This window comes from Anopheles cruzii, chromosome 2, assembly GCF_943734635.1.
Source record: "Anopheles cruzii chromosome 2, idAnoCruzAS_RS32_06, whole genome shotgun sequence".
Lineage (NCBI taxonomy): Eukaryota > Metazoa > Arthropoda > Insecta > Diptera > Culicidae > Anopheles > Anopheles cruzii.
Window position 1 is genome coordinate 21,999,584 of NC_069144.1, and position 71,535 is coordinate 22,071,118.

The window sequence follows — 71,535 nt, forward strand, 5'->3', positions numbered from 1 at the left end:
ATTCTCGGGAATAATTAAGATTTCACAATTTCAACTACAAAAATTATGTTCTGAATCATTAAGAATAATTTTGTAATTTTGATGGTACCTAATTAATTCGTATTGTTATGTAGATCCTTTGTTTCAATTGTATGTTTTGTTTGTGCCCCAAATGTGCGTATTTTGAAGGCTACGGGCAATGTTCAGGGCATAAAAGGATGCAGTCGATGGTATAACGCTATCGAAATAAATCTCGTGCTTGACCGAACTTGGGCGTGTATTCCGCGCATTTTCTGCAAGATATAATACATACATTTTACAGGTTGACAACATTTCAACCTGTTACTAGTACATTAGAAGGATAATTTGAACTGATCAGAACTGATCAATATATTACTGTATATGTAGCTCTGTCAATGCAGATTCATTATGTCGACGTTCTGGCTATTATTATTGATAAGCTCCCTATATAAAGTGTTTTGCATAAAAATGGGTAAGTTTTAGACAATACAAACGTGTAATGATTGTAGCTATTTATAACATCTTCATACGTTTCGAGATTTTCTTAAAGAAATCCCAAGATGCCAACCTGCATTAGATTATGTAACTTTTCTGTAGGTTGTGTTTTTCAAAAACTGTTCAGTATCTGCTGTCCGTGGCGACACGAAGCGGAACCCCAAAACGGAACTGCATTAATCGTTGGAAGTAACTTCGCGCACGTTGCTGAAAGCTTGGATTTATGGAGTGCGATTGCTGGCCCTTAAGACAAAACATGTAGCGAAATTCGGATTCGGATTCCTTTCTGTCTGTCGGATAATCGCGTTGCAATCGATATGCTGTGACCATCGAACGAAGAACGATAGAAGCGTATCGTTTTACATCCGGCATGGGATTAGAGGGATTTGTGATTGTGTGTTATCCGCGATGACAAATTGCACGCGTTTTTGCATATGTTCCTACGCTCCTACGCTCGAACAGTGTGACGGTTCTGCAAAATGTTGTTCTAGTAGAGCGCCGACACAGTATTTATTATGCATTGCCATTTCCGGTTAGTTTGCAGGGAATATGCCACAGTAAGATGTTACGTGAGTCACCATGAAGTGGTGTAAAATCGTGATTCTCTTTCCCGACGATGTAAAACATTGTATGCGGGGTATGAACAAAAATACGTCACTCGATTTGCATTCGATTGTTTTCGTATTTCCGCTTTCGCCTGTACTGGACATTTGACGCTGTACTGTAGATTGGTTTTGTAGATTAGAATTGGATGCTGTAAATTTTATTTCACCCCAAACTTTTTTATGAAATGAACCAAAAACCCGAAACACAGTGATCATTTGTGATGAGGATGGTTTTGCTAACGATTTTGTTTGCTAAACAGAAAAGTTAATACTCGAAAATTGATGAGTCACTATAAGGCTGACTTTAAAAAAGTTAAGGGTCGTTAAGTTGACAAACACATCATTCAACTTCCTACTTCCTTAAAAATGTTCGAAAACAACTGTATCAGGTTTCAATTTGACATGTTTGTGCGATAGTTTCTGTATGAAGGAATCCAAAGCAAGCTAAAATCGTTGTGAGGTGCTGTTAATTTTCAGTTACGTTGTAGCAGAAAACAACTCAACTCGATCCGATTATTAGCTACTTAAGTTACTTAACTTATTCGATTGATCTACTATTTAGCCAATAATGACTAATGCATCAAAGTGCTCACAGTTGATCAAATACAGGACGTTGTGCTCGAGGAACAAGTGCCCAATAAATTTAGAAATGGCTTATGGTTGTCCTATAGCCCCACAGTTTATGCATATAGTCACAAAAAAAGGGTTGACGAGGAAAAGTTACCTGCAAGATACTGCATATGACAGTTTCAATTTCCTTAGAGCTGTGTTCCTGCAGTATTTACGTTTGCATCGAGCCAAGATTTTAGCAAATGGACTTCATGTTCAGGTCTTGCTGTCACGTCTACGTTCTAAGGGCTTAAAATGACAATAAAGTGAGTAGGAAATACAATTTTCTTGTGAATGGCTTTGCTGTTTGATTACTCTTGAGCTGTTGTTGCACCTGTCGTTATTGTTACAATTTCCAACTGTTCAAGCGGAACTGAATTCTACCAGCATCAGCAATCTGTAAACTTTGCACGACGGACTGTTGCGTATGGAAATTCATCGAGTATAAAAGCTTATGTATTGATTTTCTCAGCACTATCTGCCCTAAGATATGTGCCCACATTGAATATAATTATTATTGCGAGAAATGGATTGCCCACAATTCATTATCAGTACAGTTAAGGTAGTTTTTGTGGGTTTTTGTTAATTGATAGATTAGATACAAGATTGGTACGTGTTGACAAAAACATAATAATGTAATGCTGAAACTTCAATGAATACTAACAATTTTTCAAAAAAATCATTGCCGTTTTGTTTTAAAAAGTCTTTTTGTATGGTTTGCCTCGATCTTGCCGCACTCACTCGATGTTCATTTCAGATGAATTTTCGAACATCACCGTCGTGTGCGTTCGGCTGAGTGCCGGATATCCGGCGCGAATTTCTAGTATTTGCGAACGTTGTAAATGTTTCGACAGTTACAATATTCCCGCTAACATTGCCGGTTGGTTAGAGCAATGGTTTCCCCTTTTATTCTTTCCGCTGTTTCCACTGGATTGCTAACTGTGATGTGGATTTGACTGATCTAGCAATTGATATGCAAATGCACATCACTTAAGTAAATATTTATTTAATAAATATAAATTTAATATAGATATTGGCTTGGGGAAATATTAAGGTTTAATGTTGGAACATTCACATTATTAGAACAATTAATTTTTTGTGAGAAATAATTACTCCACCGGAGAGTATTTCTTGCACACTGTTTAACGAGGATTTATTGGCTTTATCGTTGCACCACACATATCACAGTAAAATATTTCTTCTCTTGTTTTCAACGTTATTGTTTCTTGCCGAAAACAGTGGAACATAGAAGACGGAAAAATATATTCGTCGTTTGCTGCCCCAATCTGGAAAATAGAGCAAAATACGTTGTGCTCTAACGGCACCATAACATGTGGCAATAAACTACATTGGCGGTAAGGCTTATATTTCTGTGACATCGTGGGTTTTGCTGGTATCTTCATGGGTCATTTGAACTTAGGAGTTTGTACTTATATTAAACTAGCTTATTTGACATAGCAACTTGTTTCGAATAGTAGTAAACGATAGAATACGTAGGGACCTCAAGGAATATCCTTTTGAGCCCTGTGGCGAAAACTGCTTGCTAGCTCATGTATGATATTTCGGTTAACACTGAACTGCTGAAGTGTAAAATCAAAGTACTGTTTACTACACGTAATGATTGATGCCTTAAATGTCTGAGATTCGTATTCGCATTCTGATATTGAAAAACGTGCATACCAATGCCTTAGGTTCGTGCTCACTTCATTAGTCCCATATTATTAGTGGCAAAATTTCACTTGATTGGTCTAATTATGCTAAGCCAGCACACGGTTAAAATATTACGGATGGATGGCCAACGATCTCCATACAGAGAACGCATCAATAAATATGCTCTTTGAAGCATATTCAAATCGATTTTCCACGTACAACATGGTACATTGTTGATAGAAGTTGATCTTATTGTTTTGCTGTTACATTGACAATCAATGGCAACTGGCTATGGGCAATTTACTTAATTTTTTTTATTCACGGAAGACAATAAACCAATTAGAGACCTACGGAAAATGTACACTTGTCACTAAATTTATTCTTTCATTCTTTATTTTATTTTCGTTGAGTGATATGAAAGATTGACAGTTTTTTTTATTGTGTAACTAAGCAGATTTCGATTAATGCTTAAAATTATCTGTAAAACAAAACGGTTGTACATTTAAATTTCACGGTTCTTTCGATCTCGTTGAAAAAAATTACTTTCACAAAAAGTTTCACTGTACAAGCCAGTGTAGTTGGGATCAACATTGCCATTAACGAGGTTTATCCCGTGGTGAAGCTGTGGAGACATATTGTGAAAGTTTCTTAATCTACTCTGTTATTGAACCATAAATAATGCAACAGGAAGTGGCGTTTGGATGCATATCCCGATCGGCAAATGGTTGGAGTTTTCGTCGACTGCGCTTCTGACAAGATCTTGGCTTTCCGCAGGAGCTTACGAGAGGTCTCATCACAGTCCCCAAGTTATCCTCTTGCTGGAGAACTTTCTTTGAATAGGATCTGCAATGAATAATTGCGGTTCGGTGCGTTACCAACACACATTTCATGCTAGCTTACGGTCATATTACGGATTTCCATTTTTGTAGAGTAGCGCAATAACTGCAATCTACTAATGTGGGCCAACAACAGCCATGTGATACGAAAAGGTTCGAAAGTTCTTTAAAAACTTAAGTTCCGTTTTTGGACCCCTTATACGTTTCCTGTGATTTTCTAAAATTTACTAAGATAAAATCTTTCGTTCAGATTGTTTTCAAACTAACGCTTGGAAAAAACATAAATAGAACAGAATAAAGTGAAATGAAACGGGAAAGGATGCGCAGAACTTCGACTAAGAAACCTTTATCATGTCTTTTGGATGGTGAAAGCAAAAACGCCTCCCATCTTCAAGTTGATGGATAGCGGCAGATCAAGAGAATAATATAATTTTTTCGTTTCTATATTATTGCCCACAAAATGAGAAATAAACACGAATTATATTAGATCCTTTTGCAATGAATGGCACGCAATCCATTTGGTAGACCCGCCCGAAGGTCGCCCAAGATTGGTAGACCCTGCTGTTTAAGAAATCACACCACACAATTAATAAATAGGAAACTTCTCTTTCTGTTACCTCAGCTAATCGGTTTCTTGTGTTCAGATTAACACTTAAGAATGTATTTACAAAAAAACTAAGAATAAATTCCATCTGAAATAGGTGTTGACAATTGATTAGGTTTAAAACTTTAATTAATTTAAGAAATGTAGACAATTGCAATTATCCATCAAAATGCCTTGCTCAAAATACAGATGCCGTATCGCCATTAGGGGTTGGTCATATCACACAGTCGGAATGGTGTGAACGTAATGGCATTATAAATAGTACATCAGCCTTACACATTTTGGAACAGTAAAGATGAAACAGTGCTCAGAAACAGCAGATGGACCAAATCTTGGTCAACGGCATTACTAGCACAGGTATTAGGGTATATTTATTGAACGGAACTCAGAATATCGACGGAAATCGTGTCATTAGGTGAAGAAATTAACGAACTGGAAATGGCGATGACACTTCTTGGCAAGCTGTTTGGAAAATGATAACGTAAACCGGGAAAAAGAAAAACGCCGGTTGGTCGGTCTCTAATGAAAATGGCACCGGCACCGCAGGAAATCGACAGGTTAAAGGTGATGCTGAGCCGAAAGACACCATGTGCTGCTGTCATCGTTAGAAAATTATGCTACAGGAAAGGTCGTGCCGTTTGGCTTGGTCATTCCCTCAGGGGACATTCCAAAATCATTAAAGTCGGATCTCGCCATCGGGCTCCGGGTTCTCTGTGGCCCAAGCCTAGACGAGACTGAGACTGACCGTACGCACGGCGCAGTTTATTGAACCCTGCTAAAATATGGGGCTCATAAATTCTCCGTTATTATTCGGTTTCTCGGACTCGGGAGCCCGTTGGGGCACAGTCCAGCCTGAACCCATTACTAGTTAGTGTGTCCTGCCGGAACAGTATGCAGCACGGGAGTGCCATGAATGCCAGAACAGTAGCTTATAGCCATTTAATTTAGATTCAGCATGGATGACCGTGTCGAACTGTTGTTTGCATAGCATTTGTGTCGATTTTTGATGACAGAAACAATCTTGCATAACGTTTTTTGTGCTACTGCTCGTATGTTATTAAATTACTTTGTTACTAGTATTCTGTTTTGAGTGTAGAGTGTGACTTTATGTAATTCACATTGCTGTTACTATTTTGGATTGTTCACAAATAGAAATTAGATTGAGTTCTTTGCTGTGATCAGTACGTCGTAATTCAAATGTGCATTCAATTTAAAAGCGAAATGTTCAAAATAGTTGTGTCTCGCATCCGTGTCTATCCGATTCTCATCTGATAGCTGCCACAGTGCGAAACGGAACGGGCAGCCTGGACGAAATGTATCTGAAGATGCCCAAAGTGATCCACAGAAGGGAATTATGTAAATAGTTTGATCGAAAGTCGACCAACTGGAACTTCTTGAGCGAATGGCATCGGCAGCCATCAGTGGCATTCCGTAATTGGTGTGATTATTCCTCGGAGACCACGGTAAGCGGGAAGCGCATCAACCCACCAGAAAGCTCATCTATTATTTACTGACTTCAGCGAATATAAATTATGTGCAAGTGGATGGTGGCTCCCAACGGGTCCACGCTAACGTCCGGCAAATGGCCAAGATTGGCAGTTAAGGAGTTGCTCAAATTGTGCAACAATTGCCACTTATCCTGATCCTTGGGCTTATCTTTTTGGATAGTTGATAAAAAAAGGATGTTCAGCTTGTTTGGTGTATGGTTCGAGGTTGTGCTGGAAATGTTTTTTTTCGAAAAACGAAGGGCCACCCGACCCGTGAAATAAACCAAATCCAATCGTAGCCCATTCCCGGCTGTATTAGCAAATTTCTTGTACCAATTGTTTCTCCTTGATGCAAACGACGGTTCAGGCGAGAGAATATGTTTCAGCTGATGTGCTCACTGTTTAGTTTGGACTAGAAGTCCTCCGCCATGATTGGTTTATGGGCGGCCGATCCAATATTAGGTCTGTGCGCAATGAATGAAGGTTCCACAGCAAGGACGATTAATGGTCTTGGGCGTTTCTGGTGTGCAGATAGGGGATTGTTTACCTTGCGCTCTTTCGAACAAACTAAGGTCCAGATCCGGTTGTCGCGGATAGGTAAACATCAATCACCAGCAAACTGGCTGATGGAAGTGGCTGTCGGTTTTTCGTGACAAGAAATCGTCCAGCACAGCACAAGTAATCCTTCTTGAATTGACTAATATTGGTGCCGAGTACACCGTGGCAAGGTTGGGCTCCATTTTGCTGTTAATTAAGTCAAGGTCCGTATTCGGCAATTTTATAAGTAAAAATACTCTCAGATACAATAAAAAGAAATACATAATGATATTCTGATATTGGTAAAAGAGCTCCAATCATCGATATCCTGTCCACCATGCATCGACAAATTTTGCTGTAAAACTTTGACTCAAATGACAGGGTCTACAAGATATTTTCTGATAGAAGATAGAATACAAGATATATTCTGTACTCAATGATTATGATTGGATTGGATATTTTGTATTTTTAATAATTTATTTTATCCAGTGAAGTAATATGATGTTTTCGCGAAATAATGAAACGCACTAAAGATATCTTTAAACTGGTTACAGCCAAATGGCAATGTTTGTCTATTCCTTGTGGTATTCCGTGCAAAATTAGGGACACTTTCCGAGGGGAGCGATGCAAGACGTTTCGCACTCGAGCAACCGTAACGGTGGCATTGCACGGAATTGCAACATTTTGTTTTTATCCTTTCCTATGTTGATCGACAAGCAGCATCTCCAACAGAGCATAAAAGACGAAAGGTTAACACCAAAGCTATAGCTGGCAGCCGGTGAGATTATTATTACTTTATTAACACTTAATTCAACGCTTCGCCTTCAGTCTGCACGGGCCACAATGTTGGGACCTTTAGATCTATACATTCTATGCGTCAATGCGGTAACTGATCTGCTGGATATGTCGATTGTAGGAAATCCGACAGTTTTGGGATTCTTCAGTGCAGAAAATGACTCTTGGCTACTATCATATGGTATATTGTTGAGAAAGAATAGCAGAGGTTTTCTTTAAAGGCGAGAGAACAATACAATACAATATGTTAAAATAAGTTAAATAAAAAAATTTTATATCATTAAATTAAGATACTGTTTAATATTGTATGACCAACTGATGTATCAGCGATATTTTGATTTCAAGTTACTCTCTTTGTAGTCAATTTCGCTTGGCTAACATTTCCATTACATTTTTTATAGAAATTACTATTAATTTCTCAACAAAAAACGCTAAATGCAATCAAATTTATTTTCAACGGTGCCCCGTTACGCGGACTCATTAACGTTGTGACATAAGCTCAAACGATTTGACATTAAACATTAATTTAACGCTCGCTTTTACGCTTCGTGTAGTCCCCGCTATTGCATGCCTTTCCATACTATTTGCATGCAGGAAAATTTTCCAAGAATCCTCCGGAAAATGAATGCAAGCATTTTCACGCAACTTGCACGGAAGTTCGCAAAACGGTAAACGGTAAGCCCGGTCCACACGTAACGATTTGACTGCTACTTTAGTCTGTGCAATCGCATCGCACAGACAAATCGTAACGTGTGGACAGCCATTTCCTCGACCACTGTGACCGATAAGTGAGCACAACGTATCGGGTTTGCGACGCAAGTCGTTATGAAGTCGTAGCGTGTGCACGCTTCACAGATTACTACGGACCGATAACGACTTTGGTCTGCGCAGACTAAGTAGTAGTATAGTAGTAAGTGAAGAATTGATTGGCAACTCTTTGTACAGTTCGAACATTTCCTACACCTCTGTAACCCAGTTCCGTCGCTTATCCATCGAAAACTGGCAACTGTTTAACAAAATCGGGTATTTTTCCAATGTTTCTGTTGCTGAATATGTTTCGGAAATGTGTATCATTCGAGAGGCGTCGTGATTCTTTGAAATACTGCAACAACCGTTTTTATTTAAACTTACAGCAAATATTTGCAATAAACAGCTGCTGTGCTGTCAGTTTTATTTTTATTTAACTGTCAAAAGCGCAGAGATCTGTCACCGAACTGTCAGTCCAAAATTCGCGTCGCAGATCGTATCAATTCCCGGCGAATCCGCCGTAATTTGTTGAAAATTTCGTTTAAAAATCATCATCCGCTCTATCACTCATCACTACTATGTTTTGATGAGTGGCAGGCTACTGGGCAAGAGGAATCATAAGCTTACGCACGCACAGGTAGAATGTTATTCCACAATTGAATGGCTGGTCTCAAGTCGTTAACTACGCCAAACCGTCTGTCAAGCCGGTACTGTTTAAGCCGGGTTTTAGGATACTTAGGGCGGACACGTTCCCGCGGTCAATCGACCCCAGTTATATTTACCATACGCCCAAAGCGTTTGAGAGGCGAGAGACATCGGGATCCTGTAGAAGAATGGTTAGAGTAATGTTTTTTTCTTGTTACAGAATGTCATCCAACGAGCAAGGAAACAAGCCACGGGCGAGCCAGGAAGAGGCGAACCCATCCAAGCTGCGAGCGGAAGCTGACCCTGAAGCTGGTCCGAGCTCGACACCTCGAGTTCGATCGATCGAGATTGACCACAGCGACAGCGAGTCGGAGCTCGACAGCGAGTCGGAGCTGTCGGACAGTGATGACATGGAGGCCGATCGCAGAGGTTTCAAAGCGTTTGAGAGGCGAGAGACATCGGGATCCTGTAGAAGAATGGTTAGAGTAATGTTGTTTTTTCTTGTTGCAGAATGTCATCCAACGAGCAAGGAAACAAGCCACGGGCGAGCCAGGAAGAGGCGGGCCCATCCAAGCCGCGATCGAAAGCCGACCCTGAAGCTGGTCCGAGCTCGACACGTCGAGTTCGATCGATCGATCGATACTACGAGTACCACAGCGACAGCGAGTCGGAGCTAGACGCTGATGAGCTGGAGGCCGATCGCAGAGTCTTCAACAGTGCCGCGGAGCAGGAGCGTCATACGGCGGCGGAACTCACACGCCATTTGACGCTGATCACCCAACAAAGCCCTGAACATGGTTCGGCAATGCTGAAGCAGACACTGTGCATGCTGGGGCCATATTTTCCCGGCATGCCGAAAGATCCCCGAACCGCGCTGAAGGGGCCGTGGCACATCGAGCCCCTAGAAGTCGACGGAGGCCTCTTCTGGTATCGTGGTTTTGGTAAGTGTACCTGTTGCGTGTGTGTTAATTATATTTACATTATTATTAAATTACACAGTTTTATTTACATTTTCATTACAGAATCCGGAATTCTTGAAAACGTGGCCAGCGACACCAAAGAGGTTAAATTTGATGTCCATGTCGGTGTGGCGCCGTTGCCTCAACTAACAAGTCCCGAATTAAAAACATGGGTTATCCAAGCACGGTTGCATGAAGCCACAAAACCACCTGGCGAGCCCTTTGTCGTCGCTGTGTTTTGTGGCAATTCTAGGCCAACGTGTGAGGAATTGCTTGGGCCGTTCAGCGAAAAGGCAGCACGGTTATGTGAATCGCCACTGACGGTGAATGGTGATTCACTAACCGTGAAGCCACGGGTAGTGATTTCTGACGATGCTGAACGAGCATTTATCAAAGGTAGGTTTCGAAGGGCGACAGAGTATAAATGTATGTAAACGTATAAATAATGTGTGCTTTTCTAACAATTACAGGGACGGTCAATCAAAGCAGTTGCTACGGATGCCCCAAATGCACCATAAAAGGAGAGCTTGTCTTTGGATCCACCATGACGTTTTTCGGTCAACCGAACACCACGTACACCCGACGTACAAATGAAGAGTTCCGGTGTGGAGTTTACGCAAGCACCCACCAGAAGGTTGTGACACCGTTGGCAAGGTTGCCCATCGACCTCGTCCAGGATGTTATTGTAGGCGACAATCGCAATCTATTGCACTTAGGTGTAATGAAAAATTTATACTCCGTTTTTGTCAAAGGCGCTGCTAATGTCCCGGAAATGGACGGGATCGGACAGGTGTTATTGCAACTCGTATTGACGAATGTCGAGTTCCCACACGAAAGACGCACGACCGCACGACATTTTAATACCAACATTACGGAATGGTCGCCATCCATGTGGGGGTATTTTTTGGACGTTGTTGGCATTGTAGTTCTTGGGCAAGTCGGGCAACCGGCGTGCTACGAAATGTACTGTCTTTTGCATTGGGGCGTTGCAATATGCAATCATTCGAGATTTAGTAGTTATCTAAATGCTGCACGGCGAGTACTGCAACAGTACGTAACAAAGCACAATGATTTGGTCGGCTCTGTTACGTGCAATTTCCATCACCTTCTCCACCTAGTGGATGAGGTACGAAGGTTTGGGCCGTTGCCGCTGCAGTCTTCGAACCCTTTTGAGGCCGAACTTAGCGTCCTCAGACACGAAGTTGACCTCGCGAAGGCCGGTTCGCCGGTGCAACAGGTGGCAACGGCCCTGCTACTGCGCGAAAGAACACGCTATCCGTTCCTTACTAACCCACTACCTGTTATGCCGATCCCTACGAACAACGGCCGTAGGGTGAAAATTCGGAAGAATTTTTTGTTGAAAAACTCTGCAAATGATACAGACAGCTGGTTTTTGGTACCGGGCTCGGGCTCTTCATGCCGCGGCCAAGTAGTTAAATTTGTATCAGCTAGGGCAGACCCCTTTGTTGTGTGTGGGACACCCCTGACCGAACAAAGGGCGAGTGGCAACAATCCTTTCGCCGATCCTATAGGGTTGGACGTCTTTATCACATCCGACAAACATAATCTGCAGAGCACGAAAGAATACAGTTTGAAGGATATGGTTTGTAAGCTATGTGTAGTTTGGATGCCCACATACATATCGTTTGTGCCGCTGCCTGAATCATTTGCAGAGAGTTAAAAAATAGTTTAGTGGGTTTTGTGTGGTAGTGGTTTGGTGGTATGCGTGGTTAACCATGGTAAGAATCTTAAAATTCCTAAGCAAATTAGTTGGATCTTATTATTTCTCGTTTTTCCCCTCTTGCAGCGTGGATGAATATGGCGGCCCACCGATATTACGATTTAGGAGATAAAAACGACATCGACGATGAGCCAAAACACGTCCAAGCAAAACGGCTGTAAAAATTGACTGATTATAGAAATCGGCCGAACTTTTCACCATAAGTCACTGACATGTGTAGCAACCGAACGCTATAAAAATACGAAAATCGGATACACGTAGCCCGCGGTAATTCAAATGTCTCGAAAATTTTTGAACACACCTCGTATATCGTATGTTGCATTACAATGCTCCTGAACAGAGCAGGAAAGGCCAAGGTATGGTATTTTATTATAGTCGCACTTCTTGAATTGTTGGTGTAGCGCCTGCTGGATGTGGTCTCAGCTGTTTTAGGGCGTAGTGCACCGCGTCGTGTATAGTGGGATAAACACGAACGTAGCTCTCATCGCCTCCAATGAAGCCACATTTTTTCATCTTTTCAAACACCAACGGTGAACAGCCAGCCAGCAGCGTTTGGATGTCGATCGATTCTAGTTCCTTGATGAGCGATTTAAACGTGGAAATGGCGGAAGGATCGATGTAACTGAGAGCAGTGAAGTCGAGGACCAACATTTTAATCGCATCCTCCGCCGGATAGAACTCGGGATCCTTGTGGCGCTTGATCTCTTCTGTCAGGTTCAAGTTAAGCATCTGGCAAATCGTATTCTTAAAAGTAGCCCGAGACGCAAAATGTAGCCCTCCGCTGTAGTGTATGATTTTGATGCCTTGGTGTTCGATTAACTGAAAGAAAAACGGTACGATAAAATACTAACACTTTACGGTCGTGGACATGGATGTCACCAACTTACCCCTTCGTATCTGGTCAAGTCCAGATAAACGTCCGAGTTGGGCACATTGCCCATCTGGCACATGTAAGGTTTAATAGCGCGGACGAAGATACTCGAAACGCTCATTGTAAATCCCACGATCAGTCCAAGATCGATTGAAACGAACACAACCGTTACGAACGTAAGTACCCAGGTCAACCCATCGAAGAATCCCTGCCGCCAGAACCTTGGCAAGTCGCGTGATTGCATCAGCAAACCCTGCACCGAAACGAGGATGATGCTGGCCAAGATGCACCGTGGCAGGGGTTGGAAAAACGAGGCTACATACAGCAGGACCACACCGAGCAGGGTACACGACACGAGGCCAGTAATCTGCGTTTTCCCACCTGCCAAGTACTGGATTGCCGCGCGGGACAGTGACGCCGCGAAGGGGAAGCAAGAAAAGAACGATGCGAAGAGGTTGCCCGCACCCAGTGCCAGTAGCTCCTGGTTGAAGCCTATTTCGTAGTTTTCCTTTTTGGCAAAAATGATTCCGAGCGAAACGTGAACAGCGTAAGCTACCACCGCCACGGTTATGCTTTCCACGACAATGTCCGGTAAAATATTGAAGTTGGGCAGTTTCGGAGCTGTAATCGGGGCACAGAAAGGAGTGAATGAAAGCCTTAAAGTTTCAGGCTGCAGTTTGAGAATATAAGTTACCTGGCAATCCTTGCGGTATCGACCCGACAATCTTCGTGCCGTACTCAGCCTCCAAATTGAAGTGGATTGACAATAAAGTTCCGCAGACAACCAGAATTAGTTGGATCGGTATCGGGATGATGCACAGTTTGGCAAGTCTTGGCTTCAAATGAACGGATAAAGTGGCGTCAGTTGCGGCACAGTCACATTGCTTAAAAAAGCCGTACCTTGATGACTTCGTTGTTGATAAGCAGAATAATGATCGTAACAGCTGATATGGCCAAGCTCATCAAATTTGTGTCTGGGAGTCGTTTCCCCAATTCGTAGTAAATCTTGCATAAAAAAATAAAGGAATGTTGTAAAGTTTTGCTATCTCCGAAGATAGTAGTGCTTGTGCGACTTACTTTCACGATCTCAAACCTACTGTCGAGGTGTGGCAATGTAAGGCCCAATATATCCTTCAGCTGCGACGTGAACACATAGCACGCGGCACCGGTAGTGAATCCAGACACCAGTGCTTCTGATAGCAGAAAGGAAACTACACCCATTCTCAGCAGACTCATGACAAGCTGGGTGCGAGAGCATATTATTCTAACTGTATCCAATTACTTGCTTGGGATTTACCTGTATTACACCGACCAAAAAACACAATGCTACGCCCACTTCGAGGTTTGTGTATGGAGATCCTTCGCCGGAATGATTGAAAACGATTTTGCCGGTCATAATTGAAACCACCGATAGTGTTCCTGTGTGCCAAGAGAATGCACGTAAAAGTAAGTTCTCAGCTCAACTCGAACATCTGTAGTAAAGGACCCACCCATTGAGTTGTGCCTAGAGCTGCCGAACAGGAAGTAGATGAAAACGGGGAAAAATGCTGTGTAGATGCCGGTGACGGGTGGCATGCCGGCCAGCAGAGCATATCCCATGCCTTGTGGGATGTGCATTACGCCAACCGTCAAGCCGCTGATAAGATCGCCGATGAAGTCGGACGGAAATTTGTACTCCGGCAGCCAGTTGAAGATGGGAAACAGCCCGGTGATGCACGATTTCGGGTCGACTTCTCGCACACTTTCGAGGGCTTCGTGGAAGAACTGCGACTTCGGTTTGAAGTAATTGAACGCATTGTTCAAGTCCTCCTGCTGATAGTGGGGCCGAGTGACGATCACCTGGGACACCTTGGGACGAACACGGCGTCCAGCCGTCTCTCCGTTGTCGGTGTAATCCCGGCTGTAGCTGGGATTGAACACCCCGTTGTTCGCGGGATTGTTCCTCATCTCTTGGCCACCCGGAGACTAGCTAAGATCGTTAAAGTAGAGTTTGTAGATCTTTCCAAGTAGTTTCCAAGTAGGAGTAGTTTGTAGATCCTTCCCATTTTTGTACGTTGCAAAGCACATCTGTTTCGGGAATTCTACATTACAAATTAATCTTCTAGATCAACTTTCGATCGGTGCTTTAAGTTATCAAACCCAGGTATGAATTGGCTAGCGGCATATCGTTCGATTCGATGCATTTATCACATGCATTGCCCTCGCGGTCAGCACGTGAACGATGCGCTCAGATTGCTAAATCAAACATAGCAACTAACAGCTGAACAGCCAACCTTGGCTGATCCATTTGGCAAGATCACATTCCAACGTGCGCGTTGTTGATAGAACAAATCCACAACTGCTTCGTACATTCGGCGCTAATCGGTACCTCAATGGACTTCGTAAAACTCTCTGATGGCTTTGATTGTGTACGACATCTTCCTTAACGTCTTCATCGAGGCAAACATGTTTTTCATGGCGAGTTTCAGGTTACTAATGAAAGTGATAATTTTTTATGAAGCGTTACAAGACCGGTTCGATAAGTATCGGTTCCGTGTGACTATTGGAGCCTGCGAGAAAACTTAATAGTAAAACTAATAAATTATGTCGAGCAAGTATTATTTTCTTATTTGATCCGAATTTAATTCCAATTTGAGTAGTGCCTAATTATAATGATATTGAACAAGACTGGGCTTTGCAGTGAATGTTGTTCTTACTGCTACTATTGTTCGTAGTAGTGTTAGTAGTAAGGTAATCTCTGAGACTCATTTGTGCAGATCTAGACAAACCTACATCGCACGTACTAGTAGTAAAATCTTTTGACTCTTAGTATTCTTTAACGTCACCGACCACGTTTAGCAAACTGTGTAGAAATTTCTCTTCATTTTTCTTCAGAGGAAGATCTTTAAGGGATATTTCGTCCGCACTTGGAAAAATACTTTGTTTCCGTGCTACACACACAGGAGCGCATAACTCTGAGCTCTAAATAATGTTTGAACTACAACGGTAGAGATGGCGTTCTTAGGCCTGGAAGTTTAGGCCTAGTTAGCCGAGCTCTTACGTACTTACAAAAAAACCAGCGATTTAATTTCCTACAACTGATTCACTCACTACATTGATGTATTGAAACTTACCAAGATGATAAAAACAACTATCAATCCAGGGAACCGGTATACCTTACAGAACTAAATGATATTCTAGTACATCGAACTTAAGCACTCGAATATCAATCGTTTCCTGACTCCGTTCAATACGATCGACGGCTGGTCAGAGACTGAGCTAAAGAATGATTTGAATTCGATAGGCAAAAGACGAAATATCCAATATACCCAGAATATCGTCCGATATCATAATTTCACACTTCATGTAATTACAGGGGCGCTAATCATTGGCGCTGACTTATTAGCATGTTGGTTTTATTGGTAGCAGTGCCACGTGGTATTTGGTCTTATTTGATGGAGAATTGATGTGTCTTCCATATCATGGTCTAGATACACTTGTATTCCTGCTGTCGCTACCTATTGGATTGTTGTCGCTACCTATTGGATTGTCCACAGCTAGAGACCGAAAGTGTCAAATGAATTAACCTTTAAGTTCCATCAGTCCCGTTCGAGGTCACTAAACCAGTCATACGGATTGGCGTTACAATAATTCGTGAAATATTGGGAAATATGTGCCAAAATATAGGATCGAGCTTTTTCGGAATTTTCGGTCTTATTACTTAAAGCTTTTATTGTTGTCTAAATTTTGCTTAGACCATGTTTTTTGACTTAATTTTATTTGTTCTGCTGTGCCTGTTGTGAAGTTTTTTTCGGAAAATCAATTCAAACATCTACAGACACCGCATTGAATTGTATGAATATATCAATAAAGCCAGAATAAAAGGACTGCATCTAAATGTTTTGCAAATGTAAAGTTAATAAACGATTTTATTTTTAAGTGGTACATGATATTCAGAGCACATTGTATGTCCTTTTGGATCATACTGAACATTCCACTATGTCCGTCAACCGCGTTCTGCTTACCGGTACTTTACAACTGTAATCCGGAATTCACAACATTTCCCTGTTTGAGTGATCACACATTTCGTTCCTATCTCGTTATGCTTCTGTCTGCATTGTAAATTGTCACACTCATTGGCAACTCTCAGTTGTGTGTTTTACTTATTCGAAATATCTATTCATAAATATTGTGTAGAACTTTTACATACTCACTAGATGCCTTTTTGAGAGGTATTCGGTACAAGTAAGAATAATAATTCTGTGAATGAACGCCTTCACGAAAAGTTCAACTTCCCTATATGCACTAGCTCATCGGTTCGTTTTGCAGAAATCCTGTCCTGCGAAAAAAACGAGTTCATATCCTTTCATCTTTATCACACCAATGGTATACGTGTCGTATAAATTAGTATCAAAATATAAATTCTTAAGCCTAGCCGCATATTGGTATGCCCGTGGGACGCATACATAAATACTTAGATCAGTTTGAAATTGATCGGGAATCGCATTATATTTTTTGTTGCCGTTCCATTGTGCGTCCAAGTCCTCGCGTTCCGAAAGAGATCTGTCCTGCGTTCGGGTGTTCACGGTTTCGTTATATTGCAAATGGTTCTCGTTTCGGCGACTCTTTGGCTTCAGTTTCGCACCGCTTGCTGCTTCTTTCCGAGTATTTTCAGTAAGCTTTTCGACATGAAAAACGGTCTCTCGGCGCTGCCGTCATTCCGCTCACAGTCTTCCACTGTTGGCAGAGTGACAAAAGGAATAAAATACTCAGTATCTCTAACAACCCGGCTGGAGTTAGAATGGGTGATGGATACTTACAGAAACACAGGAACAGCGTATCCACTGCTACCGAATACACGCTGAAAAATATCGACGCAATGATGTACGTGCCGATAAACACAAGTGTAGCCGGCACGAAGGGATAGTTCAATGGGGTCTTGGGAATATCACTGTCGAAGAACGTGTAAGTGACGGCCGCCATTCCGCACGCCAGGAGCAGCTTCGACAGGAAGAACAGGAATCCGGTCACCTTGTCCAGGGCTATTGCGCGCAGTATGTTCCGGGTGAGCAAACCGAACGCGTCCCGAGCGCTGGAGCAGAAGTTTGTGCCATAGATGGCACACATAATGTACGCGTTGGTGTTTAGGAACTTCAAGAAACTCTCCAGGCACCAGAAAAAGCACCGGCAGCAGCACAGAATCGCGCGCGTAACACCGTTGTCGAACTTTTTCAACTTATGGTCCACGTATTCGAGTATGGCTCGAATGATCTTGCAAATCGCTATGATCAGCGAGCCGAAAGCTAGTGTCCCGAGATGGAAGAAGATTGTGCGCGTAACGCCACGCGTTAGGACGAAGAACGGTAGACGGGACTTTTGCCGCGTCCAGTACCAGGTTGCGAACGTGAAAGCCAGAACCATCTGGCTAAACGCGGATACGAAGCAAATGCCCCAGAAGAATCCCAACACGTTCACAGCCTGCAGAGGTGTGGAGAGAATGGGTCATCGGAAACGATTATGTTGAAAATCAATTTTGCTAACGTTACACGCGATGATGGCTTACATGGAAATATCCCACAAGTGGCGGAGTATCAACCTCCTGGAAGTGACAGGCCGCATCGAGGCACCTCGCTTGTCCGTCGGTTCGCACGCTGACATCTCTGCACTGTTCGTTAAACACAGTGGGGTCACAAACATCACCTTCTTTATAGCCATTGGTGCACACACAAGAGCTCGATGTGTTCAGGCCGGAAACCTTGTGCACCGGATTGCCGATGGATGCCAAAAAGAGTAGAACCACCACGGAGAACACAATCACCCCAGCTTGCAGAATCCAAGGAATGATTGGAAAAAACACGGTCGAGAAGCTGGCGCTGACTGCCCTGGAGTGGAGTATTTAAAACGAAATCAGTTACAATATTCTATCGCGGCTTCCTGTTTTCATGTCTGCCCACATACTTGCTTCCTTCCTTGATGAGAGCGATTGCGATGACAATTCTTTTGCGTAGCACAAGCACCACTAGCAACAAAACGACCAATACAATCGATGTCACGATAAGAATCCAAAGCCACGTTTGGTCCGACTTAAACCAGGAGTTAACCAGCGAGCTCAAGTTGGGCGAAACGTTTACGTGGGCCGCCACTGGGTTGGCGCTGATTTTTCGATACTCGGTATAGCTGTAGTAAACGGCATAGCTAAGCGCGGCGATAACGCCAACGATCGAGATCCAGACGAGTGGTTTGGCTACCCAGCGGAGCATCGTAATCAGAAGCAGGCTAGCCAGCATCGATCCACCCAAGAACCCGAGTATTATCTGCCATGATTCCAGAACATCTTCGACGATCATTTGACTGGTCTGTTGTGATGAAAATAACAATAATTATTAAATAACACTGCCAAGCTACTAGTAGGAAATTATGTTAGTGAATTAGTGTATTAGCTGACAATAGCTTATTTTAATTTAAAATGAGAAATTTAGGAGAAATGGCGACTACAAACACTAACAATAAAAGTTACAAATTGCAATGAAGTTAGAAGGCTAGTTGTCTAACAATTTAAGTTGCAGTGTTGGTAGTTGTGTAGGGCAAAAGCCATAAAACTTGTTTTCGATCTATAACTAGAAGTTTAGTTATTTTCCCTTTCAAATTTTCACATTTTCTCTCAAAGCCCAAGAACATGAAACATGGCAACGATAATGAGCTAGCGACGTCGAAATCAGATAAAAGTAAATCATCTGAATTAGAAACAAAGTTTGCAATTTGCTACACCTAACAGGGATCTTTTCATTGGAGTAATGTTATATTTTATGTGAAACAATATTGCACCTACCCCGATGAAGAGTTTCAAGTTTTTAATCGCTTCGTCCACCGATTGCTGTATGTTACGTGCCCCACTAGTGATAGTGCCGATATCAGGAATGCATCGTTTGGAGACTAGTATACGGCACAGGGCGTGTCATTTAACGAGTTGCAGGATTACCGGAACGTAATGTACACAATTATTTTAATCATGATCGTGAGTTGATGACAGTGTGTTTGAAATGAAAAATGAAACAAATCGAAGAATAGAAACATAGTTGAAAGGCAGAACATAGTATAGAGAAGAAGATGGTCAATCTGGCTGTAGGCATGGCGATCGTATCAAACATTGCATGCTGTAGAAAAATGAAGGATGTTCATGATAGAAGTAGTTTAGAAAACAAACGTTGAATAAACAGGTTAGCTTTCTGGCAGATTAGTTTACCAATTACGTTGGAAGCCATAGCATCACCAGGTCCTAGTTCAGGGTTAGTACCGCTAGCAAACCGAATCTAGAGTATTGAGGAGTGCTACTCTACACAGTGCGCACGCACGCTACCTCCACTGGCATCCGAAAGTAGTGCACAAACCTGATGGACACTGTTGTCGTTCGTGACGACCGATATAAGATTATTGACATATCGTGCCAAAAAGGATTGCAATTTGGCCATTTTTTCTTCCAAAATTTCGCGCCCAAGCGCTCGCTGCTCGGTGCAGTGGTCTGCCGCGGACTGCTGTTTCGCAGTGCCCAATAGCTGTTGCCGAAGTTGAAGCATTTTTGGTGGTACGTACGGACATTGACTTTCGGGAAGGTTAGATATACACCGTCCTGCCACTGCAATGTAGTAGTTTTGGATTATTGGAAACACACAAGAGTCAACAGATTGCCCAGAGGCTGGAACTGGCTAAAGAGAACATCGATCGGATTCATGCATTGCAGCGTCTCATCATCATGTCACAGGCTGACGGGTTTCCCCTTAGAATCGATTTCTCTACAAAGGGAACTGGTGAACATAGTAATACTTACACGGGGTACTCTTCTGGAATGCTTGGGCACAGCGGCCTTCGTCAATATATTCTCGTATCTTCCCACATGTCGTAAGTTCGTTCTTCTTGACCCGATGTTCACAAATAAGTTTCGCTCGGATAGTGGCAAGGTTCGAGGAGCTGCAGCTTGCTAGGCCAAAGTCAAAATCTTCAGTCGGGCATTGTTTCACGCAGACCTGTGGGCGAAATAAAATCTCGATTTAGTGACGGATAAAAACCCCCATGGTCATTAACATACCTGCGGAGTCTTGCAGCCGTAGATAGGCACATCAATTTTGGCACACTCGGTAATGTTGAAGAACACAAGATAAGGCTCCTCTCTCACTTCACTATCGACACCACATTTCAGTCCATAAGAGTCCGTTGGCACGAGAAGCCGGTTTAGGTCTCCATTTTGCGTAGCTGTAATGTTAGAAGAAAGGTATCACACGAAAGGCAGTCACTCGAGGCACTGCGCATTGGTTATTGTTGGGCTGTGAATCATTAACCAATGGAGAGCGAAGGTAGCACTTGCCATAGTAAGCAACGAAGCCCCATCCGGCTAGAAATCCGAGAAACAGCAACAGACATGGCAGATCGGTGCAGGATCGTTTCGAGAGGGGCCCCTTAAAATCGGGATCATATTTGAGCGGTTCGCCTGAAAGAAAACAGAAGAAAGAAACATTGGTAATGAATAATTGCCCTTTGCTTGCGAATTATTTTCGTTATCTAAAACAGTAGAACATTGGCTCCTTACTCTCTGCAGGATGTTGCACATCTTCCTTCGAATGTTTGACCACACGATCTGACCCACCACAGCACAATCCCATGGCGACCGGCGTACGGTTTATAGCACACGGCCCTCCAAATTGATATGGGCTGCACCTCTTTTAGTGAAAAAAACTGATCACCACGCACACCGCACACTTTGGTGTGTGGCTTATCAGAGAGATGTCGATAAGATAACGATGCACGCACACTGTCCTGTGTTTCGTTTGATTTGTTTTGTATCATAAAGTACGAATTGGCTAGCAGCAGCGGTTCCTAGCCATGCCGGCCAGGCTGTTATTAAGTACGGGTTCCGAGTTTCCGATTCCACTTCAGCCTACGGACCGCAATCGAGTATCAAATGAGGAACACACGGTGTAAAAGATTCGATAGGAATGAAATCTGGAGGAGAGCAATATCGGTTAGCAATTATGGCGCATGACATTATCTCAAACTGACCAGATCTATAATTGGGATTCTCTCTATTATTATTTATAATAAAAGGGTAAATATCTCAATAACTATTCTGTGCAGCAAACGATTTGTTCTTAGGCCGATCAAATGATCCGCACCGTTGACTACTTCTAATCAGAATGTCTAAAGAACAATACGTTTCTTTACGACTAGGGATGGTTAGGCCGATGGGTAAACCAAAGGAACTTGCTACAGTCGCTAGTATACAATTATCGGGGTTTTGCAAAATGGAATCGTTCTATTCACACGACCATCTTTGCCTTCGAGTTTGATTCTAACGCCACTGTCGGAGGATGCCGTTCAGACACGCACTTTGATTTGAAGAAATTTAACAGTAGAATACACTTCGCCGGGGACAAGAGAAACGATCCTAGCCAGAACCAACCCAACCGCAGGCTGGCGTCACTTTCGGCAAACTCAATTAGCGCTTTGGTCGAGAGGAACGGGTCACCGCCGCCGTGTGATCACGCACGCACCACACCGCAAGAAGCAGACTTCTGAACCGCGCAATACACACTACCGGTGACAAGACAAGCTACCACGGGCAACGCATAGGAAACCCCACACTCAAGACACGAAGAATGTTTGTGCAATTACTTTCAGCTCTGTTTGCACACGCCACCGTGGCCACCCCGGCTCGGGCGTGAATCTTTTGTCTAGTGCAGCACAAAAAACAAGGAAATAAGCCCGAAACAAGCGCGAGCCGCCGTCGATGCCCACTGTATATCGGTGTTCGGCTTATTATGTAAATGGTCTTCGCGGTTCTAGTGTTCCGCCAACCGGTGATCGGTGGTAGCAAGTTTGCGGTGACAATTTTTTGGAGCGTCTAGTTCCGTGGAAGGTAATTTGGCCCCTAGCATGTAGGTGTGATTCTTTGTTTCTGTTTACTGTTGGACAGGTCGTGTGTGTGTGCATCGGCACAGCTGTGGGTAGCTTCGAACGACACGTCACAGACGAAGCCCCGTAAATGTTTTTAAAGTATTCCGTAACACCCGACCGGCGGTTAGAATTATCTCCCTCCGAGAGGGTGGCTCACAACCGACGCCTACGCACACACCAGAGATCGGGCACACACAGACACAAGAGCGCGCGCGGCCCGTTTAGTAACGCGATCAGATCTCAGTGCCCAAACGAACCGGGGCCTCTGGCTTCGATGACGATTGATCAACAACTGACCGCCGCGTCGACGGAACAACCCGCGGCACCAACAGTGGCAAGTGTCAAGTGCGATGATGCCTCTGCTAGGTCAGCACAGTATTAGGTTTTTCCTATGGCGTTCCTCTGGCAACGTACGCGTAACGGGCTCGCCTTCGGCTACCGTCCACGGTCCGTCCGTATGGTTCCAATTACGGTGCACTCGCCGAGGTTCTGAACCGCGGTGCATCGTGCTGCGTTGTGCCCATATACGCGGCCCTTCGCTAGGCTCTAATTATCGATGCACTAGAATGGGGCTTGTGCACTTGTTTTTCTTATTCAGCCCCGCCGTTTCGCCCCGTTTCAGGCCTGCCGATTATTTGATACGGCTGCGACCGCATTCTATATCCAGAACGATCGTCGTTTCCCTTGGATGGGAATCACATTAATGCATGCGTGATCGTGTGTTGCTGTTGCTGCATTTGTGGCTTGTGCCAGTTGCTCAAAGGAAAACATCTCTGGGGCCCACCACCAGCAAAGTGCATCGCTTGCAAAGTCTTGCTAGCCAGGGGTCAGGTGGTTGCCGACAGTGTAAGAGGAGATCACTTGCTTAACCGCTGACAACGTAGTTGAATATATCGTTACCACTATCCTCATTAGATAGAAAGTAAATGTAGCGCACTTTGCGTCCTTTTAAAATGTAAAGCGTATCAGGGTATTTGTAGGAAAACTTACCTAGTTCCTTGTTGTTGGAACCTCCACAGCAAGCCATAGTACCGCCGCACCAACTGACTCTGAAACGGGGTTGAAAAGTAAAAGTGGGAAGTTAGTAGATCTGTCCTGCCAGCAGCGCCACTGGCTCGGTACTGGTCTCTATCGGCCAGGTTGTTTCTTTATCATTATCACGCGTTTCACGGTAGAGAAACACTGTTTTCAACTATTCGAGGGCTGACCGCGGACAGCCGGGAACCGTTTTCGTTATCTGTTGCTGCTGCACGCTTTATTTGAAGTACTTTCGTAAACAACATAAATTTGCATTACTAGGGCCCTCTCTCTCCCTCTCTGTTTCTTTTTTCTCTATCTGTCTCTGTTTCTGCCTCTACGATCGTTTCTTTTCCACTAGCTTGCGAGCGGATGAATCACTTTAATGCTCCCGGGCGGATGATGCATCTGCGCCTGCAGTGTTTCTACATTTATGATACTGAAGATAACATTGATAAGAAAGTGTACATAACGGTCTTCCAGTTCCGTGTGTCAAGATTTGCGCTTCGTCTTTAAGTGATAATGCAAACTGGTATTTTCAGTCTTTTGTGCCCCATTTTGATTACTTTTTAATGACACAGTAAGGTTTCGCTTGACTTTTCAGTTGAAGTGATTAACCGAGGTTTAGTTGCGAATGTAATAAATGATCCACGTATTCCAAAGCATCATAGCTAAAAATACCTTTCCAGCTAAGAAGTATGATTGAAAAAGTTTGTTCAAAAAGAAGAAGTTTTTTCTATTGCATAATCAAGTAAATGTATATTTAAAACATGTTCTAAATAACATCAAAATGTTGTAAATTGTTACCAATAGAGCTACGACAGTTTAAGTCGATTTTAGTCACACAACATATTTGACTCGCGTGAACACATACTTTTAAATTTATCTCTGTTTCGTAGATCTAAAACATTGCGCCAGACCTTCAGCACTTCAAACGCTTTTTCCACGGTGTCCGGTACCGATAGGTACCGAAAACATGGTGTGGCTAATAGCAGTGATATATCATCGCCAATGTCGACCTAATTTCCGTTTTTCCACAAATATTATCCAGAACTACTTGAGCGAACTTCAACGTCAGGCGACGGTGCAGAGTGAACTGGGTGAAGCTACTGTCCTCGGGCAAGGTAACGGCAAAACGGCGTACCCATATGATGATAGCACCGAAATGTGCCAGACCGTGTAACATGAGATGATAATGTCAACCCATTGGCAGCAGTGGTGGCAAAAGAAATGCCAGCATAAACGGCCCAATTGTTTCAACACCGAAAACACAAACCACGAACGAGGTGGCTCCGCGTGCTCCGTCAGTACCGAGGACAGGCCCTTGGAGGTGGGAAAACATTCTGCCAACCACAAAAAGGCCACAAGAATCACACACGCACGACTATTACTGTCTTAATGCTGCACACAGGGTACGAATGGGCGATTAATATAGAGAGTTTGGTGACGAAAAGATTTAAAAATAATTTCAAGATGCAGCTCAAGGCACGAGAAATTAACGCGGTGACTGCTTTCATTGCAGTGTTTTGGTACACAAACGCCGGCGTCTGCTCTCACTTCCTTGTTCGTACCATGTTTTCGTCCAACGAAACCATACAATATTTACCGACTGATATTACTGTTGAAAATAAAATACTGCCAATCGGCCACCCTCCAGAGACGGTGCGCTGTTGTTGCACGTGTACAAACATTCTGGTCGCCACCGAACTCTCTGTTGGAACTCCCATTCCCAGGCCAATTTTATCCGCCAACGGCCTACGACAGTCGCGAGCGGCTTGAGCAAGGACTAGGCCAGGGCCAAACTTGGACCGCTTATCGCCCGACCAAAAGAAGTTTGAAGGCGAAACGCTCTTCATATGCACACGGCATTTGAATGCGCCAACTCTATCCCGCCCAACACGACCGCGGGATGACGGCGGTAATGTAAAAATAAACGCCACACACTTCTCGGCTGCTCGCCATGGAGTCGTGTCGCTGTCGAAAACCGTGATGTCTCCCATTTTTTGCCGCTTATCTAGCGCGTTTATGCTGCGGTACCGCATACGCACGGGCGTTGGAAAGAGTATTTTCAAAATTCTAATACACTGCTTTTCCTAATGATAGAATCACCCGTTTTTTCAGACTGAGGCTAAGATAAAACGCTGAACCGATTTTTCGAAGATGAAGAGTCGATTTATTTAGCAAAAGAAATAATATCCATTGTTTGGTTTTGCGAAAAAAAAATTATTTTGACTTGGGGAGCCAAAAAACGATAAAACGGCTGTTTCAAAACGATAGACTCACTTGTAAAAGTCGGTCCTAGTCCAGTCCTACTAACACTAGTTGAATTGTCAAGTAACTGAGTTTATTAATCTCAGTAGTCTCGCATATTTCCTGTAGTTTATTGGCCATTTTGATCAAAAATGGGTCGTGGAACTCAATTAGGAGAAGGCGAAAAGGGAAAATTGAAGCGTACCGTAGTGTTGGGAAGTCAAATCATGAAATAGCCTCATTACTGAAACGATCTCCAAAGGTTATCAATAATTACTTGAAAGATCCATCGAAATATGGGACTCGGAAGTCATCTGGCCAATCTGGCCGGCCAAAATTACTTAACCCTCGCGATGAACAAAGAGTAGTTGAAGCTGCGTCTAACACTACGAAAAGTTGTCGGCGTATTAAGAATGAATTCCACATGAATGTTAGCTATGCTACAATCTGGAGAACTCTTAGTTCCTCTGTAAGCATTGCCAGAGAATCAATGAGAAAAATTCCAGCAATGAAGACCCACCACAAAGCAGCAAGATTGCAATTTGCGAACAAGCATATGTCATGGAAAGACGAATGGAATTATGTAAGCTATCGATACATTGAGCTTTCCAATATTTGACTTTTTTTTAAATTCAGGTCGTTTGGAGTGACGAAAAGAAATTCAATCTCGATGGGCCTGATGGTTTTTGCCACTACTGGCAAGATTTGAGACGGGAACCTCGTTTTTTTAGAAGACGAAATTATGGCGCAGGTTCCATCATGATATGGGGTGCGTTTAGCAGGCAAGCTAAATGTAATTTAGCAATAGTTCCTTCACGAATGAACAGTGAAGGCTATATAGTCATTCTGGAGAGTAATTTGAAGCCATACCTGCATCGTTTCAACCACCACCCGCTAATTTTCCAGCAGGATAATGCACCTGTCCATGCAAGTAGAGCCACAAAAGCTTACTTGGAACATTTGGGAGTCAATTTAATGACCTGGCCGGCTGTTTCTCCAGACCTCAACCCTATTGAGAATGTTTGGGGAATTCTAATCCGAGAGATCTATGCGGATGGCAAGCAGTACGAAAAGAAAGTGGCGATTAGAAATGATTGGCGTTCCATGTCGATGAACGTGCTAAAGAACCTATCCGAAAGTATGCCAAAAAGGATATTTCAAGTAATAAATCGTAGTGGAGAGGCCACTGATTATTAAAACATCATAATTGTTATTCATTTTTACTGGGTGGCCCTATTTTCTTGAATAACACATAATGAGTCTATCGTTTTGAAACAGCCGTTTTATCGTTTTTTGGCTCCCCAAGTCAAAATAATTTTTTTTTCGCAAAACCAAACAATGGATATTATTTCTTTTGCTAAATAAATCGATTCTTCATCTCCGAAAAATCGGTTCAGCGTTTTATCTTAGCCTCAGTCTGAAAAAACGGATGATTCTATCATTAGGAAAAGCAGTGTATTATCATGACGTCGCCCCGAAAGTAAACGATCGGTGCGCGGAAAGTACACAGGCACACGATTCCACATTCACAATCAAAAATTTTTGGCTGACGTACTTGAAGGAAAAAATATTCATGCAAACGATAAAAGATTTGATTTTGAAAACAATGAAAATCGAACATTTATGCTTAATGTACACAATATCTTCGTCTTCAAAGATCCAACAGTAGTGGAAATGATCATCAGTATATCATCTTACACTGAACAATAGTAATTCTAGCCCATTGAATGAATATAGTCCACGATGATTTCAATAGAACAACGGTCGGTTACCAAAAATTGTCCATTTCAACCATTCCAAACTGGATAGGTTTCCCCTACGCGGCAGCAACAACCACCCCATGGTCATTAGATTAAAACGCATGCTACACGCCCGGGGCTCATGGGGAATCGATAATTTTCCATGCGTTAACGGTCGAATGACCGGCACTTACGAAAGCATGGCTTTACGAAACCTTGCCAAGGTCGTGGGACGAAATAGACTCAGTTCTAAGACCAGGCCCAGGGGGGTAGTTGGAGTTGTGTGGCAAGCTCAAGGAAGAAACCGATCGCTCTTGAGAAGAGCTCGAAAACCATAATGGCGATCGTCATGCGATACTACACCGACAGATCTAACCACTCACAGGAAGCTACTATTCATCGGGGGGACCCCGGGAGCCACTAACATTCAACCTTCGCCCAAACAAACTACTTCCACCCGAGAGCAGCACGAGACATTGTGCCACAGCGTGAGGCAAATCGGGTTGATTACCCGGAAAAACGATCTCGCAGCATGATGGCGGCCTGGAAGTGAAGAGATTTAATTGGTTTCCGCTGGCCACCACGCCGATCAATGTCAACACTCCGGGGGCAGGAACCGCTGACCGAAAGCAGCGATATGGAAACTAAAGAAACCTGAAGTTATAATCAACCGATACGTCAATAATGGTTTTCCTCAGACGAACCATCGGTCTGCACGATCAAGTTTGATCGTGTCTCTTTCAGTTCAGTGGTGAAACAATTTGGCCCCTCAGATATCCCAGTATGGGCCCGCCATTGGAACAAAAAATGATTGTTAATTGTATGCCGGTCAGGTTTGATACGCGTAAAAAGCGGCACCGCACAAAGCCAATAATGCCTCACACATTCAACGGTTATTGTGCCAATTAACCAATCCGGGCTAGCAATTGCTTAAGTGAAGCAGGCATTTGTTGTGCACGACAAAATGAAGACGGCGCAGCGCACCAATGCATACGAAGAATAATTATGCTATCATCCACAAACGAAGTCAGTGGAACCAGACACAAAGTGTCGATGCGCGCTCGTCGATGTAGTAGTTGTGCGCGGCGACTGTGACTCATGGTGTTAGACACGGGTCCACATTTACGCCGGAGACCTCCCCAGAGGTCGTAAATGGTTTAAAAACCATTCCATTAAGTGCGTAGCGTTTGATGCAACAGTTGGCCGTTACCAGGTTGGTCAGTCGCCGCCAGTTGGGACGTTAATGCTATTGTCTGGGTGGAGTCTAATGCATCGCGAACTTACCGACTCTAGACCAACAATAACGGACTGAGTCATGATTCATTTTTCAAAAGGTTCCTCAAGTCAAACACGCGCCATGTCTTGTCATGGTCATATTGTTTGTTGTCCAGAAGCTATAAAAAGCGTGAGTTCGAATTCAATGTGAAATGCAAAAACATATAAAAACTGTCTGCTTTTTGCCATAACCAACCACACCAGGTAATAACGCACCGACACACTATCGGTGCCAATCGGTGTTGGGAAATCCCGTCCATTGTGCGAAATCCGACCCGTGGCCACCAACAATGTTTTCATGTTCAAGCACGCACCGAACAACGGCCTAAGCGAGACGCAAACATCATAACACACGAAGCACACTTACCTTGGCCAGTGGCCGTACCGGTGGTAGAGAACAGCTGATTCCGGTTCGGTTCGGGCGTTCGGTCAATCAACCGACCGCGCGAAAAGGGGGTGGCCGATGCCGATCACCTGCGACGGGACACCCCGTAAACGGAGAGAAGAAAGTGCTCCGCGGAGAGTGTATATTCAAATATCTCTTTGTTTGTGTTGCTGTCCTGCTCCGGCTGCCGCGGTTTTTGGATTTCGCGCACTTTCTACGCGCGCCTTCGGGAGATGCACCCGCAGACGCAGAGGTGAGGGGGTGGCGGAGCGGAAGCGGATGCTGCTCTCGGATGCGCCGTCGGGCTCGCGATGGCTCGGGCCGGGGTTCTGCGACCTCTCTTTGTTTTGGCCGCGCGAAGGTGAGTGACTACCTTACGGCTACGGCCACACACGCGTTCCACGGACAGGGACACGCCGATTTCGATCAATGGTTTGGTGTTTTGCTGCACTTCACTTCATCCGGCAACGATACCATCTCGAGAGAGCGCACAGCCACGGCGAACGTAACCACAATTTAGCACTCAGGTCCAGCGGCAATTGGATGTGGCGGAATGCACTCCGGAACACAAACACACGCACTCCTGTGTCACTCTTGCGCTGGATTTGAATCACGTTTTCCTAAAAAGCTCCTATTGAAGTGGCTGCAATTGCGGTGCCGGGAATGCAAAACGAACCACGCTAAAACCCAGACAAAATATGCATCAAAAACACTAACAAAACTATCGCTTTTGAACGGAGAGAAAACGAACAGGCCTGCTTCGTTTGCGATCGTAGCCCGAAATGCACCGAACTGGTTCTTGCATACGGATGTACTAAGATTACTCCACCATACAAGTTACTCCAAGACCCGGTTGGCTTTGGCTAGGTTCGTTGAAAAAGCATTAACCAATTCCGAGGACTTCCTCGAGATGTAAACCAATGCTTCCGTCATCACCATCCGCGGCTTTGGCAACTCCAAATGCTGAAGAAAAAAAAATGAAGTGCATGCTTTGCTGCAAAATAACAATTATGTTGGTGAGTGACGACAATAGTTCTTAGAAATTCGCTGACGGATTTGGCCGAAGCCAACCGGGTCTTTGAATAATCTGTACGGTAGAATGATCTTAGGTTGTACTCACACATTCTTCACTCGCTCTTGCACGCGAGTTGTACCGACGGAAACAACAAAAAGCGTGAAACCAACGTGAAAGCTCGCCCGCCGAGACAAGCTCTCATGGCCGAAAGGTGGAGCTGGTCGCGTTTTTTAATACGTGGGCTGTTCAAAAAGTATCGACAATTCGGCATTTCGGTTTACGTATACTCGATATTCGATTTTTTGTGGCGTTATGTTGCTACTCAAGCAATCACCTGAATCTGTGGGAAAACAAAAATTAGCTTTTGCGCCCCGTGCTCATACATCGTGGTTTCTGCGGGAATTATTGACCAAAACATTAATGATGCCAAAGCCACCATATTCGGCAGATCTGTCCACCTGTAACTTTTTCTGGTTCCGAAAACTGAAATGGCCCATGAAAGAATGACGCTATGCTACGATTGGGCAGATAAAAACGGCATCGAAGAAGGAAATGAACAAGATCACGAAAACTGATGTTTTTAAGTGCTTTGAGGATTGGAAAAAACGCTGGCACAAGTGTATAATATCTGATGGGAATTACTTTAAAGGGTACAAAATAGATATTCATGAATAACTTTAATAAACCAATAACACAAAATTACCAATACTTTTGTAACAAACCACGTACGTTTTGTTACCGCGAATTTTTTTTTCATGCCTATCACCTGAACGATATTGGCGGTGCAAATTGTGCTGATAAACATGTCAGTGCGATGTTGTTCATGACGCTACCCCGATTACTCGACGGGAGAGAAACATGTTCGCAAAATTGGCATTTAATTGGTAGAAACTATTGGAATACATTTATGGTGCTCAGGCCTCTTTGGCCTGATGAATATTCTTTGGCTAAATGCTTCTACTCATTTCTGTCTATCTGTCTTTATCATCGTCATCTGACTCCATTTCAGGAATGAGAGTGATTTCATTGCATGGGCGCTATTAGCATTTATAAAAAGATGCATCGTATTTCACAAAAGACGAACGGAATATTGAACTCATTTTGCAATCTGTAGCTAACACTTTAACGGTAAGGTAACTGTAGCATGTGAGCAGAAAATCAAAATTCTGTTGAATGCTCAATGCGTATGGGTGGAACCTATGGAAACAATGGTATTTGACCTCTGTTTAGAATACCTTACGATAGGGGAGCGCCACCGCGAAGCGCCATAGCGCAACGTAATCGTATGTTGTCTATGGTTTCGTAGCATCATCTTATCACGCGTGCTGCCGTCGAGCGGCCAGTGCTTCTAAAACATTAAAATATTCCCAAAATTCCTAGCTCGTACGAGTTAATCGTGAGGGGCTCAGACTTGTTTACGACTTAGCCCGCCAACCAGTGACCAACTGCTTGAGAAACACTGCGACAGGACGTTTCACGCATACGAATGTTGTTTAGCTCTGTTTAGCAAGTGTTTGTGAACTCACCACGCAACTTGTATGCTCAAACCATGTTCAGTTCGCCTGCGCACGTTGGTTGGTTAATGTTGTTGGCGTTAAAATCACATTAAATAATGGAGCTGGCAGTTAAGTTGCACGAGGTTTTAGATGCTGGGGACATAGAAACATTCAATACCTTGCTAAAAACGTGCTCTATTGAGACAGTGCTTGAGTTTGAAAGAATCTACGGAAAAACGCTGCTTGAGCGGTGTATAACGTTACCTCCGAAAGTTCGATTCGAAGCTATGAAGTGCCTGTTTGGTAGTGAATTTGTGGACGGCAATCGCAGAAATTCAGCTGGTCTAACTGCCATGGAAGTTGTGGTAAATACTGCGCAAATCTTCGCCAAAAGTGACTCCGCGAAGGCTGCATTCAACGAAGCAAAGAGAGAAATGATAAGCGCCGAAATTGATGACCTCAGTGACGAAGAGGCATTTTACGTGATGATCAAACGTGGTTCGTTGGAGGGTTTCAAAGCGTTTCTAGCGATCAAAACGGATGTGGAGGAAGACAAGCGTTTTGAACATATGTGCAATGCAATGATTACGCTGAGTGCGAACTGTATTGCTGTTGAGCCAAAGCTGAAAACGTATCTTCAGTGGATGATGTCAAAGTACAGCTATGACCGTCTCAGCGGAAATGGCCCAAAACTAAACCCCAGTGAGTGGAAAACCCATATCGAGGTGATACTAGCTGCGTGGCGGCATCTTGAGCAACACTACGACATGTCCGGATGCGGTTCGATGAATGACGGTATCCTGCGCCAGTTGACGATTATACACAATCGATTGTATTACCTCCATTTTTCCTACAAAAACGCTTTTCGCCATCTACCGATGAGTGAAATTATATTCTGCTTAGCTGTCTATCTGTCATCTTTCAAACCACCTCTTATAAAGTTCGAACCGTATAAATTTATAGTCAACAAGCGGAGCATAACAGAGTGCCTTCGTAAAACTTGCAAGCAACTTGAAGCAGCAAAAAAGGCTCTACAGACGATAGAAGAAAAATTGACTGTTCTTGTGGAAGGTTATAGCAGATCGGAAGATCAGAATGATGTGGAAAAAGATTTGATAAGTCTAGAGCACATTTTGTACCAAGAATGTGTTTCAACAAACCCGCAGATGCGACAGAAATGGTTGAAGCAATATGGAAGCAAAACAAAGTACCGCTTTATACACAGTACAGTAAACCTCAGCAACCGAATAAAAGCTGCCTTAAAAATTAAATCGAAGGAAAAAAATGAAAAAAGTGGATCACAGATAAAGAATGATTTAATTGAAACTGTAAGAGAAATTGTGTCCCAGGAATCGTTTATGTTCAACATATTTCTCACTAAAAAATGTCGTAAAATTTACAAAGCAACAAGAAAAGACTATGCCATAGCAAAGCAACTATATTCTATTGGCAAAATTTTGCAATACGTCGATATTACAACGTCTTACGAGACTGTGGGTTCGGCGATACACACTGGTGCATTGAAAAAATTAATTCAAGTCATTGGAGAAGCAATTAAAAACACGAAAGAAACGTCCAACATGCCTACGAAAGCTAGTAACATTGTGAACACAACACTTACGAACACGTTTGCAACGATATGTAAAAGTCACCGAGAGTTCTTTTCGCACGGTTGTCCGATGAGTAAAATCATTGCAGATGAAAAGGAAGATGTAGCGATATTTGAAAAACTGCAGAAACACATCAATATGGTGCGAGCAATGTTTCAGATGTTGCTTGTGGTCACAATCGATAGTGTAAGACAGCGGTTTTACGGCAAGGCGTACCAGTGCCGTTCTATTGCAGAGTTAAGGATGCTCTTCGAACATGTCGGTGATATGAAAGTCCTGGACGAAACTCAGGTGAAAAACATCAATCAAGTAGAGGGATATTTTAATCGTCTTCTCATCGAGCTAGAAAAATTAAAATTCTCCACCTCAGCCGTTCGACACACACAAGAGTTCCCCCATGTGGTAGATATGCTAAAAACAAGAGTTCAAGTTATAAAAGAGCTACAAAACTTTGTTTATTCAAAGAGTGAGATTAGCTATCGTAACATGGTGGTCGCATGCCGACAAAATGATGCCAACATTGCCACTGTTCGTAGAATGTTGAAGTACAATCTGCTCAAGAAACCTAACCGTTTATATGAAGAAATAGTGGACGTTTGGAAGTCCTGCAATATCTCCTTGGCGTCCATCCAATGGCGTGAAGTCGCTTTAATTGCCTTGAACCCCGAAAATGTAACACATATTTTGAAAATCAATGAACGTCGAATGAACAACTTAGAGCATGTCGAGTATCCTAAGCTGGTTAAAAGCTGGTTGCAAGATTTGAAGGTAGCCGAATCGAAACATGAGGATGCTTTGAAACCCCTGGGAAGCAGCAGATCGGAGCTGCATCGTTATTTGCAAAACGTGTACGAAGTGCAGCTAAAATGGTCCTATCTCGAAAGGTATTGCGGTAAGAAAAGTGTCAAACTTGCTGCATTAATAAAGGAGGATGAAAAACTGCTTCAAAAAATATTCGACGATCTTCTGGGGCAGCTCAAATCAATACTTCAAATAGTTGGGATTAGCTCTATCGAAGACCTCGTAGAAAAAAATATTGAGGGCATTGCAATTGTTATTCCTGCACTGGAATTCTATTTACTGGAAATTTGTGAGCTTCTGAAAAGTGTTGGATATTTTGGTGATAACTCGTATTTGCTCAGAAAAGGCGTACCCATCCTTCACGGGCGTAATTTGCGCAATTCTTTAGCTCACGACACACTTTCCTATAATATCCTGACGGATAGTGATGAAATGTCGCTGTTCGTAAATGTTCTAGCGATCGTCGAACACAAACTCAAATTATTTCAACCTGATCGGGTTGAGCAACCTCTTACTGATGTTGGCATTAGAAGCATTGCGAAGCTAGAAATGGTTTGGATTGATCAGCATCGAAAGATGCTGAAGGCATTGAAGGAAAACAATACACTGGCAGCTTTCCATACGGTACGATCAGGATATGATTTGCAGTTGAGTCTTTTTACGCCCGAACGGACTCCTCAAAAGAAAGGCATTTTTCAGGCCAGAGTTGACGTTCGCGAACTACATGATCCGTTGATCGCTTTATTGGACGGTTACATTGAAGGTTTTTCCACCACCATTACTTGTCCTACTTTCCTTTCGTACCTTGCCTTAGGCGAAGCCGATTATCCAACAGCCCTGACGTGGTCTTTAGAAATAAGTGAGCAAACGTTTAATCCAGATGAGCTGTATGGGTGGCCAAACCTAATAGATGGCTTAAGAACGAAAGATGTATTAAGTCAGTTTTTGTCCCCAGCGAAAGGATGGGACAACCTGCAACAGTTGGTGCAATACGGTAATGCACAAGCAGTTCGGCAGTTCATTACAGAGGTAGACATAAGCACGTTAATTAAACATCCTGACACCAAGTACGGCGTAAATCCGTTAAGTACGGGAGTCATACACGGTACCGAAAATGTTTGTGAAGTGCTAGCAGATGTCTGCAACATACAGCAACGAACAGAAGCAATTTGTTATGCAATTAAAATTCGTTGGCATAAAATGTTCGAAAGACTAATGGAAACAACGGCCGTAAGAAACTATGATCCACTTCTTAATATGGCCCTGGTGTCCAACAATATGGTGGCTGCCAATTACCTCTACGGCAAGATCTATCCATCTTCTCGAACTCCGTCTTCGTCCATCCAACTGTCTGCTATGACAAAAGTTACATTAGAAAGAAGTTTGAAAGCGTATAGCCGCACCGAACTGCTCAAATTTTGTTTGGCGCACAACCTTGTTCCAGTTGACACGAATTCAGGCCCAATCTGGAACAATCTTCTTTACTGTGCTATAAGAAACCAAAACTCGCCCAGTGTACGATACATTATCCAACAACTGAAGACACGCGTATCCTTCGACACAGTGATAGATCAACGACGCAAGGGCATGCAAACGTCCTTACATCTATTAGTGCGTGATGGAAGTCGAAAAACGCTGAATAAAGTATGCTCAATTAACTGTCAGTACTATAGAGATAGCGACAGAACCATTCACCCAATAACGCTAGCTATTCAGTCTGGGACAGAAAGCAGAAAAGTTCTTGCAGTGATTGAAAAACTAGGATTTGATTTTCTAGATTGTCCCTCCATTTTGCAGGAAGCAATAAAAGCATCCAACCAGCACCTAATGTATCGTATCACGGATCGACTAGAACAAGTTACAGCCAAATGGGATCACTTTAGTACCCACGAAGCATTAGCACTTCCCATGCGTGTACTTCAAAAGTGGCGAACTTTGGCTTACTTACAACAACCTGTGAAAGATGCTTCGACTGCGTTGCACGAAGCCGTGGAAGCGGTTGATGTTGATTTCGTAAAGTTCTTAATAAATGCGTGCCGCAAGGCTCAAACTGTAGAGTTAATAGGGCAGCTGGACTGGATTACGTTTAAAAAAACTGAAACATCAGAAGTCCATCATTTTCACCTCAACGATATTGCTCCGTTTATGAGATTAAGAGCGTACTGTGAGGAAATGATTGCAGCCATAACTGATAAAAAAGTGTTTGAAACTTCGTGCACAACTCTTGCTAACGTAAAAAGTGTGTTTTATATTCCTTTCGAACGTGAAACGGAAAGTATGTTATCAGAACGGGTATTTCGTTTGACAAGCGCATTAAAAAACTTCACCTTCGATAGTGTATTCCCTGATTGCTTCAACGAAAATAGCGACACGTTACTCTTGGTGGTTATCGTAAAGACTGAGACGCATACAAAATGCTTCCTTAAAGTAAATGATAGTTTTTGCGTGGTCTTTGGCATCACGCACTGTACAGAAGACGATCATGCGGTGTCAAAATTGAATGCGATGGTCAACTTTATCGACTCACACGGAAGCACTCCGCTTCATAATTGTTTTCCAGATGAAATAGAAAAAATGCTACAACTAAAGAAGATACTAAAAACGGATGATAAGAAAATCAGTGATTCTAAGTGTACTTCGAACTTGATCCCATCTAATACTAACGAAGACAAGCTGAAAAAGATAAAAAACCGTAGCATTGTGAAAGAAGCCAAAGAAATTCTACACTTGCTTTGCACCGAAGGAGCAAATCCTCTGCTGATGAAAAATGCCATTGCTCTGGCAGCGATCCATTTTGCTCTGCAATATTATGCGGATCGCTCGATTGCGTTCAACCTTATTGATCTATGCCTGAAGGATGATTTGCGCGCCCGAAGTGGAGCCAACGTGCTGGAATTTGATGACGGCGATGGAAATACATTACTTCATCACGCTATCATGTGTGATAGGCCGGATGTGGTCAAACGATTGCTAGAACTAGGTGCAAGAGTCGATACTCAAAACTGCGCCGGTCTAACGCCGGCGATGATGGTATTAAGTGGTGGCCTTCAAAACCCTTCGGAAATGTTGAAGTTTTTGTTAGACCGTGATGTTGGCACGTTGAAGGCAAGAAATTCTTTGAAAAGAACGCTACTGCACTATTCGGTGCTTAGACCAAGCACCAAAATTCTTCCCGTACTGCTTAGCTCCGTACTAGATTTCAGAAAAAAAGTCGAGCAAAACCTCACACTATTCGCTGCAAAAGACAATCAAAACTATACACCATTCCAAGCTGCCTTATTAGCTAAACATATCGATTGGTTACAATGCGTTTTGAATTTTGCAAACGATAAACAGATCCCCAATGTTATCGAGAGTAACAAAGAACTAATCCTCATCATTGCGAAGTGTGAATTTGATGATATAGTGGAAGCTGCAGTAAAGTACTATGGCGCCCATCTTAATGATAATGCAATGAGTGATGAGGAATTTATTATTGATTTCATAGCAAAGAACACAAATAACCGCGCATTGATGACTTATTTGAAAGTAGTTACCGTAGGACACTGATAATATTATTAGCTCATAGATTTATCGAAAATTCACCAATTGCCACAAATTGGTTCATTTTAACGCAAGAATCAGATCAATAAAATTCGGTGTAAAATGTGTAACATGATTTTGTATTTAATTTAACTGCGGTATTTGCCTTAGCTTCGTAAGTATCAAGCATTTAAAATGTGTACAATTAATGTTCAAAATATGGGTTGCAGCATGATTAATAAACGCCAACAACAGGCTTCCCTGAAACGGTCAATTTGAATTCAATTCGACCAACCGGATGTTGGCTGCGTACGTTTCTTCGCGATGTGCTGCGTAAGTTCCAAAGGGGAAATGAAATGTCAAAATTCACCGCGTTTGTCACGCAAGCTGAGACAAACACATCGATCTGCGAACAGCGGTGATCAATTCACGGCATTTTATTTGTTTTGTTTGTGTTTATTTTCCACTCGAAACTTTATTTCTGTTTCCTTTTCCGAATTCCCCATTACTGGTTTTCATCCTTCGTAACGCGAGTTTTGGTTAATTTCTGCTCTCCCTTTGGTTTGTGTAAGCTGAGTTCGATCATCTGCTAATGTCCTGCGTTGAAGTGGCAGGATAAGTCGTTGGGAGACGTAAGACACAACGGTATCTGGGTTGCGCTTCACCCTCGCCCCGATTTAGTTTATCGACCAGCAGTTGCAACGGATTTGCGTACAGCAACGCAGCAAGGAGGCGAAAGCTGCGCAATCGCAAGGTAGCTTACTCGACCGCACCACATACCTACGTATGGTGTGCAACGAATCGGTATTGTCTTTGCGGACAGTTGTGTTGGTGCCCATTTCGCTTGCTCAGCAGAAGATCGTGCGTGTCCCGTGGCTTGGCGTCCGGTGGACGGTGATCGAGCTTAATATTCTACGAACGTGTTACGCGGTCCGATAGAGGCAGTTTCCGGTGAGAGAATCGTAGGCCCAGTTTTCTCCGATAATCGCAATCCATTGGCCGTTGGCAGCATACCGGCCATAGCTAAAAACCAACGAGCATCGGGTGCTCCACAAGCACGGTTTTGCCATCGAAGAAGCCATCGGTGGGTTTGCCTCTTCAAAAGCCTTGTGAATCATTTGTGATAAAAAGCACACATCGGGAGAGAAAAGCGCAGATTACGCTGCGGCCCGTATTGTCGTGACTAACAAACAGCAAAACCAGGTGGTCGGCAACCGGGAATGGTAAGCGCGATGCAATTGGTGAATTGCGCAAGCATATAGCATAGACCACCGGAGCATAGACTAGAGACGATAGAGAGAAAGAGAGAGAGCGGAAAGTGAGAGGGGCACAATCCGGTTTCGAGTCCATTGAATCGTGCCCTGTGCGAGGAGTGAAGGTGGCCACAAAGTGCATTGCGCGTACCCAACGACTTTTTGGAGGGAAAGCACTAGGAATTTCAAACCGACGGACCACTGCAAAACCCCCCTCGGAGCGCCACAGTCCGATCGTGCGTGAAGTGAACGTGTGTGTGTTTAAATTGACCGCCGGTGGCGGTGCTGCTGGAGATTGGGATTAGCGCATAAAAATCAACCATGACGTCGACATCAGCCGGAGCGAAGTCGTCGTTGACGAGCGAGTTGGAAGCTAATGAGTTGCTGGAAGCGGTGCTGAAGCAAATGGACGGCATTATCTCAGGTACGTAAGGTACACTAATCACACACACCTTCGATAACAGCATAGATTGGCTACGGCCTCAAAGCGCCGTACGAAACACTGGCCAACATCGAAATCGGGGTCAATCCGTTTATGATCGATTCAAACTGCACGAGGATATGGGTGCCAAGGTTGCTGTGCCCGCGTTCTGCGGTGGTATTCGTTTGCCCCAACTTCGGGCTCTGTCTCTTGCCGGTATCTAAATCTTCAGCAGCCGACCCCGAAATGGATTCACAAACACCCGGCGGCGGCGGCGGCGGCGGCGGCCTGTGTTGTGCGTCTTTCGCAAACAATCGCACACGTCTATCAACACGAATTCGATTAGCATTAGTGCGTCAGTCGTAAATGGTGCGTCATAAAAATGTGATAAAATTTCGTCGCTAAGTCCGCTGTGTGCCTTCGAGCCCTGTTGGCGTTAAAGGTATGCTGTTTGGCCTAGAAAAATGTTCTATGAATCTGCATAAACTTTGTAGCAGTTCAACGTCACCGATAAATCGTCATCATAATTTATTATTATTTATTACAAAAAACAGCTTGAGCCACAGACAGTCTACGGTGCTCGATTGATCGTAGCCCAAGTGGGTGACAGCCCGTTTTATAATGTGGCACTCGATCAGCGGCGTACCAGCCAAATCTAAGAACAGCGATCCTGACAAGGCCTCAATGCGATCAATCCACCGTTGAAACACACACAACACAAGCGCACACATGAAACAACAATCAAAAGCTAAAAATATTATTGCTAATTATCATCATATTAAGTTGTTTTGCATTGAGGATTGCAATACAAGTTATGATGTTAATCAAATTAATGTAAAAGTTTTTGCAAAATAAGTATTACACATGTTTGTTCAATTCAAATATTGTGTTGGATAGGTGTGTTAATTTCTAAACATCCTGACTTCTGCAATCAATGGCAGGACGAACGGTATTTTCGTTACATTATTAATTGTGCTCTTGTTAAAGTAGACGAGTAAAAGATAAGCATTAGATCCATCTTCATCACCAGACTCGCTCGCTCGCTCGCGTCCCCCAAAAAGGTTCCCTGCTTTTGCCGGCCGGATCCCATTTGCAATAAAAATGTTGTCAATTCCGGCAACTAATTCCACCGGGCTGTAACAACCGTAAAGTGCAATAATTTTGTCCCACCACCGCCGAACGGGAGCCGTTTTACCGTCAATTCCAATTGCGCCATAATCACTCCATCTTCCGCTGCTTTGCGTCTTCCATTGCGCGCGCTCCGATTACCGCCCACCATATTATTGCCGATTTGGAAAGGCTTTTTCCGTGGAGTACCTTCCGGGTCTTTGGGGCGGCTCGTTGGAGTCCGCGTACTTACGGGAGGCGTTTCGCGTTTCGCCTTCCAAAAACAGCTGCTGGACCCGCCGGTCATGCGCATCCAGGTCCAGGTGACGGACGACTCTGGGGATGCTAGGCGAAAAGCTGGCAGACCATTCGTTCATGGAGGAGAGAACCCTCAGAAGAGAACCTGCTGCCGGCCGGCGGAAGTTGTGTTTATTGTGAGGCTTATGGCTGATGTTATTGTCCGATGTTTTCCTAATGGTTCCGTGTGCCCTCCACTTGGTCTCAGGTGCGCTATTTGCACACCCCGTTCGTTCATCGAATTTTTTCGACATGTCAAAGTTTTCTATTCATTCGATCCCAGTTACGGCTTGGAGTGACGCTGCTTCTGGCCCATCCTTTTCCATTTAAAGTATTGTGTATCTATTTTCCCCTTTTTTATGTTTTCGGAAGTCCAATGAAAACTGTTATTAAAATAATCGCGCACATGCAAGCGGTTGGACCCACAAGTTGCAGGGCAAAATCTGTTCTGACCGCTTGTCACTCGGCCATCGTATCGTGATCCGGTCTGCGCCACTAATCCCGGGCGCAAACAACAACAGGCCCACCCAGCCACGGCCGTCCGGCCGCTCATTATGCTTACCGCAGGCATATCGTTATGCTTATCATTGTGGGTGAGGTTTTCGTCTTTGTTGTCGTTGTTACGGCCGATGCCCGCTCGATGGTAAACAATGGGAGAGTGAATGCCACATCGGGAGAGACGTTTCCGAGAATCCTTGCCGAGCAGCGCATCCTGAATTGTGTCTTCGCTCGGCTGCGGGTCTCTCTTGCCTTTTTGCTGATCTTTCTCCGACAGGACCTGCGGAACGCTTCGTGGCGATCTCACCGGTGAGAGTGAGCAGAGAGTGAGAGAACGGTATATTTGTTGCTCCGAGCATACCCGATTCAACAAGCTTCTGCACACACCCCCACCAAACCGGGGACATGATTAAGGCGCATTTGTTATGCTCCCGGCTCATTCGGTATTTGGACATCCAGCATTCCGGTCGGTTCACTGTGTCGCGCGTGGCTCTTAGCGGTGTGCCGGGTTTTGCATAGTCGTGCAGTCGTGCTTCGTCCTCGCCCAGGGTGCCCTTTCTTCGGTTGGTGTGTAAGCAGTTTTGTGATCGCTGTCCTATAACCCGTTCGTTTCGTAGAATGGAAAACTATTTGCTAATTGTGGACGCAAAAATATGTCAACTACTTCGAGACGTTAGTGTTTATGCTCGCTGTCGCTGCCCTCGGAATGGATAAATTCCAGCACTGAGCGGAAGTGTAGCCATAGCGGTAACTGGCGAGCAGCATTTGCTTCCGTTTGCGCCGTGTTACTGTGAGTGTTACGTGCATAAATTTTACAGTGCGATCCTTCGGTCACAATCTCGCTCGCCGCGTTCTCTTACTGCTACTCGAACCGTAAAATCTAACTGATGGATGGCTCTATAAAAAAAAGGGTGTTCGATGCCGTCCGAGAATCGGCCGATGGTGATGGGCTTGGCTTTAAATCAAAGTTTGTGCTACTGCTCCGTTCTTCTTCATCGGATTAATGTTGCCTGGCAGCCACGAGGCACGAGTGAGAGTGTGCCATACTCGAGCAACCCGTCACACGAGTGTCACAGTTATCACGTGCGTGTTTTCCTGGTCCCGCCCCGGCGCGAGGGGCGAACCTGCCGAGTCGAGTGTCAAAAGTTTACTGTAACAAAGTTGTGATGGGATTTAAAGTGTGCCATCTCGTCATCGTATTGAGTGTGTGCCGCCGTCAGCTTTTGCAACAGGTTTTTGGGAGAAAAAGTTGGGGAGCATAATAGAGCGTTGCTGCAAATTGTTTTTGATAAACTTTCACAATTTACCGTAAACTTCGCGGGTTTGTGGAGGATGATTTTACATAAAAAAACCTACTAAACTCAACCACACATCAAAATGGTTGATGGAACAAACGCTCAATATCGATCACGTAAATTCTGAATAAACATTGCGATGAAACATTGCGGCATAAACATACGTTTGATGTGCCGGCGTATAATGCATCGATATCGCTTAGACAGGGCCTTATCTTTGTGCTCTGCTCAATTATGGATGCAACGCACTGGCCATTATCGAGTAGTACCTCGGACACTCTTTGAAGCCGGTAGACGTGGCAAATAAAAGAAGACCGGTACAATAAGCATAGCTGTCCGGATGATGCTGATGATGATGCTGCGTACACGAAGTGCATGTTAATTCTCCTGTTCCGTTTAACAGGCGACTAAGTGCAGAGTGCACAGACAGCGCTCTGGCAAGGATAAGGGAACAGTGTTTTAGGTTTGCCTTTCAACTTCCATTTAACGCCAAACAGCAAATGCACTCCGTCGCACTACTTTTTGTTTTCTTCATTATTCCATAAAGCACTTTGCTGACTGGATGGAGTCTTAATTGCAGCAATACGGAAGCATCGTGTCTTACTCGGTTGATTGGACCAAATGCGATGCTCGGTGCATTTCTTTTGGTGCCGCCCACAGAGTCCAAGATGTTACTCGAGCGAAACTGTTTCGATCGGTACGGGGCGGCTGACGAAGCTTAGCATCGGTCAGTTGCAGCTCCCCACCATTGAATCCCTAGACGGTTGCCACTTTTGACATGTTAACTAACGATGGCCCAAAATATACATCTCACAGCCGCACAGCATCCGTTTTTGGGGATGCTTTTTTCGCAACCAAAGCTGGGTTAATGGTTTTATTTCATTACACGGGCGAAAGTTAGTAACGTTATTAGTGCTTGTTGTTGGCGAAGCAACTTTATGGCGGGTCCCGAAAGCGGCCACTTTGATCGTTCGTTTCCACTCAAGATGATAGATTAACAACAAAGGACGAGAAGTTTCAGTGCAATTTTAATTACTACCATGCTGCTGCTGCCGCCGGCTCTTTACGTTGGCTTCTGTCCGAGGTCCTGTGCTCTCAGAAAGCTCCAAACAGCAGCTAATTTATTTTTCCTCGAAAAAACACTCACGCTGCGCTGCGGATCAATATTGCGGAGCACGGCGAGTCGAGGAATCGAAAAGAAAATGTTTTATTTTCCTTTTCTGGCCAGCAGCTGGCACACAGCTCTATAATTGGGGCCGCCTCTCGGCCCGTGCGAATTTCGTGCCGTTGCTGTTTTTATTAATTTACTTTAAAAAATATTTTCTTTCGCGAGGAAAAAAAAAACGGAACCAAACATCGGTAGCCACTTTTTCATAAACAGCGACGTCCCGAGGCTCTTCGCCGAGCGTCGCGTCGAAACGCGAGCAATAAAATGTCCTTTGGTTTTCCTATTCATCCCGCCCCCGTGATTGCGCGGCGCATCCGGACATTTGGTCCGCCAGAAATCCTCTTAGTCCTCGTAACGGGCGAAAGAAAATGGTGCGCTTCTCAGTGGGACCCGTTACGACCCAGTGTTTTAAGCCTTCCGTGGGGGATGGCGCGTGGGTTTTTATGATCTAGCAAGAAAATGAAAAGGAGCCGCACAAAAACATGTTCGAATTTTTGTTTAAATGGCACCGCCTGTTGTACCTGTGAATGCTGGCAGCTGTGGAACCGGCAGATTGATTTGCGTTGAGTTTTGCATAAATCATCTGATATTCTTCGGCGTCGAACCAATCACACATTCGTTAGGGACCGTGTTTCCCCCCCTGTGGGTGTAGTGGCCAGCAACTTAAGAGTAGAAGCAGCGCGACCGGTGTGAATTGGATTATTCTCGGGATCGATACCTTGGAGGACCCACCCGTTCAACTGTAACCAAAATCTAGAGCATTGATTTACCGTTGCGTAGTTTGCTTTTCATTGTACACGCCGCCAGTTGCAGAGCGCCGGTTAACCGAGGAATGTCTTCGGGCAACCAGCCACTGCTGGCCGATGAAGAAGTCGGAATGCACGCTGTAGATAGACCAGCCAAAGGCTAAGTAGCACCGAGACCAACTTCATCATCTGGTTATCGACTTGGGCACTTGGGCTATTGTGTTTTTTTTTTACTTCGTCTTCTGCTACATCGCGACAGTTTGATAACGGAGCGCTCTGGAGAAATCTCATTTCGCTCAAGTGGCCTCCCAAAGACGAAAGGCGCAAAAACAGACCAGCATCGAAAAGCTTTTCCGAGATTTTTTTTCCCGAGCAGTGTGCCAGCGCACGGGATGCGAAAAACGGACGAAAAAGCTGCTTACAACAGCATCCACCAAAAACGGGCTCTCACTCAAACAGAGACTGTTTGGCCAACCCGGTATTTACTTCGGCGTCCTCCCGGGAGGGGATGGTGTCTTTCGATGGAGTGTTGGTATGTTTTGTTTCGTGCCGGCAGAGGTTGTGGTCATCCAGAGTTTGAGATTTACGGATGAGATGAGGTGCTTTTTCCGAGCCCGTGCGGGCGAAGAGAAATTATCTGACATTTATCAACACACACATTTTGGCGTGCTCACGTTTTCGCTCTGGCCAAGTCAAAAGTTGAACACACGGGCGCTTTTAATCTGTGTTGAAAATAAACGTTAGCTGTCGTTTGCCAAGAAGTGGATTCCTCAGGATCGGAAGCCGTTACTTACGGGGCCCTACTGCAAATGCTGACTCGAACCACCAACAATTTTAAAAGTTTAATCATTACTGAGGCTCGATAAAAATATGCGCTACTTAGCTCAACATTCACTGCAGGTTGCAGTTATTAACAGTCAGTAGAGAGAGAGAGAGTAAGGAAAGTAAGAAAATTAGAAGCGCATTTAATTCTTGGTCCAAATTTAATTTTACCAATTTGCCTTCACCATCATTACTGCCTTGCTTGACGGGAACTGGAAGCTTTCCGTTTCGGTGGTTCGCTCGGAGCGCCACAGTTTTCCGCGCACATGACTATCTTCGTAGCATGTGGAACGGAGAAACACAATTTATGTTGTGCATGCCTTCGTATATGACGTTTATTGTGTGTGTGTCTGTGTTTGGGTCTCGGCAATCGCAATATTCCGACCCAACTGGAACGTGCACCAGCAGAGCTACGGTGAGTGATAATCAAGCCGGTGGAATGTTTTTCCACTTGGCATCCGGCGACGGCGGATCTGGCCGTGGATTTCCGCCGTCCGTCGTGGTGTGCGGTTTCTCGGTCAACCAGCGCTCGGTTTTTCGTCACGGGTGTGTGTGTGTCCGGGTGTATTTGCGAGCATTCCTCATATCCACGCGGTTGGCCGTGCTTGTTGGGTCTCATTTGAATATGTTATGTCGGCGTAATGTAAATTTATGTGTTTGCCGAGTATGGCGCGGGTTCGCGGCTTTGATAGCTCGGTGGGCCAAGCCACCCCAGCAGGCCTAGCTACCATCCGCAATCTGGTTCTCCGGTTCAGGTTGACCGTAAAGCGGTCAGCTGATTGTTTGTTGTGTGCGGGCGCCCGGCTATGGCACTGTGGCTGTGAATGGCGTCGGGAGTCGGCGTCGGGAGTCGCAAAAAGATTGACATTTTTTTTTTGAGGCTACTTTTTACATTTATCTTCGTTGCGCATAATTCTGCTCCGTGGAAAGGGCTATGATGGATTGCAGTTTTTAAATACAGCTCTTGAAATCGCACATCATCCCTTCACCGTACTTTTAATGTTGGCAGGACATTTTGTTGTTGGCTAAATACTGGCTCATGGGTTTAAATGCGTTCCTGTGGTGTGCTGTAATGCAAAACTTCAGCACCGAGTGATGGCGATCAGAGAGGGAATAGTAGAATTGGTGCGCCATTATAACGCCATGAAATTAGGTCCCTAATTGTGACGAATTGAACATTATTTTCTTTGACAGCTAAACAGACCAATCTTCGACAAACAACTTATTGTCTTCCTTCCTTCGGCTTGTTCTAGCATTTTCGGTGCTGGCGGGGTTGCTGGCCATACTGTGACCATTCCGATTTCACTTTCGGTGTTGTTTTCTTTTCCGTGCGCCCTTCAGCGTTCTGCTTTTTAATGCATATTTATGATGGCGGGGTTTATTCAGCTTCTTTTTGGCGCCCATAAAGATGAATGAAAGATTCATCACCAAAAGAGTGTCGGAGATTCGGTTGAAGGATGACTTGATGCTAAAGAAGCGCAAAATTTGAGTGTTTTAATATTCTGCAAGTTTCATAATTCTGCGTAGATATTACCGTTCAGCTTTGATATATTTATATTTTTTTACGTAACCCAACGAATGATGTAGTCTTTATTTTTTCGTAGTTTCGTAGCTTCTAAATGCATTTTAACTATTTTTACTTTCCTTTTTTGCTTTTAAACTTATGCGATGTGAGGCTTTGTGTGTCTTTTATGATTCTGTTTTGGATGTTTTTCCCCCGTATATTTTTGATGAGTCCTATGCATCATCAGCTCATTTTTGTCCTGCGTAATAAAACCCGTTGCCGAGTTTGCTCGAGGGCACAACGGACGGGACACATTTGATTAAATCCATACGACCAACACTCGGACACAGAATCTAAATTTTGGGCGTTATTAGGGTCCCACGTGGAAATAAAGTGAAATTCGATTTCGTCGATACTTCCGTCTCCCCATCAATCCGGGCGGAGCGGAGCCCTGTTGAGCCTCGACGGTCACCCGAAGAGAGACGGCGACACGGAAAAACGGATCGGTTTTTCATCGAAAAAAATGATGATTATGATGAAAAAATGAAACGAACGCGCGGGGCCTGGGCCGGCCAGCGCATTTCGGTTTTATGTTCCGATTTTCCGCTAACAGCGGGTTTATATTTCGACCGTTGCAAAATGAATGGATTTGTTTGTGCCACCGCATGCCGCATGGTTGCCTCCTACTTCCACCTCAACAAAAAAAGGGACAAAATAAAAATCTGGAACCAATCTTCCACCGTCTCCACGACGACGACGGCTTGTGGTGGTGTTGATGTTCCCGGAACGGGCTTTCCATTTTTGCCCTCGGTAGAAAAAAAAGATGAGTGAGGAATAAAGTAGTCTCCCGGGGAGCCCTCTGGTTCTGGTGGTATGTTTTAAGTGCTGTAGTTTGAAGCCACTTTTCAATCTATTAGACGCAATCCAACGTAAGTCGAGCGGATCGTAGCGTATCCGAAGAAGCGAACAGCTCCGAACCCGAACCACGGCACTCTCGGAACGTTTAGTCTTCGCTTCGCTTCTTGGGCCGGCAGGACACTCGAGAGCCGGAGCCTGATCTGGATGGCTGATGATGGAATAGGGGCCACCGGGTTCGAAAAAGGTTCCGCAAAGGTTTTGGTTCCGGGACCCGCGTCCCCTGGTGACGGGTGACTTGTGATTATGATTTACGCGACCATTCACCACGTGCGCGCTTCAGGGCGGACATAAAAGATCGACAATGGACGAAGGTCTTTGGTTTTGAGTTAGAAAAGCGAGCGTGTTAAGTCAGAGTAAAAGTTAAGTTGAGCGTTTCGACCATGGCTGTGGCCTCAGACACACATCCTTAACACAAAAAAACCCGGCCGAAAGAAACGGAAATGCTGGACGGATTCGGTTCGGAAAAGGAAATTGGAATCATTGAAGCCCACACAATGATTGCTGTGTTATGTCGAGAGAGGGACACCACCGAGAGAGGTGCAGTTTCGCCCACTCCTGCCACGGTTCCTAACATCAGCCGGAACAGTGCTGCTGCTGCTGGTTGGTGCTACCCGAAAAGCTGGTGTTGGGGCCGCCACAAAGGAAGGCGTGATTCGCTTTTAATGGAATAAATTTTAAAAAGCGCCGGCCTTTCTTCCGTGAGTGATCCTTCAAAGACCGATGTGGATAGACACCGGGTCCGAGTAGTCGGAAGTGACAGCGCGCGTCCGTATCTGCGCCTGACAACGTTTGACCAAACACGGGCACGAAGACGGTTCTTTTTCTAAGATGTCCCAAAAATCGCTCGCTTTATCTCGCTGCATGGTCTAGGCTCTATTTAATATCGCAACGTAGGTGCGTCATAGATGAAGAATTATCATCCGGCATGATCCGTCTCCCGCGGGGGTATTTCTGTAACATTGATGCGAAATGGATCGATTGAAGTGTGGGGTCCCATGTGTCATATTTATCGCTCCCCGGCCCCGGTGACAAATCCTGGCTTTTGATGGAATGATTGGAAACGGATTGAATGCAATTCATTACGGGCGAAGACGTTGTACCTTTCCTACCGGTGACACCTACAACAGGGACACAGCGTGTGTAGGATTAAATCAAAGCCGACACCGTGTCACAAAAACCCTTACCTTGACCACCGGTTGCCTCAATCCAGCGGCGGTTCCACATAGACGGACGGCGAGCCGGTCCGGGTCCGAGTGTGTATGATAAATCATTGTTGCAAACATGGAATTGATTTTACCGCTTACGCTTTACGGCCATCCCGAGGGACATGGTTTGTGAGTGAGTGTGTCCGGGCCTTTGTTTTGCTGCCGGTCATCGTGAATTTGTCCTTTTCTCGAACATTTTCCAACCCGACGAGGTGAACGAGTTAACCTTCACGGCACAAGGTGCACTCCACAGGATCACCGGCCCAGCCGGGTGGGATGATGACATTCGAAACCGCTCATTAATCTTCACGCATCAGCCATCAGGTGCGGGGAATGTGTGTATGTCGCTGTTCGGGGCGGGTTGGGGCCTTGGATCCAAACCCGGCGGGGATGTGCCCATTGCGGTTAGGGCATCATTTCGGTCTGAATTGGATACACATTAAACCAAGTGAATACGACGGTGGGTATTGGGCTCCGTTTCGGTATCCGTATTTCGGCGCAATCGGTATTTATTGCAATAAGGTCCTAAGGTAAGAGCCTTGGCAGGATGATGAAGATATTTAAAATTGCATAAAGTTGTGCAAATCAATCGCTCCACGAGGGGTTTACGTAAATACATGCGAGGAATCGGCTCAGTAGAACATAGCCAGCAGAAAACGCAACAGGAAAAACTCAATTCAAATTGTTTTCAAACTAAGAACATAAAGTTAGAAAAAGTAGCAAATGTGCCATCATATCCTCAGGCTCGTGCAGCTTTTGCATAACCCTTCTTTTACAGCGAAATTCTCGAACTGTACGTTCTACTCCGTCCAAAACATTTCACTCCGTGTAGCTCCAACCGTTTGTTTTCAAACTTTATGCCACATTTTAAGGTTTTGCTCTGCACGATGGCCCAATACCCTTCAATCGACGGTTACCGATGCCTGTTACCTTTCAGCACACAATGTTGATGTTATTTTCTACATACCATCGCTGAGAGCAACCTTTACCTAATGGCGATGGTAGGTAAAATCGGTCCAGAGAGAACACATAACATTGCGTTGCTTTTGGAAAACATACATTAACCTTTTTTTAAACACAACGTAAACTTTTGAACGTAAACTGGTTGATTTTTCGAGCATAAAGTTATGACTTGTTAACTTTTTTCTCCACTTCCCATCGCTCAGCAAAAACAAAAATCTGTTTCGACGTACTTTGGCGGCTTTTTGGTCTAAAAACGATCGCGCTGACCTTGCCGCGATGCTTACGTCTTGCTACGTGTACAATTCAAGCTCGCGATGCTGGTTGAAGTCTACTGTTACTTTTGTTACATAATTAATTTTCACTCTGTCGAATGTTCTGAGCATACAGCGCGTGTTTTTGCACTACCTTTCTTCTTATTTTTACGATATCGATACTCTGTACATAAACTCCGCTACTGATTTCTTCACTTTTTAAACATATCAGTGGGACATTTTTCCTTTGTTTTCGTCGAATGAGGAATTCTGGGTGATTCCGCAACGTGTCATAATGTGAGCTGAACAGATTTTGAACACTTTTGTGAATTTTTTTTTTACATGTGGTTTGTAACACAGCTAATGTTGTTTCATTATTGTTTTACTATTTATTTAGATGTTTATTTTATCAACAGGCGGATAATTACAAGAATAACTTAAGCATAAGAATCGCAATTGACAAACCGAATAAAACCTCATACAAGTTGTCAATTGATCGATGAAGGTTTTGGTGCCTACGGGTGTAAATTTTTGAAGGATGCTGCATGGCTTCCGTGAACTGCAGGTACTACGCATCATCCAGTTCCCTTTTACCTTCAAAGCACAATAGTTAACTCAACACATTTCACATGTACATGTATTTATACGAGCGAACAACGCGACCTGTGTGCTTTGTGAGAAACTGTACAAAATCCCTGCACGACAAGTGTGGCGCAATAGTCATTCCTCTAAGGCACGAGGCTCTACAATTATAGTCGAACCTCGAATCAGCAGCCAGTTCCGGGTTATACAAAATATGTTAACGTTTTTATCAAACGAAAAGTATGCCCTTATTTGGCCATTCGAAGGCTGATCCGTAAAGGATGTTGATAGTGTTACTTCGAATCGATCAGTAACGGCTGTTGCTACCGCTACCGTGCCCTCTGGTGCACTTAATGGGGTCGGTCTGAGCTGCTCTTCCCTGCTGTTTGCAAAGGATGTGTAAGCCAGCCACTTCCACCAATCTATTGTTTAATGATGAACTCATTAGATACGGTGCGTTGCACAGAGCAGAGCTGCGTGGGGAGCGACGACAGCAGAGCGTTCCGCCATTCGTCAGCTTCCATCCTTAATTAGAAAGGAGCCGGGGGCGCAACATGGTAGCAACAACAACACACACATCCTGTGCGTTGCTTTCGTCGGGATGTGCTTCCCGTTTTTTTTTGGTGTCGCCATCGCCATCGGTGGTCGGCATTTCGTTATCCTTAGCCTGTTTATTATGGCTCGTGTGTTAGTGTTTGGACTAGTTTTTCAATTATTTGCCCGCTACGCTTTTCGCCTCGTTATCATCCTGACCCACCGTGGGCCATCGGAATTTAGGATAGTAGGGCTTCTCGCGACCGTTCGGGTTGTTCGGCGGGTGTCCTTGGGAACATATATTTCTGCTTCGGGCAGTGCTACTGCGGAAGCTGCGTCACTGTGTGCTGCCTGTTGCTAGGATGCTGTGAGCCGAGTCGTGTGCGTGATGTTATTTGTGCAATAGGACGCACCAATCCCTGTGTGGTAAATCTCCTGGCTTCAACTGCCACCGGGCACTAGGAAGAAGAAAATGAAAGCATTAAAGTCGCTATCATTATTCTTCGTCGGCCCTGCTTTTCATACAGCAATTCCCTTTTTTGCTCTCCTGCTCTCAAAATTCGTTTGCTCTAAAAACGTCCAAGATGTTTGTCTCCGCACGAAAGCGACGCGCGCTTGTGTGAAAAGGAATTTCCGGGCTTAATGAGCCCTGGTTGCGGTTCGCTTCCACTCCACTCCACGCTCACGGCTTCATGGCTAATAACATTTGGGTGTACAAAAAGGACACCAGGGAGCGGACAAAAAGTGCGAAAATGAGGTGAAATTTTGCACGCCGGCTTGTTTGAGTTACGTGGCAGCGAGCGATGATGGCGTGTTGCGTTACATCACCCCATGGTGTCCGGACCATAACCTTTCCTAACACGGAATGTCTTTTGGGCGAGAATGGTGTCAGCCATTAGGGCATTGACTTTTGGGTGAAGAGTAATACTTTTGTACCACGGAATTAAAGTAGTTTTCACGTCCGTAGAACTGGTTTGACATTGTAACCAACGTGAGCTTTTGATCAGTCAGCTTTAGATTAAGGAAGCGTTGATAAATTAAAACAATTTTGGGTACCAACAACAGATTTTTTCTTACCTTACAGATCAATTCTCTTGGTGGTACGATCGTTTGAATTACACGCTTGGGGAATATCGCTCTAATTATTCCCTAGTAGTTAAAATAGTCTTAGAGAAACACGGTTGATTTGGGCAATATAGTCGATTTTCCATTTTCGAAAACAGACAATGTCGTTTGTTCCATGTGAGGACTACTGTCAGCATAACATTCCCATAGCATAAACAGCATCAAAACGTTCCCAAACCAACAACTTAACTGTTGTTTAATGAAAAATCGTTTCCCATTTTGATCGATGCTATATTGTTACATATACAGCCGTCAAATAACAATATTGCAATTCACACGCGAAAATCACAATGAAAGTCACCAAACAAATCCGCGAGGCATCAAAGGGTCTTTAACTGTCGCCCTAATTTCCCCACAAAGTGTATCGTCCCGATTGACTTGCATTATTAGCTTGAGGTAAAGCAAATTCATTTATCAAAATCCACATTTAATTTGGACGTTCAGCTTTGCGCCAGCTCCAGCCGCGCGGCGTGTGTGAGTCGCGGAGAACTTGGGTCCGCCGGCTGCGCAGTTTGCGGTCGGCGCGGCGGCGGATGGTGGTGATGTAGTACGGTTTAATTAAATTTCTAATGCTACTGCCGCCATCTCATGCTTAGGGGGTGGTGCTGATGCTGGGCGTGTAGTGTTGGCGCCGTTAGTATCGTGGGAACGCGCGAAGCGGGTTTATCACAGCCAAGGTATCACCGATGGCAGCATCCTCGTTTAGTCATTAATTAGAATTATCTGTCACACTCCAGGCGGCACAGTCAGGCTCTCCGCCAATAAATTCGGCTTAAAGAAACTGGTTCCAGTGTAAATATGAAGGGCTTTGGTGAGAAGTGTTAATGTGTCCCTGTTTGTAATGCCTCCGAATGGCCACCGCAAGATTAATGATAGATTTTTTATATCTCTAATGTGTAACAAAATAGACGCTTAATGGAGAAGTCCATTTCAAACGGCCGTTAACACAAACATATTAATATGTTTATGTTCCAATTTGCGTGTTTCGTATTTTTGTCGTTTAACAGACTTAAATTAGATTTTTTTCTTATCACTTAGTTAGGGTTAGTATTCTCCTGTGATTTGTGCAATAAATCTGTGACCATGGCATGCGAATGAATCTGTGACCCGGGTCTGCTATTCTGATTCCTATGGGGTTGCGACAAAGTTTAATTTATCTGTTCGGACGCGCGTAATCACGGGCGCGTCCTATCGATCACGGCCTAGAAGTTGGCCCTCGTGGGAGCTATCAATTTGGTCAGATTCAAAAATTCGTTACCTTTATTGCTGAGGCTCAACCGCACAGCATCAGCAAGTGAAACGTCCCGCACAACATCGATCCATCGGCCATCATAAATTACCTTTGCTGCAATAACCGTAATTGTTCATTGCCATTGGAAAGATTGGATTTGAATTACCGATATCAGAAGTGGAATTTAATCAAGGAAGTTAGAAAAACTACACAACACATATTTCGACATTTGATACTAATACTACAGTACCGTAATGCAACATAATACACAAATAATTAAAAAATTATCCTTTCTTAGTTTATAGAGAAAAAATGGCTTCAGGAACTACGAGGTGTGATCAATAATTTTCGCGACATTTGAATTTTCTCGGGCTACGTATATCCGATTTTTTTGTGGAGTTAGGTTACTACACATGTCAGTAAGTTATGGTGAAAAGTTCGGCCATTTTGAGTAATCAGTCAATTTTTGACAGCTGTTTTGCTTGGACGTGTTTTGGATCATCGTCGATTTTTGTGTACTCCAAAAGTAATTGACCACGAAGCTGTAATTTGAGTTTTGGAAAAAGGAAAAAACAGGAAAAAGTTACAGGGGGCCAAATCCAGAGAATACGGTAGCTTTGGCATCATTAGTGTGTTGTTTTGGCCAAAAATTCGCGCAGAAACCACGATGTGTGAGGAGGGGCGCGACAACCAATTTCGGGTTTCCCACAAATTCGGGCATTCGTAACGGATTTCTTCGGACGAATTGCGCATAACTTGCAGGAAATATTCTTTATTGACCATTCTATCCTCTGGCAACAACTCATAATGCACCACGACCATCCAATCGAAGAAAATTGTAAGCAAAACTGTTCACATTCGATCAAACTTGGCTTTTGGAAGTTCACATCTTCTCGGACCTCTGGCAAAATTTTGAACTACCGATAAGCAATGCTTTTGGTCTTAAAAGCTTCACCATGAACCACAGCCAACATTTCGATTGCGTCCGAGCTCTTAATTTCGTTTTTCACACAGAATTTGATAAAGATTCTTTGCCATCCATTTTTTGGAAGAGACAAAAATCGACGATGAGCAAAAACACTTCCAAGCAAAACAGCTGTCAAAAATTGACTGATTACTCAAAATGGCCGAACTTTTCACCATAAGTTACTGACATGTGTAGTAACCTAACTCCACAAAAAAATCAAAAATCGGATATACGTAGCCCGAGAAAATTCAAATGTCGCGAAAATTATTGATCACACCTCGTATTTGTGTTTGGTGCTGATAGTTGCAGCAACTGAAGCACCCAATTTAGATGTCTACCTGTTGTTTTTCAATGTTAAGATCTTGTTAAAGTTTTCTGTTATTTTTCAATCGGATATAGTAACTTCCCGTATGTAACCTGTACTCGGCGGCACATCATACGCTTCCAACGCCTGAGCGAGCATTAACAGCATTACCTCCCTATGGTAACTAGAAAGTAGGTGATTGGCACGGCGCTTGAGAAACCCTATTCTCAACGACGTTCACTACGTCCAACGTCTCTGGGTGTCCGATTGACATTTCCTGTGGTTGCAATCGGGTGCGGTTACGGGTCCATGGCTTCATTACGTTCACCAGGCTGTCGTGGTGCTCGAAAGTTGATCTGCGTTTCATGAACTTCGCCAAACTCGATACGGAGATTGCGGACGGAATGGATTGCCGGTGGGATACGCTACCACTGTCACTGCCACCGCCACGCAATGTGAAGCCTGTGAAAGTACAGATATGGGATTTGTGAACGAACTGATACGGTATCGATTTACGGATTGTCGTCTTTGGCGTATATCAAGTATTGGGAAAGTGCATAACGCGGTTTAATAGGAACCTCTCTCCTTCGACCGCAGTAAAAGTTTATTTTAGTTCATCGAAAACCCCGAAAGGGTTGTCTGAGACCAAACCATTTTTCAGACTGATTCACTGTAGACCAATGGTTGGTTACATAGCTGTGAGTGTAAATTAAATACTTCACTTTTTCGTAATTTGTCATTTGCGAATAGAACAGCATTGTGTGGCGAACGTCATTCTCGGAAGTAACTCCGGGAATGCAAAGTGAAATATTCCCTTATCTCACCGGAAGAGCCAAGCCAACAAACGGCAATCCCAACCTCAGTTTGATAGTCAGACCTAGTTTTGCCTGCAGCCTGCTTGCCTGGTGTGCCTCATTGTAACATCTCATTTTGGCTCGGAGTTGATTGCGGCTAGGCATTGAATTGGGTGCCCCTAGCATTCCTTGTGTTCCCCTTGACCCGAATAGCGGCTCAGCAGTCCCCCCACGGCCGACGAGGTTTGCGATATTCGAGACCAAGCATTTCAACAGCATTTAATGTCAACCAGAGCGAGCATTTGTTTTATTTTTTTTGTTTACAGGCACCATGCGCCTCCATTCGGAGAAGAGAGAAATCACATCCTTGTTCCGGGACTTATCATACCCGGGTGCAGCAGCAGCAGCAGTGTGGTTTCACGGACAGCGTTGGTCCGTAACTCATCCTTCGGCCACGTCGGTGACGTCGAGGCGAGGCTAAAGGCGACAACCATGATGGTGACAGCGTCGAAGAATGTACCATCAGTCAAGGAATTCGCCTTCGAATCGCCTCTCGCCACACCGGATGTTCATTTTACACCCATTGGCGACCGAGCGCTACAGCAGCCTCTCTGGGTTGGAACGGAGCGCTGGTGTCCGCTGGTGGTCCTGGCGTGGGGGCTTGGGCGGGGATTCAAAGTGGGCCACTAATTGGCGCCTAGCCAGCGGAACCTGTGGAGCTATGTGACAAAAAGTGGAAAGTAGACGTGTGGTTATGATGAGTCCGAACGGTGGTGCCTCGCGTTGGACGGTAGTCGCCTAACGACAACGGCGTTATGACAGGCTGTGTGCCGGATGGAGTATAGGGTGTGGCCGGGGCCATGCTTTGTTTTATGACACTTTTCATCCCGGGGATGCTCTTGGTTAGCCGCGTCATTTGACCTACCAGCTGAAGTGGAGTCTTTTTTCGATTTATTAAATTAACTGGATTGAATTTATTACTTATTGTATGCCACTTGTTGCACAGCTGGGGCCAACTTTTCAATAAACCCTATTGAATTGCAACCTCAGCACATGGTTAGTTGCTTTCAATAGAATTACGGTATTTAAAGGGCCGAAATATGATGTTTTACTGCGCAAAGATTATACATAAAGCTAGATTAATAGTAGCGACAAAAAGAAAATGATCCATTTTTATTTTTGAAATCCGTGTGCTTTAGTATTCTGCAGTGCTTGCAAAACAACTGTTTACTTACTGTTTTAACCGCATTATTTTTTACTATTTTAACAGTTTTTAACGGACAAATAATTTTGTTATTATGTTCCAAGAGTAAAATTCGGATATTCAATCTTGACTTCTTGTATGAATTTCCTTTTTTATTGATGTTGATGTTGAACGTAGTCATTTGGAACTAAATTTGGATTTAAATGTTGTGTTTTTGATATCAAATAAGCAGAATTAAGATAAACAAACGGATAGCGAAATATGATTACGACCATTGGCCCATTTATTTAATTCTTCAGCTTGTAAAAAGCTAAAAATCTGAAAATATCGTCAACTAACCGATGAAAAAAGATGAATGATTATAAATATGTGTTATTGATCGTCAAATAAACAGACAATTGGCAACATTCATACATTGACGCAGAAATGGGCAACATCTAACAGAGTAACAACAAACTCTCTAACAGACAAATTGCACGATGCAGGAAAAATGTGGCCAACCCTCTGCATGAACCCTACCCTGAACTATAGCTTTTCAATTACACGTTATTGGTTTGCTAAGTTATTTGACTGCGAATGTAAAGAAAGAAAATGGCTAAATTATTTGTGTTGCACTGGAACTCGAAAAGTTGATGGTGTGTAACACCCGATGCATCGGTGCACTTATTGGTCCACCGTTTTGCGGTTAGATGCGTTCGAACAAATACCAAAGTGCGAATGAGTGCAGCAGGGGCAGCCTGCAAGAGCCTTGATTAAAACGTGTATTTGCTCTCAAGTGTGAACCAAGAGCATACAAGTGGCCGTGGCGTGGTGTTAATTCTAGCCCCCCAAAATCTAATCAAATATTGCTTCCGATTGTTCCGTCAGCAGTGTGTGTGTGTGTGTGCGAGTCGAGTGTTGTAGAAAGTGTTCGCCTTCGCCACAGCAAATCGGCTGCAACGCGCTGTGGCTGATCGGTAGCACCGGTGACGCGTTATGATCGAGTTCCGGTGGCCATTCTCCGGTTAGTGTGTGTGTGTGTGTGTGCTTCTATTGGTGCATGTTTGCACAACAGTGCCGGCGGCGTGTTCCATTAGAGGTTTCCCCAGATCGAGAGCAGTGCAGTGCCAGGCATACCCGAAACGATAGCGCTTATGACCCGCTGGTGGTGGTTTCGGGCATGTAACAATCCAACTTCACACTCCAGTGAAAATGGCCCCATGGCGGGAGGCGTCGGAGGCGGAGGCATCAGGAGTGCCTTCGCGGGCAGAAGCTGCATTAGATGTAAGCCATCGTGTTGAAAGCCGTGGAACCAACCTCTGCCATAGTCCGAGTTTCGTTGTTTCTATCATTTATTAGTCGTTTACATTATGGCACATAATTATAGTTGATTTTGATGGGCTCATATCATTTTCAATTGTTCGTGATAAATCACATTTGGGCGTTAAAATTCTTGTCTTAATCTATTTATTCGTATAATTTGTTTGTAAGTCATTCGATTTATCTTCAGTCCGTGATGGTTTTTTTTAATTTTTTGTACTCCAAATATCAAATTAGTAACGAAATTCGAACTTATCTGATCCTAATGTATGCTAATACAGGGTGCGATTGAAAAGTAATGAGCCTTTTTTTTTTTAAGCAGTTTTATTAAACCTTTTGGCTTACACAACTAATATTCTTCAAAATAGGACCCTTGAGCGTCAATACACCGCTGGTAGCGGTCCTTCCACTGCAGGAAACATTTTTTAAACTCATCCGCCGGAATCGCGTTCAATTCGGCTGTCATAGCTTTTTGGATCGCCTCGATGGAGTCGAAACGCCTTCCCTTCAGCTTCCTTTTCCGGGGGGACAGGTCTGGGCTATAGGGAGGGTGGGGAAGCACCGGAACCCCCATCTTAGCCAGTGCAGAGGTGCAGAGGAAGGCGGTGTGCGCCGGCGCATTGTCGTGATGAAGGGTCCAATTGTTGACGAGGTCGGGCCGAACCCGGGCGACGCGGTTTTTCAGCCGAAGGAGCACTTCTTTGTAAAATGCCGCGTTTACAGTGCTTCCTTGAGGTATAAACTCCTTGTGGACGATGCCTCGAGAGTCAAAAAAGATGATCAGCATGGTTTTCACCTTGGATTTCGACATGCGCGCCTTCCAGATCGCTGTTCGTCTTCGACGTCCTCCCGGCCTTCCTTGAACAACTTGTGCCACCGTTTTACCTGGGCACTGGACAGAGATTGGTCCCCGTAAGCCTCCTTGAGTAGCCCAATGGTTTCGGTACTCGTTTTGTTCAGCTTTACGCAAAATTTGATCGAGTAACGTTGATCCAACGATCGCTGCATTTTCGCTACTACAAAATCCTAACACACTTTTAAAACAGCTTTCACGCGCGGAGCGATGTTGACTGCACCGCTGTTGCCAGTGAACTGAAACCGGTTTCCCGTGGAAGGGGAAGGTTCAACCTACATTTTCCCCCACCAGCCGATTCGGTTGGTCGCTTGCCGGACGCTCCGCGCGGGAAGGCTCATTACTTTTCAATCGCACCCTGTATAGTCTGATAGCATCGGCTATTGGCTGTACTAAAATGCCTCAAATTTAAAACGCCATTTTGAGGTCCCTAAATTAATTGTGTAATATTTTGCTGTTCGTTTTGGCATATCACGACACTCTACGGTCCAGACCGTCCATTTTGGCCGTAAAGACCTAAATCCTGACGGCTGCCTGGCAGGCTAGCGATTGCAGAACGTCGGAGGCAGAATAACCGTCGGGTAAATCGGAACGGCGTAAACTTCTTCTGGAGGAAGTACTCTGCTCGGAAGCATCTGCTCTGTGGTGTTTGACCCGCCGGGGTAACAATTATCTTTCAAAAATCTTTCACTTCTCAACCTAAGCAAATAGCGTATCCTCGAATTTACAATGTACCCCTACCGAGAGCAAACACACATTCCCCATTTTGGGGTGCCCTTTTTGCGCCGGGCTGGTTGTGGTGTGTGCTGTGGCCTTGTGCCGGGTCCCAAACAACACGACGCGGGGTTCTTTTCGTTCCTGCGTATCCACGCAGGAACGATTTTTTGTCACGAGTATGCGTGAGCGATCGGACGAAAGCATAACTTCCTGTTAAGTGGGTAGCGAATAACTTTAATTAGTTAGAGATCATGAGATAAAGGACGTCCCACTGCAATGAACTGCACGAACCCGCATCGTAATAGGATAACAAGCTGTTATCCTACTATCTCATATGTGTGTGTGTGTGTGTGTTTGTGGCGCTGGTGGTTGGTTCCGGCAGTTGTTTGTGGCACGGTTACGTTCGGTCTACCATTGATTTGATGGCTTGCTGTCGACAAGTTGTTCAGAGTAATCTGTTTCTCTGTACTCATTGGTGCATTATTGAAAAGAGTTCATCACTAGAGCGACCGTGCTTGGTGGAAGTTTCGTTCCCTTTCGGGATGGGTTGTCGTAAACTGGAGGTTTTTATGTGTTTTCGTCACTAGGGCCTTCGCAAGGCCGGTTTCGCTGTACCGAGAAGTGATCGTTGGTTTTATATCTGTACTTTATAGAGCTTTGAATATTTGATGAAATGCTTACCGACCCTCACTAAAAGTATAACACGTGGTAGCTAGCAGGACTCCAGCAAAAAATGCAAAGCTTTTCTGATTTAGCAAAAATTGACGACCATTAAAAAACCCTAACTATAGTAGTTACGTCTATCATCCTGTATCCTGTATCAAACAGTACACCAAACTGAGTCGCAATTCCATTCCAATTTCTAATGGATTTCCTTGATTTTCGAAGTGCACTCAGTTCTTGATTCGGTCGCTTCATTTCTGACAAAGTTTTGAGCTAATATAAAAAACATCGCAATTAGTTGACCATGTTCTTAGCTATTGGTGACGAATGCCGCACCGTTTTCCTAACGAATACGGCACGATTTATGTTTTCAAAATATTGTTCTTAAAGGTTCACCTTTCGCACTTCGACCAGCCTGAACCTGAGAGCACGCATTCATTTCTAGCTTTCCTGCTCCGATCCGCTTAACCGCCTATGAGGCTAATGATGGGATTTCGAGTTCCAAATGCAGCCACACACCCTTTTGCCTACCTTTACTGGCCGTTAATTTTAAAACTCACCATCGGGTTGTGCCTTCCCGGTCCAAAAGGATGTGGGGCGGATACGGGTTTTTTTTTCTCCCAGCGTACCATGTGTAGACCCCGTCGTCAGCCTGTCTGTCTATAGGCTCGTCGACGGTCGCGATCCGTGCCTTTTCCCCCCCGGCTTCTCTGTGGCGTTAGCGGTTGAATGGAAAAATGTGGCTCCATTTTGTATTCGGCCGCCATTTCCCTCAGAAGGCAAATGTGGTGGCGATTTAAGCACGGGGGCCGTTCCGATCCACCGTTTTGTTTTGCGCCGCCGTCTCGTTACGACCGCAGCTTCCATTGTAAAAGGAGCGCGCGATGGTGATGGTTCCGGTGTTGGTTCCTGGGCTGGTTCCGGTTGGCGCCCGGATAGTTTTTTTGCTCTTCCGCTTTCCTGTGTGTGTGTGTGTGCAGAGTGAGGTTGACGTGGCCAAGAAAGTTTCATCACCGTTCACCGCCATCCGGACAGCCGGAAAAGCGTCACTCTGTGTGTGTGTGTGCGCCGGGTCCTAGATTTGAATCTGGGATTGAGTTTTCTTGCTTCACCGGAAGTACCGGGGCCCGCCGGCGCAGTCAAGCAGTTGACAGTTTAGCCCTCGTCCGTCGGTCGGCTGTTAAACGGTGATGATGTGGCGACCGGGCGAAGGAATGTGTTTAAATTTTTAACGACTCAACATCATCGGCCATCCTCCGATGGCCGCCGGTGTCGTCGGTGCGGTTGCAAAATGTGCCTTCTTCCGAGAGCGTTGCACTTCGCTCCACGCTCTCTCGGAAGCGACAGCACAGACTGTGTTTGGCCAGACATCCCCCCTGTGCCCCGGGGTCGTCCTCCCAGTTTGACGTTCGTCGGTTCTAGCGGCTCCGTCTGTCTGCCTTCCGTTTGCCTAATTTGATATTTACATAGCCAGCCGGCGGTGGGGGTGATAGGACGGTGGGCGGCGGATGGAACGGCGGGTAACGTATGCGGAGTGCAACATGCATTTTCCATTCGGTGTAATTATTGATTTTCACAGATCAATACAACCCCCGCGTCGTCGGGGCTTACAGCGCATCCGATAGCGAGAAATCTTGAGTGGTTCCGGCTGATCCGTGCCGTTTCCCGGAATGTTTTGCAGCACTTGGTTCTGCAGAAATTCTGTTGCGGAAGTTGCTTCGCTAATCCGACGGCGAATGTGGGATGAATGGGAATTTTGAAATGCTTTCTGATGGCATTACGAAGGCAACGATGGTGAACGATGGTGAATATCATTAAGAGTATCACATTCTCAAATAATTTTGTGTTCTAATATTTTACTTACACATGTACTTTTCACTCATCCCTTTGTAATATTTTTTTTGACGTAGGGCTGTATGGAAATCAGAAATTCGAGTGTTATTTTAATTTTACGTTACCACAACGTTACGTTTAAGTTTACTTTTACCGCCGGTAGAAACACAACGTTACAGAGCGCAACAGAGATTACCATTTTCCTCGGTTCTGCAGGCCAAAAACGCTCGACCGTTGTACCTCCGGATAATAAAAAGAATAAAACAAAATACTATACTTTTTATGTACATCACAAAAGTCGGAAGAATCCGGATTAATCAAACTTTTTTACTCATTCCGGTTCGGTTTTGTGTCCGCTCCAGGTGATAGTGACTACATTTCGTCACCGGTGGACGGTGGAGCTACGAACTCGTCGTTGAACGGGGGCCTCCACCACGGCATCCAGTCTACGTCGATCCTGGCCGCGGCCCAGTCCCTCGCCATGGCGCTCCAGCAGCAAGCCTCCAGTCTGCATCCATCGCCCGACCCCATAACGGCCGACATTATCAATACATGGCTCGATACGTATCTTCCGGTAAGTAGAGCAGTGTGTTTTTGTTTTTGTATGCTTTCGCTTCTCCTTACGAATCCAACTCTTATGCTGCCCGCCGTCCGACGGACGACCGACCACCCCGCAGGACACCCGGGGAGAGCGTGGCATGTTACGAAACGGCGCAACACAACCCACGCGTTCGGCTTCGGTCGTCCGGCGCAATTTTCAATTTGTATCAACATTGAGCACGTAATTGAACATTCCGGGCAGAAGGGTAGCAGTCTGAGTAAATTCACTTGTTTCACATGGTTAACGGAGTGGTCATTCGTCGCGTATTTTAAATTGAATTAATGTGCTAGCATATTGTACCCCTGGAAGACGTTTATTGAAGATTTTGCATTATATTCTCTAGACCATATTCTATCCAAAATTTAGCTTCTCGAGCGCGTTTTGAAGTACTTCGAAATGGTTTCGAAATTCAAAAAGTCAAGCTCGCTTTCTCAGCCGTTCCAAAATCGATCTGATTGAAAAGTATGCCCTCAGCTCAGCTGACCCCTCTCTTTCTCTGGCACCGCTAATGTCTGGACTGGAAAATATGTTTTCCTAACTAATTTCACATGGTCTCCTGGCGCATTTGCTGAAATCGGCCAGCGATAACAAGGAAGTGCCCGTCATTCGGAAACGCTGGAATGACTGCCGGAAACGTGATCGTATCTCGAGGCTAATTGTTTGCCCAAGGCGCGCGTGGCGGTCGTACTACACCATCGCTAGGCAGCTGCTAACGAGTTTTCAATTTCCTGTCCGGAAGCCTCGAATCAGGTGCTCGTCGTCCCGCTTGGACTGGTCTGATGGCCGAGAACTTCAGTCTCCGAGACCGGAGTCTGAAGGGCCCGGGGAGACCACCCGGCCCATAATTACGGCAGAAGATTGATTAACTGGACGAGATTACAGTTTAATTTACTGCAAATGAAGTGCGCAGATCGCAACGACGGACCCCCGTGTAGGCCATTGCGTCAAGCATTTTCGGGCAGCTTAGGGTGGACGAAGTGTTTGGTGGGGCGGGGGTGGGGCCTCTCCGAGAGGTGGCTCTCAGAACATTCAATTTGTGGGAATGGAATTTGGGGACGGCAAACTTCGGTTCGGTGCGAAGGTGATACTCGTTTGATTTACGGCAACCTTCGCCCCGAGCCCCGAGAATGGTCGCACTTTTCCCACTAAAAACCGCTGTTTGATTTGCTCTGTTGCATAGTTCTGACATTGTTCGGTTTCCGGTGTCGAACGGGCGATTCTTCACTTTCTTCCGATATATTTCTAATGATTGATTTGTGAAGTTCCGATTGAACTTTGCAATTGAATAGTATTGGTGTTCTTAGCATTTTAGAATTTTGCAACCTTAAATCTGTGAGTGAACATAGTTCATCTCTTTTTTTCAAGGACACTTTTCATGTTTCTGGTCTGGTATTCCGTGTACGAAACTTTCTTATTAGTTGAAACTATTGTCCGTTTTGTGGGTTTCACAAATCGCTTCACACGGAAACAAAGCTTAAAGCTTACACATTTTGCCGACTATCGCCGAGTTGGTTGCTCTGCTGCACACAACTCTACGGGCATACGGGTGCACCCATAAATGGATGACCAAACATCAAACGATTCTCGATGGAGCGAAGAGTCTCGAGTCAATGAGCCGACATCTGAGCAAATGTGAGTCTTCCAGCCCCAAGTGGCAACGCATGGCATCTGCGCTCCCGTGCATCGATTTTACTACTCTCGACCGTATGCTACGTACGTGTTTCGTGTTTTAAACCATCGCTGTGCGCACATCTCGCACGTTCACGGTTTTACACTGTTTGAAGAGTGCACTTAGGTCGGACGGTAAGGGGCCGCCTGGTTTCGCACTCTATCAACTCCATGCATCGGTTCGGGACACCACGTAGAGAATGTAGAAGAAACGATGGCATGTAATAGAAATAATTAAACGTTTATATCACGGCCCAGTGAGCTCGCGTGTGATTTCACCTCCGAAGGGTTTGTGTAACGGTGGCCCTCAATGACAAGCGCCCGAAATGGGCAAATGATAAATGGCTGGCTGGCTGTCGGAAAGAACGGAAAGCTCGATTAAATATATTGCAACTGAAATCTGGCCCCCAACGTACGGGGTTAGGTTGACTGTCAATCATAAATCAAACATTCTATCTCGTATCAGTCATTAAAGCAGACGGAATGTAAGACGAATTTTTTCGACTACAGGCGTACGGCATTCCAGAGTTTACTCTTAAATTAATGGTGTTTGAATGATTTTCATACACGAGGTTAATTTCCACGAATAATGTTTCTCGTTTTGGTAATTTCCATTAAAGCGGCTTAAAATTGTCGGTCAAATTTTAGCATCTTCCTGTTCGCTGTTAGCAATTAACTCCTAGTGAATATCATTCGGCTTTTCGCCTGCTTCCTAATCCTTTTCACTTGAACTTCTTAAGAGCGACTCTTGTTTCGTTGCACGGAATAAACGTCGCTCTAAGTCGTCGTCTTTTGCGATAGAAACGAAAGGCTTACAGGTTGTGGGGTTTACGGGCATTTGTTGTATCCTTTAGGTTGCTATTGGAACACGAAGTACGGACGCGCGAGTATCGATGATTTTCCGTAAAGCTTAATTTCGATAAGTGTTTCCTGAAGTGGAAATCCTATATTTTACCTATAAAGCTTTCGTGCATTTTTATTATTTTATCGTTAGCAACGGGTATAGCATCAGCCGAACTGCGGCTGATTTGATTTTTTTTATTATTCCAATAAAAAATGTGTACTTATTTTAAAGCACCACTGAGAACGCTGTTCCTGGTTGCCAAATGTGTCGAATCCAAGGCAAATCATTTATGTTTCCGCATTGTTTTTGTATCCTGTAAAAATGCAGAATGCAGACTACACATGAAGGAAGTAAATCCTTTTCATTTTCAATCGTGCATAACTGTCACAAATAAAAATACAAATGTTTGCTCTCGTATTGGGCGTTGCTTTCACACAAACCCTCTACGGACACTTCTTCTCGTGTCATCCACGTTCTTTGTGCGGGTTTCAGCACAAAGCTGCTGTGCTCCGGTCTTTTAGGCTAAGTGTTGCATATGGCGTCTTTTTACCGTCTCTCTCAAGAGTGAAACAATGGACTACCGTACCGAGGAGTGTTCGCCAAATAGGGAACTGATTTATCATCTTGCCATCCATCCATAGACGTTTCGTGGGATCGTAAATAATACATTGTCATGCTTTCTTCGTTTGTGCGACATTCCTTTGTGGCGACAAGTGCGATTTTCTATGTCTCTTACACACTACATTTAGCGTATGGCTTAGTGGGGCAATCTTCACAAACGCTCGTTGGGAATCTGGATTGATAAAGTAAATGAAAAAGGAGTCTGTTTTTATTATAAACATCTTTGCATATTTTGAGAATTATCTATAAAAAAGTAAAGTATTATAAACGAATCTTTATTTTTATAGTGTACTAAAATGAAGTCTACTACCACGAGTCTATTATTCCGCAAAGTATGAAACTTCAAGAAGTGGTCGTTCGCGTTCAGCGTCAAAGATTTTTCGCTTCTTTCTTTCCCAATCCAATGAGTTCAACAAACTTTGCTTTGTATGTGGGATGCTTTTCCCTTCTCGCAGACGAATCCTCGGTCAGGACGCGGCATCGTTGTGTGAGTGTGCTGGCGTCAAATTCATCCCAGTTTTTTTTCCCAGAAAGCCTGTTCAGTTGTTGTGCTTTGCTTTTGAAGACAGAAGGGTGATTAAAGCTGCTGTGGCTTATAAACACTTAACGGGGGGGGCTTTAATAATTAATAGCTCATTCAAACAAATATTTCATTGCCTACCACAGGATCCGATCGTGTAGCCCTAGCTGTCACAGGGGTGCTTTTGCCGACCAAGCATCCTCCGGCTACAAATGCCGATCTGTGACATCATTTTCCTAGACAGCACTTAGAAGTAAACGTTCATCCTCTTCAACTTCCGAACTGAAGAGCAGACACCGCGATTCCGGTTTGCCTTGGCATACTTGTAACAATAATTCACCCAATTGTGCGATACTTAAGTTTAGTATCATCATTCTTTTGCAGTAACTCAACTTCGAAAACTCTGCACCCTCTACAAAGTGTAGGGAACAGTTTTCCCGTTTCTGCTGAAGATATGTTTCATCAATTTCACCCACGGCCTCTCAGTTTCAGTTGTGTCGTGCCCGCGGCGCGCTAGCGATATGCAAAAGGTCAGCAGTTTATGAGTAAGAAGCGGTGAAAAATTGCAATGAAAAATGTGACATTATGCTGTGGGCCGCTGCTGTGGGCTCCGTGGGAGCGCCGTCGTCATCCCGCCACGTACCACGATAGTCTGAAGAGTCTTAGCCCAAGTATCCTCTTGGCTTTCATTGGCAATAGCATGTGGTATGCAGTTTCCATTTTGTGCGGGACAAAAAGCGGTTCTTGAAACGGGAAAAACTTGAAATTGATATTATCAATGCGGGTAAATGTTCTAGGACGAGATGTGTGATGTGGTCAAGAGCTTAGCCGATCTTGTTATTGGTAATATCATGGCCCACAGCGCTGTAGTATTAGTAGTTGCCGCAGATAACAGGGTAGAATATTGCGGCATGCACCGCATAGCAGATGCTTTTGCGGTTCGTCATGCACGGGACATGGAAATGTTAAGATCCCTATACCGGTCCTGGTTGTTTGAGTTTTCCTAGAACCCTAGTATGGGAAAAAACGCAAATGCAGGTCTATAAAGTTAGCTAGTCGTCCTAATGGCAAAATAAGAACCACATACACAGTACACGTTCGGTCATCCTTCGGGAATCATTTCGTTTAATGTTTTCCATACTTTCCTCAATCGATGGAGACGCCTGGTTTCCCGTTGAATGCTCTCCCAAGTGTAAGTAACTTTTGGCATAAACATTACAAACCTACACGACTTTTATCATCTAATTAAAAAACAAACTATTCTGCCACGGTCTGTGGGTATTAGTGCATATCATGGATCGAAACGTATGTCGAAACTGTTGTTATGCACTTTAAAATTCTAGTCAGCAATGTGGATTGCCCTGGTTACGTTTTATCATTTTTTTAACCGCTATAATTTCCTTTGCTAGTTTAATCTAGTTAAATCGGGCACGACGAAACGGGGCCGCAAACAGTGAAACTTCGTCTTCGAGTGTGCCGGGAGCCGTCAAATAGTTTGCTTGCCTCCCGGGCAAAGTTCTACGAAACTTTCGAAAAATAGAACAATCTTTCAATTTCCTTTCTTCTTCATCCATGCCATGCACCGCCGTCGTGTCCATTGCTGATTTCCACTCCGTCAAGGTTGCACAACAACCGAACGACATAACAACCGCATAACGCTGCGCGACTACTGTTGGCGATCGGTGATGGCGTGACAGGGTGGCGATGTGGCATCGTCTTTATGCTTCTTCAACTTTGTCAAATGGTGAAAACATGTGCCGTGATTTCGCGGGGGCTTGGTTCGTGGAATTTCTTGAGGCGCGGCGTTGTAGAAGTTCAACAACAACTATTGCAATAGCTACCTACGGAAAGCAAAGCTCAAGAGAGCTGGAATGGTTGTTCTAAAGAGTGGTTCGCAACGGTTTTGATATTTTATGATATTAAATTCGTTCAACTTGCACAACTTGTCACACTTTTGCAGAATGGTTTAATATTGAAGTTCCATTTTTAAGGGGTTTTCTTATTTGGTTAAAATGGTTTAAACTGGTTGACTCTACCTGTAAACGAGCACACTGTTTGTACTATTTCAGTGCCGTGTAGGTTTGGCACTGGGCTGTGTTGAGGGCAGTTGATTGAGCTGATTGATTTGGTGCGGAACAAAAACACATGAAGCCTTCAATGGTAGATGGCAGTCCTTGGAAGAAGGGTCCTCCTGGCGACAGTGAAGGGAATGGCAATGAAGGGAACGGAACCGATCCGGATCCGTTTCTTGTTAGTTGCCCGAGAAGCACGGTCCCTAATGGAGAGAAAATAATAATAAAAATTACAGCTCCGAGCTCTCGAAACGAGGTCAACGACAAATCGAATCCACCGCATACATCCCGGGCCGTTCGGGTTGGGGGTGGCTTGATTGTGTCCGATGATCACAAGTGGGATTAATTCACTCGATGCCATTGTCCCCCCGGGTGCACCGAGGATGCAAAATTAGATTGTAAAATCAAGCATTGCATTTCAACTAATAATTCGTATTTGAGAACCATTTTTTGTATTTTAAAGAGATTTTCTTTTTAAAGAAGTTTCTTAAGTTTTTGTTTCATCACGAAGGATATGTTTTCGATCGAGCTGAGTGTTATCGATTAAATGGAGACAGTTGCCGGACGGTTTCAGTTCGGTTGTGCTCTGTTCGAAATGGTTTGACTACTGATTGTAATGTTTTGACAGTAAATCAACATAAATGGGAAAACTTTGCATCTCTTTTTTATTTGAAAAAAAATGTAATGAAATCAGAAACGCGTGGCATTTCGGTGGTTTTTGGAGGGTTTATGGGCTTTCCAACATTGACGAAGGGGTAATAAAATTTAGACAATCTACGTTCCTTCAGCCCGAAGATTTATGTTTACAGGAAGTACGATTCGTTTGGCTGTAGGGAAAATGGCCATGCGGCGCAAGGTGTAATGTCTTGGTGGTGAGCGAACGCGAATGTATGTTCTTCGTCACGAGTTTGGCCTAAATTTTTCGATCCGCTATCGCGCACACCGCCCGCCCGTGGTGTTTAGCGGTTATGCTGCTGCGTGTCTGGAAACGTCGGACGCACGCAACGGGTGCTGTGGATGCGCCCATCACTCCCGAAAATCATATAAACAAAAGCAACACGAACATCCCGAACAGAAGCTGCGACGATCAGGGCCATTAACATCATCATTACTTCCTCCTATGGTGGTTCGTGCGCCAATCCGCCCGGCAAGTCATCTTCGTTAGCTCATACAGCATGCTGTTGGGGTCCGTCGGCAGCTTATGGGCCAAAAATATGTTGGGCTGGCAAAGATCATGTTTGCCACAATTTCAATTGTACAGTTTGGGAATGATTTATGGTTTAATACGTACGTACGTTATAATTTTTAAGGCAACTACAAACATAAATTCGTAAAATAATCGATGGTCACTGCAATATGTTTCCTGAGTAGACAAAATATCGATCAACGTAAAGCCGTCGAAGAACAATCAAAATATCACGGCATATTTCTGGTTTGACCCGATTCCAAAATGGCCCAGAATAGGTGCGCGGTGCTATCTTCGGTAACAACAGCTGTTTCTGTTTAAGTAACGTCATCACAAACATGTTTTCATCGCCCGCGCTAGTCTAGACATCGACTCCCACTATGGTCATGAGATGTATATTTTTGTTAAAATATGGTGGTATAATCGTACAGATCTTAGTCTTAATATTTGTCCAAAAGACGTACATAACTGGCGCATAATGGTAAGAAACATGTCTGCTAGTGCTGCCATCCCGTTAGCCGTCCACCCAAAAGGAGAGCTTCCTTCATTGCAGCCGACGTCGGACGGAGCCGTTTCTCCGACGTTTGATTTAATTAATTAGACTCTTCTCATCCGTAAGCGTGCGATGGTTTTCGCAGTGTTTAAGGTTATTGCACTGGGAATTCTGGGTGCCCGAACGGTAGTGAATTATGTATTTGCATGATGTTGCCTTCTGTTGCCAGCAGCAGCAGCAGCAGCAGAGAGTCGGCACACAGCGTAAGCAACCGGGAAGCCGCATCCAAACGCAACAAGCGCCAGTATCAAAATACGTATATGTTGTTTTTGCCGTGCGCAACATAGACGCTAGACAGTTGGGTGTGGTAATGGTTTTCGGATTTTAATTATCGCTCTGCTGGGTTCTAAAAGAAATTACGAATTATTGGGCCTTTCCAATTTGCGTCTTATTAGTTGGCGTCTGATGTTTACTTTAATAACACCTTGATTGGTTAGTTTAATAACACCTTGAGGTTTTGTTAGTAAAATGGTTCAACATTGATAAAGCAGCACACGAGACAGACCGAATGGATGGATCCGAACGCCGATAGGTTTTTTGCGTATTTTTTACTTACGGTTCCAGATCAGTGAGCACGGAATTCGATAGCACCGAATTGGCCATCTGGCTTCTGGTGCGTGGGACTGATGAAACTTATTGCGCATGGTAAGCCATGCTACGTTATGTGAAGGATAGTGGAAAGCCGATCTGCCACTGTCATGTTTTTCATCTGTTTCTGTAAGCGAAAACGGGCCCTCCTTGCTTCAATAAGTTGAGGGCCTAGAGATTGAGATGGTAAAATTTGTTTGAATTCATGACGAAGCCGATTGTCTGATGAAGAACGAATTATCAAACTGATCATTAAGTTCACTATCGGTTCGATATATCAACAGGTTTTTCGCGTCCTTCAAAAGGCATTGAAGTTGATACCACCAGACTTTAAAGTAAATCTTTTATGGTTTCCTCTCCGGCTCTGTCGGCTCAGAGCTCTACCGGTGCTCATTCACGACCGGAGCGAAGCGGAGCACTCAGCCGAACGAATGTGCGTGCGCAAGTCGCTTAAGCGGAGTCACGGCGACCGGCCTGATCTTCGTGGGCCGTATCTTCGCACATATGTGTGGCATTGGAATGCGTGTTTTATGAGACACCGCCGTCTAGCAGCACGCGGATCAGGTTTTCTTCTCCCGATCGAACGAACAGCCGGGCGGTCGCTGGCCGGCTCGCAGACGTTAGTCTTCCGGCTGCTGCCAGCAAGCGTGGAGCTTCCTGAGCGCTCGCGTCCGTAACGCCCGTGGTACGATGTGTTAGTGTCGGTGGTGGGC

The 71,535-nt window shown here is 44.4% G+C and overlaps 3 protein-coding genes across 4 annotated transcripts; 1 reads left to right on the forward strand and 2 right to left on the reverse strand.

Moving 5' to 3' along the window:
* Positions 1-9,521: 9,521 nt before the first annotated feature.
* Positions 9,522-11,925, forward strand: LOC128278666 (uncharacterized). Its single transcript, XM_053017398.1, has 4 exons — positions 9,522-9,951; positions 10,033-10,365; positions 10,440-11,708; positions 11,777-11,925. Exons 1-3 carry the CDS (start codon positions 9,522-9,524, stop codon positions 11,648-11,650), a joined length of 1,974 nt encoding a protein of 657 aa, XP_052873358.1. The 3' UTR covers positions 11,651-11,708; positions 11,777-11,925.
* A 143-nt stretch (positions 11,926-12,068) lies between these two features.
* Positions 12,069-15,822, reverse strand: LOC128267969 (pendrin-like). The gene is made up of 8 exons (XM_053004943.1): positions 15,695-15,822; positions 14,072-14,550; positions 13,879-14,000; positions 13,659-13,823; positions 13,482-13,586; positions 13,276-13,417; positions 12,598-13,202; positions 12,069-12,529 (listed from the first exon to the last, which is right to left on the reverse strand). The coding sequence occupies exons 2-8, from the start codon at positions 14,526-14,528 to the stop codon at positions 12,080-12,082; spliced, it is 2,046 nt and encodes a 681-aa protein (XP_052860903.1). The 5' UTR covers positions 14,529-14,550; positions 15,695-15,822; the 3' UTR covers positions 12,069-12,079.
* Positions 15,823-16,230: 408 nt separating this feature from the next.
* Positions 16,231-29,184, reverse strand: LOC128269201 (choline transporter-like 2). Of its 2 annotated transcripts, none has more exons than XM_053006597.1 (10): positions 29,154-29,184; positions 23,496-23,554; positions 20,920-21,042; positions 20,644-20,807; positions 20,386-20,581; positions 19,949-20,193; positions 18,519-18,916; positions 18,124-18,442; positions 17,381-18,038; positions 16,231-17,297 (listed from the first exon to the last, which is right to left on the reverse strand). In XM_053006597.1, the coding sequence occupies exons 2-10, from the start codon at positions 23,530-23,532 to the stop codon at positions 17,194-17,196; spliced, it is 2,244 nt and encodes a 747-aa protein (XP_052862557.1). In that variant the 5' UTR covers positions 23,533-23,554; positions 29,154-29,184; the 3' UTR covers positions 16,231-17,193. The 2 variants fall into 2 exon arrangements, with proteins under 2 accessions (XP_052862557.1, XP_052862556.1); XM_053006596.1 differs by lacking the exons at positions 23,496-23,554; positions 29,154-29,184 and adding exons at positions 21,142-21,554; positions 22,515-22,773.
* Positions 29,185-71,535: the final 42,351 nt, after the last annotated feature.

What these genes read in the sequence shown, in the direction of transcription:
- LOC128267969 (XM_053004943.1), bottom strand. Translation starts at nt 14,528, where the DNA reads ATGAGGAACAATCCCGCGAACAACGGGGTGTTCAATCCCAGCTACAGC. An exon ending in CTCTAGGCACAACTCAATGG is followed by an intron (nt 14,001 to 14,071) that starts GTGGGTCCTTTA and finishes CTTGGCACACAG; the next exon opens with GAACACTATCGGTGGTTTCA. An exon ending in ACTTGACCAGATACGAAGGG is followed by an intron (nt 12,530 to 12,597) that starts GTAAGTTGGTGA and finishes TTTTTCTTTCAG; the next exon opens with TTAATCGAACACCAAGGCAT.
- LOC128278666 (XM_053017398.1), top strand. Translation starts at nt 9,522, where the DNA reads ATGTCATCCAACGAGCAAGGAAACAAGCCACGGGCGAGCCAGGAAGAG. An exon ending in CTTCTGGTATCGTGGTTTTG is followed by an intron (nt 9,952 to 10,032) that starts GTAAGTGTACCT and finishes TTTTCATTACAG; the next exon opens with AATCCGGAATTCTTGAAAAC. An exon ending in TGAACGAGCATTTATCAAAG is followed by an intron (nt 10,366 to 10,439) that starts GTAGGTTTCGAA and finishes TAACAATTACAG; the next exon opens with GGACGGTCAATCAAAGCAGT.
- LOC128269201 (XM_053006596.1), bottom strand. Translation starts at nt 21,214, where the DNA reads ATGGGATTGTGCTGTGGTGGGTCAGATCGTGTGGTCAAACATTCGAAG. An exon ending in GGGCTTCGTTGCTTACTATG is followed by an intron (nt 20,808 to 20,919) that starts GCAAGTGCTACC and finishes CTAACATTACAG; the next exon opens with CTACGCAAAATGGAGACCTA. An exon ending in TACGCTGTTCCTGTGTTTCT is followed by an intron (nt 17,298 to 17,380) that starts GTAAGTATCCAT and finishes CTCTGCCAACAG; the next exon opens with TGGAAGACTGTGAGCGGAAT.